This window comes from Rutidosis leptorrhynchoides, chromosome 8 (genome assembly GCF_046630445.1).
Source record: "Rutidosis leptorrhynchoides isolate AG116_Rl617_1_P2 chromosome 8, CSIRO_AGI_Rlap_v1, whole genome shotgun sequence".
Lineage (NCBI taxonomy): Eukaryota > Viridiplantae > Streptophyta > Magnoliopsida > Asterales > Asteraceae > Rutidosis > Rutidosis leptorrhynchoides.
Window position 1 is genome coordinate 363,883,764 of NC_092340.1, and position 72,089 is coordinate 363,955,852.

The 72,089-nt window shown below is 35.0% G+C and overlaps 3 protein-coding genes and 1 long non-coding RNA gene across 6 annotated transcripts; 2 read left to right on the plus strand and 2 right to left on the minus strand.

Moving 5' to 3' along the window:
* The first annotated feature begins 29,394 nt into the window (after positions 1 to 29,394).
* On the plus strand, positions 29,395 to 32,237 carry LOC139861786 (hsp70 nucleotide exchange factor FES1). Its single transcript, XM_071850294.1, has 8 exons — positions 29,395 to 29,689; positions 29,917 to 30,008; positions 30,372 to 30,522; positions 30,654 to 30,781; positions 30,861 to 31,019; positions 31,095 to 31,280; positions 31,829 to 32,035; positions 32,132 to 32,237. The coding sequence occupies exons 1-8, from the start codon at positions 29,479 to 29,481 to the stop codon at positions 32,150 to 32,152; spliced, it is 1,155 nt and encodes a 384-aa protein (XP_071706395.1). The 5' UTR covers positions 29,395 to 29,478; the 3' UTR covers positions 32,153 to 32,237.
* A 2,546-nt stretch (positions 32,238 to 34,783) lies between these two features.
* LOC139861789 (uncharacterized) lies at positions 34,784 to 43,334 on the plus strand. Of its 3 annotated transcripts, none has more exons than XR_011763959.1 (6): positions 34,784 to 35,859; positions 36,085 to 36,166; positions 36,298 to 36,385; positions 37,701 to 37,847; positions 41,662 to 42,052; positions 42,141 to 43,334. It is a non-coding gene; the product is annotated as an uncharacterized lncRNA (long non-coding RNA). The 3 variants fall into 3 exon arrangements; XR_011763958.1 differs by having other exon boundaries at positions 34,784 to 35,019; positions 35,133 to 35,859; positions 41,662 to 43,334; XR_011763957.1 differs by having other exon boundaries at positions 41,662 to 43,334.
* Positions 35,289 to 38,923, minus strand: LOC139861787 (calcium-dependent protein kinase 24-like). Its single transcript, XM_071850295.1, has 8 exons — positions 38,402 to 38,923; positions 37,698 to 37,821; positions 37,473 to 37,616; positions 37,208 to 37,360; positions 36,565 to 36,680; positions 36,304 to 36,474; positions 35,911 to 36,144; positions 35,289 to 35,564 (listed from the first exon to the last, which is right to left on the minus strand). The coding sequence occupies exons 1-8, from the start codon at positions 38,921 to 38,923 to the stop codon at positions 35,418 to 35,420; spliced, it is 1,611 nt and encodes a 536-aa protein (XP_071706396.1). The 3' UTR covers positions 35,289 to 35,417.
* On the minus strand, positions 39,442 to 43,238 carry LOC139861785 (probably inactive leucine-rich repeat receptor-like protein kinase At3g28040). Its single transcript, XM_071850293.1, has 2 exons — positions 41,660 to 43,238; positions 39,442 to 41,065 (listed from the first exon to the last, which is right to left on the minus strand). The coding sequence occupies exons 1-2, from the start codon at positions 43,186 to 43,188 to the stop codon at positions 39,577 to 39,579; spliced, it is 3,018 nt and encodes a 1,005-aa protein (XP_071706394.1). The 5' UTR covers positions 43,189 to 43,238; the 3' UTR covers positions 39,442 to 39,576.
* Positions 43,335 to 72,089: the final 28,755 nt, after the last annotated feature.

A 72,089-nucleotide genomic window follows, 5' to 3' on the forward strand; every position in this document is an offset into this window, starting at 1 on the left:
TTGGCTTTTGATCATCTGGGGAAGAAAGTTCTTATAGAAGAACTACATGTGAAATCCATTATTATGATGCCTTTAGTGGCACCTGTTGAGGAATCCAGCTCAACGTGGATGACACCCATCATCGCTTTTTTACGGGATGGCACTTCACCTGCGGATTCCGTTGAGGCAAAGAAAGTCCGCATTAAGGCACCACTGTATACCCTTGAGGGTGACGTCCTATATCAACTGAATTATTTGGGGCCGCACTTAAGGTGCATTGGTCCGAAAGAGGCAAAGGAAGTTGTGCGCGAGGTGCATGAGGGTGCATGTGCTCTTCATTCGGGGCACAGGTCCATTGTGTCAAAAATTATGCGGCTAGGTTATTATTGGCCCACCATGTACGCAGATACCGCACACATAGTTAAGCAATGCGAATCGTGCCAAATACATGCGCCTATCAGTAGGGTACCTGCGCATCCAATGATCCCAGTCTCATCGCCATGGCCATTCTGCAAATGGGCAATTGACATAGTCGGACCATTTCCAAAAGGCCGAGGTAATTTTATCATTCATTTTATATCATATGTGGCTTGCATCAATATCTTACGCATGTTCTGCACACGTAGGAAATATCAAATTCTTGATTCTTGCAATTGACTATTTCACGAAGTGGGTTGAAGCAAGACCGCTGGCAACAATTTTAGGAAAAAGGGTGCGAAATTTTGTATAGGAAGATATCGTTGGTCGATTCGGCATACCAAACGAAATTGTTAGTGATAACGGTACGCAGTTTGCGGGGGATCCTTTTCGCAGCTGGTGCGCGGAGCTTAATATTAAGCAAACTTTTACATCCGTTGCGCACCCACAGGCGAATGGCCAGTACAAAGTCACCAACCGGGATATAGTGACTGGAATCAAAGCTAGGTTGGGTCATGATCGCGTTGGTTGGGTGGACGAACGACCAAAGGTTTTATGGGCACATAGAACAACACCCAAAGCAAGCACTGGTGAGACTCCCTTCAGTTTGGTCTACGGGTCAGAAGTTGTTGTACCCGCAGAGATTGGGGTACCAACGTTCCGTATACAGAATTTCGACGAGCAAAATAACTCAGAAGCTTTACGGGAAAATCTTAACTTGCTGGAAGAACGCAGACTCTCTGCGGCGATAAACGAAGCCAATAATAAGCAGAAAATTGCAAAGTACTACAATCAGCGTGTGCGTTCACGCTCTTATAAGTGCCGGGACTTAGTTTGGTGTCAGAACGACGCAAGTCATGCGGAGGATACTGGGAAACTGGGCCCCCGTTGGGAAGGTCCATACAGGGTAGCGAAAGCAAGCAACACCGGGGCATACCATCTCGAGACATTAGATGGAAAACCTGTGAAACGCACTTGGCACGCGACGTTATTGAAAAAATGTTATATGTAACTGGATGGACCTGATCACTCCAATTTGTTTTAGCACATTGTTTTTTCTATGTATTTTCTGTCCGTTTGTATGTGTCGCGGATGTAATCAGGATTAATGCCAACTAAATATTTACTCGCGCATACTTTTATTGTTTATTGTTTTCTTCTTTGTATGCGGTTCCTGCCTACTTAATGGGTGTCCTCTAGCCCCCCGTGCGGTAGAATCCTGTTTGGTTACAAGGCTAGACATCAACGGCAGGCGAAGGGAATTGGTTTTCTCCTAGCCAAGCGCCAAGCAGACTAGATGGCTGCCAAGTCGACTTAAAAATACAAGCATTGGTTTGCTTGTGCGTAATTACTCTCGCATTGGTTTGCTTGAGGAACTCTTAAGTGTAAAAGCATTGGTTTGTTTTTAGTTGCGTTGCTTACCATACAGCTAAAGTGCACCTCTAGCACATGACAAAGCGATAACGCAGTAGCTTTTGAGTCTAAATTGTTAAAGGTAAAATTGCTAAAGTATTGATTTATTTTACGCAGTACCTGCGTATGCGCACGAGTTTTGGTTAACTATGCGCATGGGCATGCAGTTCATTTTCGTTTTGATTCGCGATACATAAACAATTAATACATCACGCATGCATAACACAAAAATATATACATTAATTCAATTATTACAAATTATCATTGTTTCAAACGCCTGCCCAACACGGGACTTAGGGCTCCAAAAAAAAATGTAATTACAACTGCCTGCCTGAGCATAGGACTTACGACGCAAGAGGCTAAGCGTTCAAACTAATAATCCTCCTTGAGGAACCCATCTACTAACATATTCGGATCCGCAGCGAAGGCATTGATTAGCGGGATTGGGATGGCTGTGATGGCATTCTTCCGCTTCCATGAGCACCGCGGCCGTACCCTCCTTTAACTTCTTCTGTACAATGTCGGGGTACGGTGGTGTCAGACCGCAAGCTTGGATCACCTCAAGCACTGCCTTGTTGACTTCATGGTCCTTCAACGCGTCAACATAAGCGTTGAACTTGTCAGATACGGGCCCCGAATCCATCACCTTCTGCGCAATGGTGGGAACGGCGGTGCGAAGCTTTAGTAAGTCCGCCTCCCCCTTAGCTTGGTCCACTGCACTAACCAACTCGCGGCTCTTCTTTCTTTCCTCGATCAGGGCAGTTTTTGTTTCTGCCGTAGTCAGCTCCACCGCTTTGCGCGCCTCTTCTGTGGCATCCCTATCTTTCTTAACCTGATCAACCCCCGCCTGCAGTTGCCCTAGTTCTGTTTCTTTACGCAGGGCCAGTTGGTATATATTGGTGAAGCGGCGGGCTTGATCAGCAAACATCCCGAAGAACAAGAGGCCGTTCTGGATAAAGGCATTGTGTGCCTGGTTGAACGGCAGCGCGACCAGTTGATTGCGAAATTCACCAGGGAAAATTTGTTGCAGGAACGCCGATTGCTCTGCGGCATTTTCAGCGGATGATTGTGTGAGCTGGTTGAGGTTGGCCAAGCGGAAGCTACCATGAGGAGGAGTTGGCGTCGAATCCGAGTCCACATGTATCGCCTTGTCCCTTGACGTGGCGGTGGCTTCGAGCTCCGGGTTGACCTGCGGTGGAGTCTGATGCGTCTCCTCGACATGCTCTGCGTATTAGTAATTGGTTAAATGCATGTAAACTTAAGTGTGCGGTATATACGCAGTAGAGAAACGCTTACCAGAAGGCGGGGGAGGTAGGTCCGCAGAACGTGGCTCGATGGGAACGAAGTTATCGTTCCGCATGTCCTCCCTCTGTTTGGGAGTGAGCTTTTTCTTCTTCTGCTAGGTTGCGGGGGCTTCAGCAGCCTTGCGCTTGTTGCCAGAGGCGGTAGGTGCCGGCTCCGCGTTTTTTTCGGACTTCTCCTGCTCCAGCTGTTTGTTAACATCTTGTTTGCGGAAGGAGATTCCCGCAATCTCCTCCGCAGTCAGTACTCTCTTCATCTTCATCTCTGCAAACATATACTCATGCGTTAGAACATGTGAATATATAGCAAACTGTTATGTTAGTACGTGATTATACTATTCCTACACTTTCCATTCGGCCCGATTATGGCTGGACGCACGTCCTCCCATGGCCAGTGTCACGACCCTACTTTTTCCGTTATCTTTTACCGTTAATTATTTAACGACCGTTAATTGTTATTCGTTCCACGTCATTTCTATGATCTATATTATTATTTTAGTAATAATATATTAATTATTATGTGTTATATGAATACCTGTATTCATATTTCAAGTTATACGTTTCTACGTGTCGCGGATTTCTATCCGGCGAATCTTTTCGGTTTTCAAACCAACGGTCAAACTTTTGGGATTTTTAAATCCAAATTATTTTAAATATGATATTTTGATGTTATATGATTATATATAGTGTTTATATATTTTATTCGTCGCGTATTTGTTATCTCTCCGAAAAATCAATCGCGTAGTAGCGTTTTCGCGTTTCGGGCTTCGTTCGGGCATTCGGGCCATAAGGAATTTATCATTTAACAAATTTGGCCCACCATGGGGCCCACCCTACTCCCATTCGGCCGAACACCCATGAAGGGGGGGGGGGGGTGTTTAGCCTTTTTCCTTTTATTTTGCATTTTATTTCACATTCCATTCCTTAAACCTAAATCTATTTTCTCTCATTTTATTTTCTCCCTTCTCCTTTTTCTTATTTTGGCCGTCTCCCATCACAAGCATCATCATCTCACAAAATATTACATGGATCAAGAAGCTTTAATCATCATCGCGTTCATCTTTTCGAGCTCTACACGCCTATATTAATCAATTCTTGATTAGGGTATAAACCCTAACCCTAGAACTTTTGATTTTTCATTATATTTCTGTATTTTGATTATAAATTAATAGTATGATGATTACTTGTTGTTGTAATGGTGTTTGTATGCATAGAATTACTCGTAAACGTATGTTTTCGGTTTGATATAATTGGGACAGCAGCTTGTTCGTGTGTTTCTGCTATTGTGACTGATATAAAAGTTAAAATAAAGTATCTAAATGAGTTCCTCTCATCAAGACATTAATTTTAGACTCCGGATTCATGTCGTTTCGATTCCCGGAGCCCTAGATATGATCAAAGTGGTATTTTGTTAAGATTGAAAGGTGTTTTGGTATGAACCAGGTTTGGTCCGGCTTGGTGACCATATTTGGTGACTTTAGGGTGTGTTAGGACTGATGTTGGGGCAAAATTTCATGTTCGGGTCATCTCAATCTGAGCCACGAATCACCCGTTACGTCTAAAACACGTTTTTGATTGAATTAAAGTTCCAAGTAGTGTATTGGCTGTATATCACGACTTGTGGGCTGTTCATGGTGTGTTCTTGAGTGTACCAAAGTGTCGGGTGGTTTGATTAGGCGGAGATATATGTAAGGCTCTCCGAAAACCGACACCCGGAGCTCAGGATACGACCCGATGAACTTTTGATTTAAAACTTTTGACTAATTATTAAACTTATGATATAAATAATGGATTTCAATATTATTTAATTACTTATGATAAAAAAATAATTATTATTATTTACAACTTATGATATATTTATTATATCATTTAATTAATACTTATGATTTAATTAACATTTTAATTAAACACATGATTAATAATACTTTTATTATTAATGGAAAATACTTATGATAAGTATTAAACTTATATTATGAGATTACTATTATAAGATTTATAATAAGAATTAATTAATTATTTAATTATTATAAGGCTTAGTTATTATTTAATTATAATTTAATTATTAAATACTTATGATTTAATAATTATGATTAGAAACTTATGATATGATTAATAATTCATTATTAATTAATAATACTTATGATATGATTTAAAATTTATTATTCATTAATAATACTTACATTATGACTAATATTTAATTAATTAATTAAATACTTATGTTATATTAATTGTATCATTTAAACTTATATTAACTTTAATAATTCATTTTAATTTAATTAAACTTATGTTATGACATAATTAGACATATTTAACTTTAATAAACATTATAACTTACATTATTATTACAACTTACACTTTTAAAATTAACGTTGACTATGTTTGACCAAGGTTGACTTTTGAGTTGACTTTCGGTTGACATTGACTTTCAGTTGACTTTTGTTGACTTTCTAAATAAGAAAACTTTCCTAACTTAAAACTTTCTAAAAATAGAAACTTTCTAAATAAGAAAAATTTTGTTGATTTTGTTTTGGTCAACTTTTGATTAAGTAATAATGTATGGTTTTTCTAAACTTACATATTTTGGTAGGTTTCCTTTATAGGAAATCATTTTTAAATAAAGAATGCAAGGTTATTTATCAAATTCATATAGAGTTATGATCAAGCTGTGGGACCAAGATAACGATGGTCGTCAAGTGTACTTTGACGGGTCGTTAAAGTTGGTATCAGAGCTCTGGTTGTAGGAAATTAGGCTGCATTGATGTCGTTACCCGAGTCAATAGGGTGCATTAGTGAGTCTAGTCTACAGCCCGGCCTATAATATATTATTATATGTGATTATTTTTATCGTATTGGTATGTATATTGTTATCATACATACATCTCTGTTATGTTCTGAATCCAGGAGGAACTCCCATTCCGATTTAAACGTATTCTCCGACTCACGCGAGTTTATATTTTATAAGAACACCTCGGATAGTGAAACCGAGGGATGTCATTCTTGACTTCTGAAATTCTCGACATTCCTATGTCATCTAATATGGTTGTGTATATAACGTTTGAGTTATATTACGCGAGATGTCATTCTTGACTTCTAAAGGCTCGGCATTTCAATGCCAGCTATTATGTTTAGGTATATAACATTCTTGTTGCATTACGTACCTTTGTGCCGTTGTGCCGTTGTGCTTTGGTTTTTGAACCGGAAAACGTCATTCTTGACTTTTAGATATTCTTGGTACTTCGAAGACATTTTTATGTCATCGTTATTCCTATTCATTACTTTTGATGTTTTGTCTCTTGTGCTATCCTTAGCACATTGTTTAAGAAATCATTTTAGAGAAAGTGTGTGGAAATTCGAGGTTGATCGCGTGTCCTGACCTCATGTAGTGCTATTAGTGAAATATAATGGCGTCAGGCCAACGTGATTATATTACGTTAATTCATAAAGAAGTCCCAATATTGTGACATGAGGAATAAAAAGCGAGTCAAAGAAAATTTTTACACTACTCATTTAGAAATTCCGATGTATTACATGGGTAGGGAAAATATTCATTATCTCATTTGTTGATATACGAGAAGCTCGTTTTAACCAGATTATCTATCTCATGCTCTATCCTTCATAACTCGCTTGTTAGCAACAGCTTCGCTCGGGAACAGTTTTGGCCCAAGGACTTATGTCCTGATAATAGTCAAAACAACATTTAACTCATTGGTTTTCATGACCTCGTAACATTTGTTGGTCAAATGTCACACGACGATTCAGGTCATTTACTCGATCTTTCACAATCTTACTTCGACTTGTAACCTCTGAAATACAGATACTCTGTTTATCATCGGGAGTTTTACACATTTGTTTAATTGGGTGGTTCTCACGGATTTATGGGCGAATAGAAGTAATGAAATATTTTGTCATGTATACAATTTATAAAATCGTATATCTACGTATAGATTCAAATGAATAAGTTTACCTTAACCTATTTTGATTAGTACATACTAAATTATACCTTCAAAATTATTTTAAAACCACACCTTTATTGAGTTGTTTAATTAAGTCGGATTATTTTATATAAAATGGTACACATTGTACATACTTCTAAATTACTAAGAACTTCGTTCCGTTTATGTTGTCACATCAAACGTTTAAAGCTTTTTCAAAACTCCTTTGATTAATTTTATCAACTTTTTGCATTACCCTACAGAGTGTCTGGATCACAGTTCTTCTCATCCTCGGTTTAAGGATGAAACTTACATTAAGTTCATTGATAGAAACTCTTACGCCACTTTGGATGCCGGTTTTATAAAATTGTTAGAAAGTCTTTGCGCTCATAAAATTTTCCCTCTTATGGTTGGACATGGCCGAAACTCGGACCGATAAATCAATTTTCTGGGATACACTCGGTGGTCACCCTATTGTAGAAAAGGCGCTAGGTGGGTTTCTACCCCAACTGTTGTTATAGTGAGTATCATGAATATATATTACACTAGACCGTTTGAGGAGTTTCTACTCTCAATATTCGCTATCAACCGCAACACCCTCGAAAACATCAATCCTATGATCCAATACTTTGAGGTGCACAAAATTATTTTTGGAGATTCATCTCACCTGAAGTCGGCCATTCTTTATAACCCATGATTCGCGTTCTTTTCATCCGCACATCAATTTAAGAATATGGATGAATCCTAGATTTCCTCGCTCATTGTACAAGGAAGTTCACTCTCGTTGAAATATCACACCTTTCGTACGTCTTCCTTTCGGAAATGTAATGAAAATTTACTTTGAAGTCCATGATCCTCGTTATCTCCTTTGAGAGAATTGCCTTAAATATCTATGCCACCGATGTGACTACTCCATATATTTCTTCCTTCATTGTTGCAACTATATTTCATTCGTCCTAGTTCGTCCCCTTGGGGAGCTCCTATTTTGTTTGTCAAGAAGAAAGATGGTTCGTTCCGATTGTGTATTGATTATCGCGAGTTAAAAAAAAAGCGTACTATTAAGAATCGGTACCCTTTTCCGAGAATTGATGATCTGTTCGATCAACTTCAAGGTTTGTCCATTTATTCTAAGATTGATCTTCGTTCTGGTTATCACCAATTGCGCGTTAAAGAATCTGATGTTCCGAAAACCACTTTTCGGACCCGTTATGGTCACTTCGAATTCCTTGTTATGCCGTTCGGATTAACAAATGCACCTGCTATGTTCATGGACCTCATGAACCTTGTGTACAGACCCTATCTGCACAAATTCGTTATTATTTTCATCGACGACATCCTTATTTATTCTAAGAGTGATGAAGAGCACGAAGAACATTTGAAGTTGGTGCTTGATTTATTGAGAGAAGAAGAGTTGTACGCCAAGTTCTCTAAGTGTGATTTCTGATTAAGAGAAGTTCAATTCCTTGGACATATTGTTAGTAACCAGGGAATTCAAGTTGATCCTGCCAAGATTGAGGCAATTGAGAAGTGAGAAATTCCGAAAACTCCTACTCAGATTCGTCAGTTCCTAGGTTTGGCAGGCTATTTTAGAAGGTTCACTCAAGAGTTTTCACGAGTAGCGAAACCTCTGACTGCTTTAACGCATAAGGGAAAGAAGTACGAGTGGAAGAGTGAACAAGAGTCTGCTTTACAAACTCTAAAGAAGAAGTTAACTTCTGCACCGATATTATCACTACCTGAGGGTAGTGATGATCTTGTTATCTATTGTGATGCTCCGTGTCAAGACTTTGGTTGTGTTTTGATGCAACGAAAGAAAGTCATTGTTTACGTGTCACGTCAGTTGAAGATTTATGAATAGAATTATACAACCCATGATGTAGAATTGGGAGTTGTTGTGTTCGCACTCAAGAATTGGAGACATTACTTTTATGGGGTCAAAGGTACTGTGTACACTGATCACAAAAGTCTTCAACATATCCTTGACCAAAAACAGTTGAATATGAGGCAACGAAGATAGGTTGAGACGTTGCATGATTATGATTACGAACTTCTGTATCATCCGGGGAAGGCCAATGTTATGGCCGATACGTTAAGTCGTAAAGAGAGGACTGAACCTCGTAGGTTTAGAGCCTCGAACATGACCATTCAAACAAACCTCGCAAGGTAGATTTTTGCAGCTCAACAAGAAGCCTTGAAGGAGGAGAATTTTGTAACGGGAAGGTTCGAGGCTTGAGTAAACAGTTAGAGGAACGAATCGATGGTACTCGGTATTTTACGGGACGCCTTTGGGTTCCGAAGTTTGGTGATCTGCGACAACTTGTTTTAGATGAGGCTCATAAATCTAGGTACTCTAATTCATCCTGGTTCAGGAAAGATGTATCATGATCTTAAGGAGCTGTATTGGTGGTCTAATTTGAAAGCTGACGTGGCTACGTATGTGGCTAAGTGTTTGACCTGTGCCAAGGTTAAAGCTGAACATCAAAAATCGTCTGGACTTTTGGTGCAACCTGAGATTCCCGAGTGGAAGTGATAAGGTATTACGATGGACTTATTGCGAAATTACCGAGAGTTGTGGGTGGTTATGATACCATTTGGGGTGATTGTTGACCGACTCACTAAGTCAGCTCACTTTTTGCCAATTATTGAAACGGATTCGATGGAGAAGCTTACTCGTTTGTATTTGAAGGAGATTGTTTCTAGACATGGTGTTCCTGTATCTATTATTTCAGACAGAAACAGCTGATTTGTATCAAGGTTTTGGCGATCCTTACAGGAAGCTTTGGGAACTAAGTTAGATATGAGCACTGCTTATCATCCGCAGACGGATGGTCAGAGTGAAAGGACCATTCAAACATTAGAAGACATGTTGCGAGAGTGTGTTATTGATCTTGGTAATGGGTGGGATAGATATTTGCCGCTAGCTGAATTTTTTTTATAACAACAGTTATCATGCAAGTATTAAAGCCGCACCATTTGATGCTCTGTATAGTAGAAAGTGTAGGTCTCCTATCTGTTGGAATGAGGTTGGGGATGCTCAACTCACAGGTCCAGAAATTATTCATGAGACTACCGAGAAGATCGTATAGATCAAAGGAAGGTTAAGAATCGCCAGGAGTCGGCAAAAGAGCTATGCCAATAAGAGAAGAAACGATATTAAATTTCAGGTCGGTGATCGTGTTATGTTGAAGGTATCACCTTGGAAGGGCGTGGTACGTTTTGGTAAAAAGGGAAAGTTGAATCCTCGTTTTGTTGGACCATTCGAGATTATTGAGAGAGTTGGACCGTGGCTTATCGTTTGAAATTGCCACAAGAACTCGGTGCTGTTCATGACGTTTTTCATGTGTCGAATTTGAAGAAGTGTTTGGCTGAGGCCGATGAGACCATTCCTTTGGAGGAGCTTCATGTTGATAAACAACTTCATTTAATTGAGGAACCTGTTGAGATTATGGATCGAGAGGTTAAGGCTCTCAAGCAGAGTAGAATTCCTATTGTCCGAGTTAGATGGAACGCCAGGCGCGGTCCCGAGTTCACTTGGGAGCGTGAAGATCAGATGAGGCAGAAATACCCGCATTTGTTCTCAGATGTCGAGTCAACCCCTGCACCTGTTTAAATTTCGGGACGAAATTTCCGTAACGGGAAGGTACTGTCACGACCCTACTTTTTCCGTTATATTTTACCGTTAATTATTTAACGACCGTTAATTGTTATTCGTTCCACGTCATTTCTATGATCTATATTATTATTTTAATAATAATATATTAATTATTATGTGTTATATGAATATTTGTATTCATATTTCAAGTTATACGTTTCTACGTGTCGCGGATTTCTATCCGGCGAATCTTTTCGGTTTTCAAACCAACGGTCAAACTTTTGGGATTTTTAAATCCAAATTATTTAAAATATGATATTTTGATGTCATATGATTATATATAGTGTTTATATATTTTATTCGTCGAGGATTTGTTATCTCTCCGAAAAATCAATCGCGTAGTAGCGTTTTCGCGTTTCGGGCTTCGTTCGGGCATTCGGGCCATAAGGAATTTATCATTTAACAAATTTGGCCCACCATGGGGCCCACCCTACTCCCATTCGGCCGAACACCCATGAAGGGGGGGGGGGGTGTTTAGCCTTTTTCCTTTTATTTTGCATTTTATTTCACATTCCATTCCTTAAACCTAAATCTATTTTCTCTCATTTTATTTTTCTCCCTTCTCATTTTTCTTATTTTGGCCGTCTCCCATCACAAGCATCATCATCATCATCTCACAAAATATTACATGGATCAAGAAGCTTTAATCATCATCGCGTTCATCTTTTCGAGCTCTACACGCCTATATTAATCAATTCTTGATTAGGGTATAAACCCTAACCCTAGAACTTTTGATTTTTCATTATATTTCTGTATTTTGATTATAAATTAATAGTATGATGATTACTTGTTGTTGTAATGGTGTTTGTATGCATAGAATTACTCGTAAACGTATGTTTTCGGTTTGATATAATTGGGACAGCAGCTTGTTCGTGTGTTTCTGCTATTGTGACTGATATAAAAGTTAAAATAAAGTATCTAGATGAGTTCCTCTCATCAATACATTAATTTTAGACTCCGGATTCATGTCGTTTCGATTCCCGGAGCCCTAGATATGATCAAAGTGGAATTTTGTTAAGATTGAAAGGTGATTTTGGTATGAACCAGGTTTGGTCCGACTTTTTGACCATATTTGGTGACTTTAGGGTGTGTTAGTGTATTAGGACTGATGTTGGGGCGAACTTTCATGTTCGGGTCATCTCAATCCGAGCCACGAATCACCCGTTACGTCTAAAACACGTTTTTGATTGAATTAAAGTTCCAAGTAGTGTATTGGCTGTATATCATGACTTGTGGGCTGTTCATGGTGTGTTCTTGAGTGTACCAAAGTGTCAGGTGGTCTGATTAGGCGGAGATATATGTAAGGCTCTCCGAAAACCGACACCCGGGGCTCAGGATACGACCCGATGAACTTTTGATTTAAAACTTTTGACTAATTATTAAACTTATGATATAAATAATGGATTTAAATATTATTTAATTACTTATGATAAAAAATTAATTATTATTATTTACAACTTATGATATATTTATTATATCATTTAATTAATACTTATGATTTAATTAACATTTTAATTAAACACATGATTAATAATACTTTTATTATTAATGGAAAATACTTATGATAAGTATTAAACTTATATTATGAGATTACTATTATAAGACTTATAATAAGAATTAATTAATTATTTAATTAATATAAGGCTTAGTTATTATTTAATTATAATTTAATTATTAAATACTTATGATTTAATAATTATGATTAGAAACTTATGATATGATTAATAATTCATTATTAATTAATAATACTTATGATATGATTTAAAATTTATTATTAATTAATAATACTTACATTATGACTAATATTTAATTAATTAATTAAATACTTATGTTATATTAATTGTATCATTTAAACTTATATTAACTTTAATAATTCATTTTAATTTAATTAAACTTATGTTATGACATAATTAGACATATTTAACTTTAATAAACATTATAACTTACATTATTATTACAACTTACACTTTTAAAATTAACGTTGACTATGTTTGACCAAGGTTGACTTTTGAGTTGACTTTCGGTTGACATTGACTTTCAGTTGACTTTTGTTGACTTTCTAAATAAGAAAACTTTCCTAACTTAAAACTTTCTAAAAATAGAAACTTTCTAAATTTGGAAACTTTCCAAAAATAGAAACTTTCCAAAAATAGAAACTTTCCAAAAATGAAAACCTGCTAAAAATAAAAACTTTCTAAAAATAGAAAGTGTGTGTCCGTACGCTGTTCCGATCAAACCGATGCATGTTGAGTATTGTTCTATGACTACTTGCAACATGTACAATAGCTATCATACTAAGACTTGACCTAAGTTAGTTATTTATATCGACCTTCTTTATTTATAGGTCGGCGTTGTGATCATTCCTGATCACTTTACTTCATTTGCTGTTCGCATATTTGTGTGGTTACTTCGTTTGCTATTAAGGTGAGTTATAGTCCCATTTTCTATTTTAAATCTTTTGGGATGAGAATACATGCAATTTATTTTATATTTTGGACACAAGTGGAGGTTGGTTTAAATTATTCATTGTGAGTTGAACAAAAATATTCTCTAGTCTGGTAACTGTAATCACTGGTTTCTACTGGTGAACGCGAATCCTACGGATAGATCTATCGGGTTTGACAACCCCATTTCGAGCTAGTCGCGCTAGCAATTTATAATCGGAATGTTTAGTACTTCGTAATTTGTTGTAGATACACTTGTTCGGTGTATATTATTTATTGTGTTTGGCAAGGGTAAATAAATGGTTAAGTGGTTACCAGGTGGCTCACGGTAAATGGAATAATATTTTTATATGTTTTCTAGCATATAATTTTGTGGTCCAAAAAGGAGTTTTTATGTTTTCAAACATAAATTTTTACGGTTTAAATTAAATATTGTTTGCAATATTAAACCTATAATTCACTCAACATTTTTGTTGACAGTTACTCGCATGTTTTATTCTCAGGTTCATGATTGATTGCTTCCGCTGTGCTTAGAGAGTCTGCATATTTATGATGGCAGCTTTTGTTAAACAATAACTTGCATTCTCTTTTGATACATTTAATAGTGGATGCTGTTGATTTTGTTTTGGTCAACTTTTGATTAAGTAATAATGTATGGTTTTTCTAAACTTACATATTTTGGTAGGTTTCCTTTATAGGAAATCATTTTTAAATAAAGAATGCAAGGTTATTTATCAAATTCATATAGAGTTATGATCAAGCTGTGGTTTCAGGTGCTGTTGCTGAATTTTCAAGTGCACGAACCAAGCTTCTTTCAAACACAACTAATGAACCGTAAACATTCAAAACACGTATCTTATATCGTTGAAAAGGTAATTTAACGAGGAATACAACTAAACACATTTCATCAACCAAAAACATCATTTACAATAACCGAAATCTCGTCGAATGATCATTTAAAGTTTATCATTAAAGTTTCAAGTTCATAAAACGCATAAGATGATTCGGGAACTTAATACACACATATAATACGCCGTTTCGTAGGTAATTACGCATACAATACTACTAAACACTTACAAACAATATTGCAAGGCTTTTAATGCATCAAAAATCACATTCAAAGCTACTAAACCCTAACCAAGAATCACAAATTCAATAATCATGTTAAGGAAGTTTTTCTAAGTCATCCAACATACCAAATCGAAGCTAATGATACTAGTAACACAATTAACACATGAACTTTAACATATAACATCATTTAATCAACCAAAATCAAGGATTTGGCAAACCCATTTCAAGTGTTCATGCTAGTTATTCAAAATAATGAGATCGAGCATACAAATTACATATACGACATCACAATGAGCCATAGACACTAATTAACACCATTTCAAGTCTATAAAACGAATTTAGAGAAATCTAGAGTTTTTAGAAAGTTACCCAAAAGTGATGAAGTTAGTATAAAAATGTAGAGGACGAAGAGAAGATTCCAAATATGCAATCGGATTTGTTGTAAGCTTCCTAGATGTGAAATAGATGGTGAATCTTTGTTGAAGATGAAAAAGATGCAAAAATGAAAGTATTATATGAAAGAAAATGGAAAAGAGAAAAAGAAATGATATGAATGTAGGAGGTGAAGTGGTTGACTAGTTGACCTAGTCACCACTTTGGCCACTTGACACTATTAGTCCCTCAAGTTTAAAAGCGGGTGCGTGAATTTACCGAACGAATTATTTTAAACACGCGAGAGTAAACGGAAGATGTTATAATCCAATAATGGGAATATTAAGAACGTTAGTTAACGAAAGGTACGAATTTAGATAACGAAAGGTATTATCTAAATAAATAAAAAAAAGACGGCGTTAAAATAAATTAACGGAAAAAGGCGGGTCATGTTCGGGTGTTGATAACCATTGTTGGTGGGTTTTGGGTTGGATGATGAAATTGATTAGTTGATAATCATGTTCGGGTGTTAATATCACTAGTTAACTTAGGTTATAAGTGATTAATTGTGTAAGCTTGCAAAAGGGGTGTTTTGGCTTGAGATTAGGTCAAAATGGGTTTTGTGTAAATTGATGCAAGTAATATGTTTTGATGATGAAACCTTGAGTAAAATGAGTTGTTGGAACATAATCACTAGTCGATTGTGATTATGAGTGTTTTGGGCTAGATTTGACTTAGTCAAAGTGGAGTATGTGCAAATGGGTCGAAATTGCACTTATGGTGTTTTTGGGCTTAAGCTAGAGTGTTTAGCTTACTTGTTTGTGAATTATCTAGGTGATTAACATTTGGACGATTGGGAGCTCAAGCGGGAGTTGCCTTTCTTGTAATCGAGGTGAGTGGAATATTTATGCATGTATGTATGTAGTTTATTTTCTCGTACGCGATGTGGGCCTTAGGTGCCACATCGTGAGTGTCGGGCGTTATGTCACAAGATGGTGACTTATTGAGGTTATGGGTGAAGAGAACTACGGGTCGGTAGTGTCTCGTTAGGTGCCTCACATGTCGGTGACACCTCATGGTGGTTCACGAGGCGGTGACCCCTTTGTAGTTGGTTGGTGAATCACAAGTCGGTGATACCATAAGTCGGGGAAGTGATTCACAAGTCGGCGACACTTCATAGTGTTCACGATTCGGTGACACTAGATGGTGAATCACAAGTCGGTGATACCATAGTCGGAGAAGTGATTCACAAGTCGGTGACATTTCTTAGTGCTCACAAGTCGGTGACACTAGGTGGTGCTTCACGAGTCGGTGATGCCACATGGCGTTCACAAGTCGGTGACCCTTACGTATTAGTGGGTGGTTCGCAAGTCGGTGACACACTTTGGTGATTCACAAGTCGGTGACACCTTATGATGAGTCACGAGTCGGTGACATCATACGAGCGAGACTCGAAGTTATTGGTCGTCTACAAGTCGGTAGTGCCATAGCGGGAAACGGTTTGTTATGTTTATGCATTGTTATGATTTAGTATATTATTGTGGCGGTTTATATACTAACGTTGTTGCTAGTTGTATGTTTGGTGATGCTAGCTCGTTTATACGTTTGTTTGCATGGTATTTGTAAGTGGATGCGCGTAGGTAAACTATATATGTATATGTATAAGTATTGCATTCACTAAGCATTAGCTTACCCTCTCATTGTTTACATTTTTAGGTACGGAAGCGGATTTGCCAAGGGTATGCTCGGGATTAGATGATTTCCCCTTTTGATGCTTGCTTGGTTTACTTTTGGATTCGACTTAGGATTGGGTAGTTTATCCCCAAACATCATTCTCATAGTTTTGTTTGGAACTTAAACTCATATGGTCGAAATTGTAATTTTGTACGAAAGTCGTAAAACGGCCGATGTGGGCCCGATGTTGTAAAACTTGTTTTATTATTGAAACGTTAGTTTTACATATTATAAAATGTTGTGAAAAGCGTTTAGTCTAAAAAGTGTCGGGAAGTGGGAGATCTTTAAGCGAAAAATGGCAAAACCGGACAGAAGTTGAAAGGTGTTGTGTGCCCCGCGCACAACAAGGGTCGCGCGCCGCGCACCCTACTGTATATAAAAAAAAAAAAAAAATATATATATATATATATATATATATATATATATATATATATATATATATATATATATATATATATATATATATATATTGCATAATCGGTTGGATTACGGGTTGAGTTGTTACACCAAACACCTTTGCAGATCAACATTAAACACTTGAATTGAAGTTGTATTTATGAATAAAAATTGGTATAAGAGCACAAGGAGCTAGTCTTCAACGATTCAAACGCATCAACTTGTTGTATTTGAGCTTGATCTGACCAAAATAGTTGAAAGTGGTCGCAGTTTATCACCCGAGACTGTTTTAAGCAAAAGCATAATCTAGATTGAATAAATAAATTCTAAAAGTGTGAAAATACTATAAATCTGTATGTGAAGGTATACACAAATCTTATCTCCTTGATTTGATTAAGTTTCTGATTGATTACATGTTCGATTTATGCATATATAAATTTATGATTGATTGATCAATATAGTACTGAATCTTTTTCGAAAAGCAATATAGTACTGAATTAGATGATGTAAAATTACATAATCGATCTATTACTTCTACTGTAATTGCTTGAATCCACTATTTAACATGATTTCGTCTCTAGAGATTTTAAATTTTTGAATTTTGTTATAGCGTTGAACTGTTCATCGAATTTTGCAATCAGTTCTCTGTGTTGTTGATGCTAAAAGTAGTTGACAATTGACATAATATTTCTATGGAATCGATTAGAATAAATTTTAGTTGCTAATTGCATTTAGTCAATTGACTCAGTTTTGCCGGAATCCTACCGAGATTTCATTGAATAAAAGTGTTACAACGAGTTTATCATGCCGCAATTTGTTCATCATGCAACCATCTACCAAAAACCGTGTCACTTGATTCAAACAGAAAAGATTGTCGTTGAGTTGGAACCGAGAACCTCAGATAATATCGCAAACACATCTCTTAAAATTAAATTTTATCACAAAACTGTTGTGTGTTACTTGTCGAAAATGCTACAAACATACTACCGACAAGTGACACAAATTTGTCACTTGTCAGTAAAACACAAAACGCCTTGTGATGTCGCAATGCTCCATTATATTACTTGCATGTTTTATTTGTATTTTTTATCTTTATGTGAAAAAATGAAGTTGTCACACACTTATCTTGATAAGGCTCGGTCATGTGAAATTTGATATCTTATGCCTAAAGATCAATATATGCCTTCCCCTAAGCTTTTCAAAATATATCATGTAAACAAATTCTTGAATTATTTAGATAGAATATATATACCTCCTCCAAGTTTTTCAAAATATATCATGTAAACGGATTCTTGAGTTCTTTAGATAAAATTAAATAAATAGACCTCGACATAAAATTTCAATTGTACATAAGTGTCCACTTTAATAATTTTATCTACTTATCGTTTGAAATGAATATTAATTCAATAGTACTTTATGTTTTTTTCTCTATTATGATAAAGTTATGGGTGATGATTCGTACACCACCAATTTTTAGCCGTACACCACCAAACATGCTTTACATTGTTGTACAGTACAACATCATAACGCATGTTTGGTGGTGTACGGCTAAAAACTGGTAGTGTACGGATCACTCCCCTAAAGTTATATCCCAAAAAATGAGGAATGTACAGTTTGGACCCTGGATGAAGGGTGAAAATTGAAAATTGAGGGGTGTGTGGGGTGTGTCGTTTGATCAATGTTGGGGGCTAAAAACGATTGTTATTGTTTTTGGGTGTTCATTTAGTATGTAAGATGAATTATATCTTACAAGTTTTGTATATTCAATAAATTTCGTAATTTAAAATTAATTTGCTAAAAGCTCAAAATAATGATAATAAACTTTGATAGAACTATAATGTTTAAGGTTACTAATACTGAATTCATTAAGAAATTTGAAAATGATTATGTACTAGTTTAAAGACCCGTGAATTCACGGATTTTGTTTAATAAAAGAATTATCTTAAAAACATACATTGAAATTAAAATCGTGTTTGATCAATGTTGGGGGCTAAAAACGACTGATTTTGGGTGTTCATTTAGTGTATAAGATGAATTATATCTTACAAGTTTTGTATATACAATAAATTTCACAATTTAAAATTAATTTGTTAAAAAGCTCAAAATATAATGATAATAACTTTCAAAGAACTATAAAGTTTAAGGTTACTAATACTGAATTCATTAAGAAATTTGAAAATGATTATGTACTAGTTTAAAGACCCGTGTGAATTCACGGGTTTGTTTAATAAAAGAATTATCTTAAAAACATACATTGAAACTAAAATCACGTATTTTAAACACTAACAGTTGGCTTTTAACAATATACACTTTCCTCAACCAAGTATTCCTCAGCCAAATACTCTGTTGTATATTTTGTTTAATTGTATTTGCATTGACATCCAGCAATCACCAATATCAACAATCTCTCTTTAATTTGACCATCCCAACGTATATACCAATAGCCCAACTACACCAACACCAATCATAGTAGCATATGCAAAAGTCGTTTTCAGCTCTTGGAGTGGCAACATAATTATGAAATCGTTGTGCAAAATCATCCCATTAAATACACTTTACTTTCAATTCATTACAAAAAGGAATTTTTTTTTTTTTTTTTTTTTTTTTTTTTTTTTTTTTGAAAAAACTATGCACTTTATAAACAGAAAGGCCCAAGGTTAAACACAAATAGAATAACAGCATCAACATAGGCACACCAACAGTACACCACACCCAAATGACACTGCACTCCGACTACCCACATGCTAACGCGAACTAAAAAATAAAATCAATATGAGAACACCGAGCATACAAATTTATCTAAAAAGATTCCACAATACCTTTTGGATTCGAACACCAATCTTTAATATCAGCTTTAAACCACTTCACCACTTGCACCGGTTGGAAAGTCATATATGAGATAACGTCTTTAAGCTCACCAAAATGTTCTCCTTTAGGATTGAGTTTCTCAACACCGGAGTACTATGCACCAACTTGTTCTGCCATTGCCATATACGCCATAATAAGACGCATCTCTTGCAAACGAAGAGCCGTGTTGGACTCAGGCAGTGGCGGATCCAGAATTTTTTCCCACAGGGGGCGAAATTTTTTTTAAAATCATAGCAATTTTTTTGAGTAAAATATGGAGGTTTTGGGGCAAAAAATTGAAGTTTTTAGGCAAAATTTGAAGATTTGTGGGTAAAATTTGAAGGTTTTTGGTCAAAATTTGGAGAATTTTGAACAAAATTTGAAGGTTTTGGGGCAAAAAAAAAATTCACCAGGGGCAAAGTCGAAAAATCCAAAATTTTTACACTAAAATTTCGAAATCCACCGGGGGCGGGCGCCCCCCCTCCTTACACTCTAGATCCGCCTCTGGACTCAGGCAGCCACACATCCTGCCAAAAGAATGTTTCTTGCCCAGATTCAGATCTGGCTGAGAGAGGCGATTTCAAGAAAGGAAGTTAGTGTTTAACAAATAATGATAAACTTGAAATACTTCTATATTAATATAAATATAAGTGCAAAAAATACTTCAAAATATCTGGTAGATCCAAGTTGATACGTTTGCGCAAATGGTCCCCATCCTTTTTAATCAGTTGCAAATCATCACAAAGGACAACACTACGTAGGTTAGTGATCACATTAGTACTTCTTATATTTAGCTAAAAAGATTCAAGAAAAGGTTAACATCAACTTCATTAGTGTCTTGGTCTAATATATAGACCCAAGAGTCAAAACATCTGTCATATTTTCAAATACCCCAAGTAAATTGTACATCGCAGGTTATTCAAAATGGCAGTCTTATATGACTATATATACGAAAAATTTGTGTATGCTTATAAGTAATTTGTACATTGCAAAGTATGCACGAAATGTACCTATGCAAAAACTGTAAGATTTTACCAATGAGCTATCTTATTTCAAACCTGCAAAATTTACATCTCAAGCATAATTAATTTAACTTAAGCAAAAAATCTACACCATTATTAATAAACCCTGCCAAACATATCACTTTGTGATCATTGATCATGGTAAGATAATGACCTGGCTTTAAAAATAACAAAGAGTCGTAACTTACTTCTTATGAAACTTCAAAGGCTCAAAACATTAATACTGTCAATGCATAACTATACAACCTATACATAACAAATCGTAAATAATGTAGTATGAATGATGGGTAAAAACATTAAAAACGTTCCAGCGAATATACCACATCGTATAGACCTCCATTTTGTAACACCCTAAAAAAAAATTTTAATCACAACGGAAACATAAACATATATTATATTTGTTGGACGGATGTCCAAATTTGACTAACATTTATCAAGTTGAAATTGCATTTGCATGAAATGCATGTACCTTACTATTTGAGAATAGTATTTACCAACTATTGAAGAAATGTGAAATGTTTTCACATATGAGTGTGAAGTCATACAAGGAAAAGCAACTTGTGGCTAGAAATTGGCCAATGAAGATGTCTGCATGTATGTCTTTCATGTATAAATAGGTTGTCATGCAAAGGTGAAAAGATATCACAAAAGAAAAACACAGTTGATCGATAATATCAACGGAGAGTGTGTATTTGTGAGGTTGAGAGTTTTATTCTTGTAAGGAGTATAAAAAAGTGTACGAGAAACTTAGATTTTATACTAAAATCTAAGGGGCTTGGCTTTGGGTTTAACTCATAGTGTACTTTTTCTTGTACCGGGTTCTTTTATATTATAAGAATAAAGGAGACTCTTGGAGTTGACGTAGGCAGGGTTTTGCCGAACAACGTTAAATCGTCGTGTTATCAGTTACTTTATTTGCTTTCTATTATTTCTCGCAAGTTTGTCTCAAACAAATTATATCCTAGCTTCCGCTGGTGTGGGTGCGCTAGACAAATTGTCATAACAAGTGGTATCAGAGCGTCCAGGTGTTTCGGATAGTTTTTTTTGTTTGGAGATGGCGGGAAATAGCAGTATGCAGTTTAAGGTGGAGCCATTTGATGGAACCTGGAATTTCACCTTGTGGCAAGCAAGGGTGAAGGATGTCCTGGTTCAGCAGGGCTTGGCAAAGCCGTTGAAGGGTAAAAAGGACGGCAAGCCAGAAAAGATGACGGATGACGATTGGAATGACATCGAGGAAAAATGTGTCAGTACCATTCGCCTTTCCATCAGTGATAAGATCATTAATAATGTTAGTGGCGAGACAACCGCGACAGGGTTGTGGGTGGCCCTCGAGAAGTTATATCTCGGGAAGAATATGACCACAAATCTGAACTTGAAGCGTGATCTTTATCGGTTGAAGATGGAGGATGGCGGGAATATCATTGAACACATGAACGTGTTTAATGGTCTGGTGGATCAACTTGCAAAAGTTGAGGTTAATATTGAGGAAGAAGATAAGGCACTTATTCTTCTTACCTCTCTTTCCAGTTCGTATGATACTTTGGTTACTACTGTTCCTTACGGAAAGGCTACTGTAAAGATGGAGGAGGTAGTACCAGCACTTTTATCTCAGGATAAGAGACGAAGATCCGATGACCGTTTTGAGCATGAGTTTGCTATGGTTGGTCATGGTAGGGGAAGGTTTGCCGCGAAGAGATCTAGTGATAAGAGTAGGTCTAGATCAGGAGACGGCATGGAGGGTATCCAGTGCTTCAAATGTCAAGAGTGGGGTCACTACAAAAAAGATTGTCCACTCTGGAAGAATGGTGAAGATAAATCTGGGGGTTCATCGGCTGCGGTAGCAGTTAATGTATCGGTTAATTTGGGAGATGTTCTCACAGTCTTCGAAAGTTCTATTTCTGCTCAAGATGAATGGATTTTAGATTCTGGTTGTACGATGCATGTGTGTTCCAAGAAAGCTTATTTTAATAAGCTAATATTAAAGAAGGCAGGGGTGCTGACTTTAGGTGATGGTTCAACATGTGATGTTGAGGGTGTCGGCATGGTGAAAATAAAATTGTTTCATGGAGCTGCTTATACTCTTGGTGGTGTGGCGTACGCGCCAAAGATGTGCAAGAATCTAATTTCCTTAAGCCAGTTGGATTCTCAAGGATACGGCTATTCGGATGTAGGTGGAGTTATGAAAATCACACGTCGCGTGAAGGTCCTGATGAAGGGAGAGAAGTATGAGGGCTTATATCGTCTCGTGAAGGTTTTGAAAGTGTGCACACGGGAAATTGATCGGGAACGTGTGACGACATGTTTGATCAGGTTTGACGATGGTGAGAAGGAAAATCCTACTGAGGGAGAGGTGATTCGAGACTCCTCTCCGGAGTCAACTATGTAAGTTGATAGGGTTAGCTGCACATGATTATTGGCCGTTTTATTTGAATCAGGGTTCAGGACCGAGGTGATTCAAGGTGTGTGCAGCGGGGGATAACGGAGGCCAATGGTGGAAATACTAGGTGATAGTATTTCGGGGACGAAGAAGATAAATGTTCGTCAAGGTGGAGATTGTTGGACGGATGTCTAAATCTGACTAACATTTATCAAGTTGAAATTGCATTTGCATGAAATGCATGTGCCTTACTATTTGAGAATAGTATTTACCAACTATTGAAGAAATGTGAAATGTTTTCACATATGAGACGTGTGAAGTCATACAAGGAAAAGCAACCTGTGGCTAGAAATTAGCCAATGAAGATGTCTGCATGTATGTCTTTCATGTATAAATAGGTTGTCATGCAAAGGTGAAAAGATATCACAAAATAAAAACGCAGTTGATCGATAATATCAACGGAGAGTGTGTATTTGTGAGGTTGAGAGTTTTATTCTTGTAAGGAGTGTAAAAGAGTGTACGAGAAACTTAGATTTTATACTAAAATCTAAGGGGCTTGGCTTTGGGTTTAACTCAGAGTGTACTTTTTCTTGTACCGGGTTCTTTTATATTATAAGAATAAAGGAGACTCTTGGAGTTGACGTAGGCAGGGTTTTTCCGAACAACGTTAAATCGTCGTGTTATCAGTTACTTTATTTGCTTTCTATTATTTCTCGCAAGTTTGTCTCAAACAAATTATATCCTAGCTTCCGCTGGTGTGGGTGCGCTAGACAAATTGTCATAACAATATTTACATACATATTTAAGTAATAACCCAAAGCACAATTATTACAGTAACCAAGTGTTACGTTATTACAAAACCATAACTCAATAGTATCAAAATACGGACATCAGAGTAAGCTTGTCAAACACTTCCCAAAAGCAACCACTCCTAAAACTATAGCATGCAAAGCTTAACCTGCAAGGGAGGAACTGTGGGGGGTTAGCATAAAGCTAAGTGAATGGAATTATCCTAACAGTCATAGGTATCTAGTATCAAGCTAAGCACAATGACATAGTATCAACAAGGTAAACCAGAATGGTAACACTAGGCTCGGCGGCTTGTACGGGCCATTAACTAATAGCTGATCAGGCTAGAGTTTACCGAAAGTTCATGTTACTGTCTCCCTCGCATAGTAATCCAAACGCAGGGGATGCGTCGTTCAAACTATACTACACGAATAGTAACTCTTGAAACCAACCTAACAGCAAGGTTGACTTTATGCTCAGCTTTATACCCAAAGCTGATTACCGACTAGACATCATAGCCGATAATACCCAAGTACACATAATCATCACATAAGCATAAACATCATATGCTAACTCATCAGGTATAACATGGCAGGACAACAGTAGCATAACCCACTACTACATATATATAACAGTTAAAATAGTCTCACTCACCTGATAAACAGCAAGAACTCAGAAGTCTTATATTACTGAGCCTTCTCCGTTCCCTTATTACCTGAGAATATCAGATCCCAAGTTTGTGCATATCTAATCAATAATATCATCAATTCATATTCTAAACAAAATCATATAGCCTAATATATCCATAGATGACAAGTTTACATGGTTCCCCATCCAATTGCAACTATCCCACGCGAGTAGAACGAGACATACACGTTATCCCATCATTTTGACCCAAATTAAAGTTTGATTCACTGTTTCAAAACTTCACCATTGGAAATTAGACCTCATTACGTTTTCAACAGTAGTTTATTCATCAAAAACGGAGTTACGGTTTGAAAGTTACGGTCAAAACAAGTTTCCAAAAGCTAAAAGACTGCAACCGCGCGGGTGCGCAACCGTGCGGGAGCACCTGCAACTGTGCGGGAGCACCCAAATAGGCCCGGATACACCCCGTATCCGTACGGGAGCATCCTGTAACCGTACGGGCACCAGGTCGCTATTTTCGTCATTTTGAGCCCCAAATCTCGTTTTTGCACTGTTTTGACACTACAAATCACTTAGGAAACATATAGAGATCATAAGTAAACGTTTTCTAACATCTATGGGTGTTTATAACACCTCAAAATACCATTTTGATTCAAAAACCCGTTTTCTATAAAAAGTTGCAAAAAATCATCAAATTCACTTTGATTTGGACATGAAATCGTTTGTAAATACCTTGTTTAAGCTACTGAAATCACAATGAATGATTTCCCAACTTCAATTTAACACAAAAACGAGAATCAAAGGGTTAGGGTTTGTGAGGATTTGCGAGTATTGGTGTAAGTGTTCTGAGTTGCCAAAAATGGAAATAAGGGAGGAGCAGAGGTTTTAACTCAACAAGGCTTTCTTCATAGTGAAGATTCCTATTCCGTGATACACACGGGTATTTACCAGTTATCTGAAATATGAAACACCTCATTAAGTGGTCCAAACGAGGTCCAATTTAAATAAACAAATCTGTTCTGTGACCCTTGTCACGAACTGGTTTCAACTATATAATTACATAATTATAAATATATAATTATTAAAATAACATATAATAATACGCAAGGGCAATTAGGACAATTACCACTAGGTCCAATGTGAGGTTGTTACACATGTAGAGGATAACTTTGATCGAAGGTTGTGTAGCATAAATCACGATGCCTGACACATGAAAATGAAGTTGACTGGTAGAGCCCAAAATTTTAATGTATTTTAGGAAATACGTCAAAGTATCATAGACAAATTGATATAGAAAACAGTATAGTAAAAAATACAAAAAGATAAACTAATAAACAATCACCTTCTTTCATTAACATGGGTAAAAAAAGTCACTACAGCCTACGTGTAACCGAACAACATCATGCTATCAATCCCCACCCTTTGAAACAATATAAGCCCATGTCAAAAGAATTACCAACGTATACAAAATTTAATATTAACTAATGTCATAAGAACACAGTACCTACTTATGTATCCTCTTTCAAACACCATGATTTTTAATTGGATCCAATTTAGTAGAGATTCCTTATGATCTGCAAATGAGAAATTTCATCAATATATAAATTTGTATTGTGTTTGACTTATCTTGCTACCTTAATATACTTGAAAGAAATATTCCAATAGAGCCAAATAGTAGAATATAGTTCAATATACATTGACAAATGCATATATACATATTATACTGCATATAGATGTGAGTGAATAGTAAAATGAAATATATAGCAGAATTTCAAAGTTAGGGCAACAATAATTCAATTATTTACTATGGAAAGAATCATACAACCTTTTATAAACATAAACACTATAAGCCTTAGAAGGATCACCGTCTCACTTGCAGCTCGAGGGGAAAACTTCAACAGAAAGATGTCACTGAACAGTCCCAAATATATATATGTAAAGCATAAACGACGTACACGTACAACAGCTTGAAGGCTGCTTGTACAAATAACATCGCCAAATATTTTGCCTAGATTAAAAATTATAAGTATGAATAATATTGTAGCTTATTATGTGCTAATAATTTATAGTTATTCATTTAAGCATTTTATTATCAAACACTTTATGTGCATATAAAACAACAAACTTCCTTACATAATAAACTTGCTTTGATGGTTAGATTAAACAATATTTATCTACTTGCAGTAAAATGAAAATAGAATTAGCATAACTCAAAATCAAAAAGGGAGTACCTTGCTAGTTGAAGTAAGATATGTTGCTTATGGTTGTTCACTATAATGACTTCTATCTTCTAATTCCATTTGTTTCTGAATGATCAAGAATATCAATTTATATATGAATATGAAGAATAAGATCAACATATGATAAAGAGAAACATAACAAAAATAAAAAAGAGCACGAATGTATGAACAAACCCCTACAAAAGGCCACATTATGATATTTGGGATTCAATGATCAAGATTCGTCTGGAAATTGAGACGAAATAGGATTTCGTCGGGTTTTTTTTAGGGTTTAAAAAATTGGCGAAAGAGGCGACGAACGGATTCAAGGCGATGAAGGGATGAAATGTTTGAGATGTCTAGTTTTTTTAGGGTTTGAATAATGGGCAGGGATATGCGATGAAGGAAAGAGGCTGTTTTCAACTGCTTAAAGAAACTCTAATTGGAACAGATACAAAATATATAATCTAATTTGTGAGTATATAAATTTTTTATACAAAATTAATTAGGGTGTGACATCATCAGGAGTCTTTAATTTTTTTTTTAATTTTTAATTTTTTTATGAAAAGAAATATTATATTTATGACATCATCCAAATAACAATTTAATAGAATCTATATAGATAACAAATGTTCCTTTATTTGTAACTTTGTACTCCTAAATTAAAAAGGTTACTAAATATAATACTAAAAGAGAGAAAAAAAATTGACCAAGTGTTGTGGGAGCTTAGTAGGGAGTTAAAAAAAAAAGTTGTACGTATAAACTATATAAATAATACGGAGCAAAAAATAAGTTAAAGCTGGCCACGTGTTGTCTTCCCCAACACTTTATCCTACAATTATTCATTTCACAACTACACCAAAAATTAAATCTACTCCCCCTTAAAGATTTAATAATTTGATCTTAAATATCTTATTTGTGCTAGGTATGTATTTGAAAACATCATCCAATTGATTAAAAAATATTTGTATACCCCCAAAACTTTCATATTTGCAAAGACATAAACCCTAACTTAAGAACACTTGATGCCCCGGTTTCATAATTCTCCGGGCGGTCGCCCATGCGGACCATCCTCAAGCCCGACTTTGATTTTGATAAGATCTACGTGCGATATTTAGTCACTACTAAGTCAACTTTGTTCGAACTCTGTAATGATTCAAGCAACTAAAAGAAAACAAAATTGAGAATAAATGGGATTAACGAAAAAACTTATTGAGAGACATATTCAAAAGATAATACAAGAACTTGATGTGTGTTGTGCCAAAAGAGATCCCCCTATTTATACTACAACAATTTCAAAATGAATGACTAAAACTGAACTAAATCAATAATCAGGATCAAAGTGCTAGAAAATTCAAATATCTATATGATTCTAAATATGTCTTTATATAATTCTAAATATGTCTGAAGTTTTCACATCATTGGAAAAAACTAAGAGGATATTCTAAGAACTTCCATAGTGTGTTACGGCTTTCTTTGATTGAGTTGAAATGTCAATATTGAGACATAAACTTAGTGGGTTGGAATGCAAATTTAGTAGTTTTTGATACCGAACTCTAATATCTAGTGGGTTGGAATGCAAATTTAGTAGTTTTTGATACCGAACTCTAATATCTTATTTTAAACCTTTTTAAAACACCTTCACAGTTAATAACTGCAATAAAGTAAGTAGTAATTTTCCAGCTTTAAATACTCCAATAATCAGTCAAGTATTAATATTTCAAATTTAAATACTTTAATAATCATTCACAGAAAATGACTACCACACTCCGTCAATCGTGTACTACAAAAAGGATTCCCCAACACTCTAATATTCATTTTGAACAGTTTTTTTTTTTTTTTTTACGTAAACTTAATCATTGTTAATAACTGCTGTAGAGTAAGTAGTAATGTCTCCGTCCCCTTATAAATGTTATATTTTAACTTTTGAAGGTTTTTTCGACTTCGACTTTATATTCCTTTTATATTATATAATTTGATGAAAACTATAGAAAAAACACCGTATTTTAATTGTACTTTTTATTGTTATAACTTTCATCAAGTATTATTATTTCAACCAACAATTTAAAGTTAAAAATTGAAAAACATGTACTTTCTTTAAATAAGTAGGACATTTATAATGAGTCGGAGTAATAATTTTCATCGTATGATTTAATTCACTAGTTAAATAAATTCATCGACAATCAAATGGAAAGTTTCATAGAGCAGATCCTAAAGGCCGAAAAATGATCTCATTTTCGATGTTGATTTTATCATGTTTTGCTAGTTGTTTGTTCTTGCTGCTTTCACTGATGTTAGTTGGTTGATTATATATGTATTGGTTTAGCTTTGATCGTGGTTTTTCTAGCCCCTCGTAGTTGGCCTTGTTTGTGGCTATGTGTAGGTTAGTGGTTGTTTGTTGTTTGGTTGTAGCATTTTTTGTATGTTTACTAATTTTAAGTTGTTTTGGGATCGTTTAGGCTCGATTTGAAATAGCAAAGTGATAGTGGTTTCGTTTAGATAGTTTTCTAATTTTGAGCCTATTTGTTTTTTCTTTTGGTTCTTTCATCTTTCGGTTGAAGTGATTAGTTATATTTTAGTTTTGGTATATATATATTTTTTTTTTCTGAAAAAAATGTAACGAAACAAAGAAATTTACCAACGTGTAATTACATTTACATAAAGTAAACAAAAATTAAAAAAAGAAAACACTTGTGAAGACCTGATTGGTCAGAATACGTAACCATATGTCATAATCCCTAAAATAAACTTAATTGGTCACCAATTTAAGCGACTACCGAACGACACCCAAAACAATCAGACCAGCACGCAAGAACACAACAAAGGAGACACCAATTTAGCCATCAGATCAATCAATTAACCGCCAATGAGTCGAATTACAGCCTTCTTGATCTTCATTTTGTTGGTACAGATCTCGAGGTCTGAACGCGTTAATAAGACGGTTTCCGGTGGCCTATTAAGTTCAAGCGGCGAAGGACATGTTGTTGGTAACCCTGAAACCGATGAATCGTTGAATGATCATGATGAACTCGATGGTGGCTTTCCTTCTCTTGAGGGCATGTTACAGTGGGCAATTGGTATCCTTACTTCTTCTAATTAACAATATTATTTTATTTATTTATTCAACAAAATAATGTTTTAATATGTCTGTAACAACTCTATACTCCTATAATTAGTTAAGTACAATCGGGTTTATACTAACATTTTAGTGACAGCCTGTTGTTAAGGCCTTAATTAATACAGTAAGTGATATTGTTTTTATTTATTTTATTTTATTTTAATTCGGAGCTGTTGATTTCTGTAGGTCATTCGGATCCTGCAAAGTTAGAACTTAAAGCTCATGATGCCAAGAAGTTATCCACAGATGAACTACAAAAACGTCAAAAGGAATTGCAGGTTACAATTTTAAAGTTATTAGTATTAAAGATTAAAGGTTAATCCTTTTTATTCATATAAATTACACAAGAATTGGCCCACACTTTTCTGTAAACTTGCTGTATGTTATAGCATAATGGTTACAATAGGATTCACTCACACGTTAATTAATAGCTTTGCTGTTCCATTAGCTTAGTAATTAGAATATATTATTTCTGAGAAATTCTTTACAAAGTCTAAATCAGTACTCCAATACGTAACTCAAACTCACATGGTTTTAAATGCATAGAATTTTTAGAATGCTTATCAGATTAACAACATTTTCATACAAACATTTTGTTCCGTATTCGATGTTTATCATCTGTTTATTTTTGGTACATATAGGAACTGGTGGAGAAATTAGAAACGCCATCAGATGCAAAACTGATGAGAATTGCAATTGATAACTTGAATAATCCATTTTTAAGCTGGGAAGACCGTCACCGTACATTAGGGGAACTTTCGATGCTTGTGGAGGATATCGAAAATGCCATCTGTATGCTCTGTTTTACTCTGCATGTCCTCCTACCTAAAATTTTGTTGTTTAAAAATCTTATGTTTGATTAACTAAAGAGTATTTTATTCATGATGTATAATCTTGTTACAACTGTAATCTTTGTGTTTCAGACTTGCACAAAATGGGAGGTCTTTCTGTGGTTTTAAAAGATCTTAACAATTCAGATCATTGGATAAGGATGACTTCTGTATCGATTGTTGCTAAAGCCAGTCAAAATAATCCCATAGTTCAGAATCAGGTACATATTTTCTCATTTCTTACTATCAGATTTCATTATATATAAGTACTTTTCAGAAGTTTAACTTAGGTTCTATTAGGTTGTTAATCTTGGAGCATTACCGAAGCTAATGATGATGGTGAAATCCGATTTTGATCCAGAAGCAATAAAAGCCCTGCATGCCGTTTCAGCAGTTATTAGAAACAACGAGATTGGCATCAAATTGTTCAACACTGAAGGTGGAGAAAAATTGCTCCAGGTAATACATGTTCTGTAGCAATTTTTTCAACGTTTTTGTCTAGTTTACTAACTCGATCTTAAACTTGTTTTATAGGGCATTTTGAGCAATGCGACTGCTGATGTCAGACTACACAAGAGATCAGTGTCACTAATTGCTGATCTGGCTGAATATCAGTTAGATAATAGTAGCAAACTGCAGATTCCTTTTTTCAGAAATTGTGCACTTGTGAGGTTGGTAATTGATTTGACACCAGATAATGACCTGGATCTCCAGGAGAAGGTATGCAACGTGTTTTTTTTTTTTTTTTTTTTTTTTTTTTTTTTTTGGTATCATTTTTATATGTTTTTTAATTGACATTTTGTATGATTGAATACCATTTAAAAATATATTTGAACATTGAAAAATCAGAAATGGTGCATGGAATACCGAATATTTTTAAAAGGGTTTATCGTTTCCAAGTATATGGAACTTTACACGTTCTAATATTGTATGGAGTGATTCGCTGTTTTTTTGCTTCATAAAAAGATATTTATCTTGCAAGTTCTATGCATATGGTACTTAATTTAAAACAATGAAGTTTTTTAGATATTTTGTTTGTATGTATTTCACTGATTTATACTTCATTATAAGATCTTTATTTAGTAAGTTCCGTGCATATCAGCATATGGTAGCTAATCTGAAAAATGACGCTTTTAGAACTTATAAGCATACAATACGATTTAACAATAGTAAAATGTGCAAAGTATTAGTAATAAATAATCTAGAAGAATAAATCTTATTTAAAACTTTGTTTCTGTGTTGATTAAAAAATTATCTATTTTTTACAGGTACTCCTTGCAGTCAAGAATCTATTGATGTTAAAATCAACTGAACATCTTATTGTTGATGGATTCTGTGGATTGGAGGGGGCACTGGTAAGAATGAGAAAGCAGTTACAACCGTTTATACTAGATGAAGATGTTTATGAGTATGCAACGGAAGTTGAACGCCTTTGCAAGGAAGTGAACTCAATTTACAATGAAAAGCTTAACAAGGTACCTGGAATTTTAATTATTCGTTTACTAATGTCGGTATTTACTGTTGGTTATGTAGAGAGTTTACATAAGTGTGTGGAATTTTTCTCGCTGCAGGGCTCACAGGTTCCGACATGATTTATGGTGTTGTGAAAGTACTTGATACGGTGCTGGACAATTCAGTGACATCCCAATTAGTTTTGATAGTTTGTAGTTTTTTAGAAGGAAAGAAAAACTTAATAGGCTAGTTATTAATAGTGAAGAAAAGAAGAACCGTACGCAATGGGTATTCTAGTTGAGTCAAACGAATTTAAACTGAAGCTTATTTTTTTAATTTTTAACTATTAATATTAATTACTCCATTAATTATTAATTTTGATTCTATAATGATAAAAAGAAAAAGAATATTGAATATGATGTATATTCCTTTTCAATTGGAGGCCAACTTTGCTATATATCTTTATTTGTGTTTAGTTTGTTATTGTAAAAAGTAATAACTCGCACAGCGTGGAACATGTAACACGGTATATAATGGTGCATTTTATGTTTGCCCATATGATATATAACTGTGCACCTTATAGTTCAACAAAAACCGCTTGTACATCAAAAACCGGAGCAACACACGAGCCCAGAGTTTTAAAAAAGTCTCTCTCTACCAAACATACACGCTCCCTTTTACTGTTCCGATAGTTTTTTTTTTTTTTTTTTTCATCTCTTCTTCTCCGGTTGCTTAGCCGCCGTCGTCTCCACTTTCTTCTCCCACACTCCTTCCTTCCACGTTGTTGATCTAGCTGCTGCCATCTCCAACCACCGGCATCTCGCCGGTGGTTCGGTTTTTCTTGCTTTTATTGTGTGAATAAGGTCGTTCGCCGCCGTTTCTCCGTTTCCGGCGACGGGTTTAACCAGTCGGCATCTCCGTTCTTCCTACGAAATCCAGGCGACGATTCTGCGTTTTTTCTCGGGATTTGGGTTTAGTTTGGGATTAGGGTTGCTGTTTGACGGGTTAGGGTTTCGTCGGTGTGTGTTGGGGATCGGTTTGTTGGCTGCTGTCGTCATGTCCTTCGTCAGTGCCGTCTGCTTCCGGTGGTGGCGGTAGGCGACGAATCCCGACGGGATTCTACCTCTCTATTTGGTATGTTTTCGGCTCCGACTTTAGGTTTTTGGTTGATTGTGGATAACTGGGCAGCGATTGGGTGTTTGTGTGTTGAAATCCGGAGATTCTGGCTATTTCCGACTACTGTAGTTGCCCTGCTACCGTTCTGCCGCCTTCAGTGGTTGCTGAGGTGGGTGTGGGGATTTTGTTGGTCCTGGTGCCGTCATAGTCACTGCCGATCCTCGGCGGCTATGGGTGGCGGTTTACGGTGGTAGGTGGCTATTTTAGTTGCTTGACGGTTGTTTGGCGGCTTCTAGAGACTACCGGCGGCAAGAAGGTAACTCTTTTTACTTTCCACGCTGTTGGCGGTCGTTGGAGGCTACCGGCGACCTATGATTACCGGAATCAACGGGTTTGTAAAGGTTCTCTGAAAATTTGGCGATGATAGCCGGGTTTCTATTGGTTTGGTGTTGTATTTTGTACTGTTCGGTTGCCGTTGCGCTGAAATGTCCATGCCTCTCCCGTAGTCGAGTTTATTCGGGTGGACTCGATGTCGTTGCCGGCGTTTGTCGACCTTATTGACCATGGTAAATTGATGTATTTTGAAGTTGTTCTCTCGGGATCCTTCTATCCGCTCGAACGGGGTTTAATCGTACTTGACGTGCTTGTGGGCCTCTGATTAGGAGTGTTATGGGTTCTTCGTGTACGAGAGGTTTCTTTGAAGTGCATGCCTCGGGTTAGGTGCTGCTGGAGTGCCCGGCGTTCTTTTTAGTGTGCGGCTTTTTAGTAGTAGAGATTGTGGCGTTAGACACGTTCCCGGTTTTATGTTGTGTTTAGATTTAGGTTTGGTTGTTACTAGTTTGTTGTATCTTTTCAATTTCAATGTGCTCGCTCTCTATCAATCATTGTTCTCGTCCAATGTGTAGGACGACCAGAGCGAGCCCTTACAATTTCAATCATTGTCGCTTGTTTGTAACACCTGATCTTTACGATCTTTATATATATATATATATATATATATATATATATATATATATATATATATATTCGCCGGGAAAAAAAAAAAGACTGCACCTTATAGCGTGTAAGCATAAAACAAAATGAAATAACCCTCCTTATAGTTTGTACACATAAAACAAGATGAAATAACCTTCGAGAATAGAAAACATGCTCAGAGGGTATAAAAACCAAGTAAATAGCATTTGTAGCAATAAGACCTCTAGCCGTCAAGAATAATTAAGTAATAATGAATCAGACCTCCCAGTATGTAGCGTAAGTTCTACAAACCGCTTTTTATGCATAAGCTCTAAATGTAAAAGCAAAATACATGTGGCATGTCAGCAAAAATAGAAAAGTCAGTTATGCACTTTACGGATGAAGTAACCAATGATAACATGACACATATTTCTGAATAATCCAGAGACCTCTGACACTTAGGGCAACTGAGTCATCACTTTTTAGGGAGTTGGACTTTTGCCCGAGAACACATTTTATTTCACACACATTATTTCAATCTCTAGAACTCAAGACCAAAGTAGCAACACGCCAGACGGAACAACTCACAATTTAGATTAGGAGATTGACTTAACCACTCGACGGGTCTATACTACGGAGTAAATATTATACCATGCCGAAATCATTAACCCCCTCACCGGATACGTTCACCATATTTTTTAAATGAGAAAAATTACGAGTATTATTTCTTCTACTCTTTCCCCAAATAATTTAATCCCCAATTTCGTCCTATAATTGGAGTATATGCAGTTTCACTAATCTTAAAACCCTACTTCATCAATCTCCTCTAATTATTGGATTCTGAAGACGAGCATGCTTGATGCCAATGACGAGATGACACCAATTACACTCATGATGATGGCGAATTTGAGTTCTGATCATGATTCTGTTAATCGTCGTCAGGTTCACTCAAACCTTTTAATTTGAATTTAATTGTATATTTCTATCATTGTTTTGATGTAATTCTGATGAAGTAGCTTACTTTGCCTTTTATATTTTTGAAAAGTACAGCTAAATCGTTAATACTCAGTAGTTAACAATGTTCAAGAGAGATAAAAGGAGGAAATAACTAAAAGTTTATTGCATTGAGATACTTGTTTACAATTTTGAGCTATCCTCTTCTGCATATTATACATTTGAGGTACAACTTCAACTGCACGAGGTGTAAGTCAGTACATCATTGCTGTTTTGGATTCGCTGATCATTTCTCGAAAAACTTCTTTGCCTTGGTCTTGAATTAGCTATTTTTTTTCCATTTCTGTACAAATATTTCCCACCCGAAACTTATAAAGCAGCTCATGTTATTGATTTTACAGATTCGTCTTTAAACATTTTCATGCTTATTGCGTTAAGCATTGCTCTTGAATACTGTCGAGATGCCATTTTCCAGTCCATTCCTGTTGTCATCATCGCTGAAAATTCCGGGTAGCTGATCCGCCCATCCTACATCACAATGATTGAAAGACAAAAATATTACAAACGGTCCTTGTGGTTTGTATAAGAAGTCATCGGTGGTCCCTGTATTTTTTTTTCTGTCAAGGATGGTCTCTGTGATCTGCATTTGAGTCACCGGTGGTTCATGTGATTTGCATTTTTTCTTAAAGGATGGTCCCTGTGGATATGCACTAATGCAAACCAAAGGGACCATCCATGACGAAAAAAAAAAAGTGATGATTTCTGATACAAAGCACAAGGACCAACCGTGATATTTCATCAAATTGAAATGTGTAAAGACGAGGTACGTTTTGACTCGAGGTTAGATATGTTGTGTCAACTTTAGAAGACAAACCTTATCTAGGTCGGCATCAATTATGATTTCATGGACCATTTTTTCGTTGTGTGGGTCCAGTTGTCCGTCGAACAAACAGTCTTTTAACTCATCAAACTCAATGTACCCATTTTTGTTCTTGTCAAAATGATGGAAAGCTTTACGGAGTTGTTCTTCATTGCTAATCTTTTTCAGATGCACCACAATTGTCAAAAACTCCTCACAGTTCAGCACCCCGTTATGATCAAGATCCGCCTTTTCACAAATAAGAAATATGGTAAGTCACCACTTATATGTACTTGAGGTGGCAATATGGGTGAGTTGAATTGACAAGAAAACATTGTTTCGTTCAATTTTTTAATTTTTTTTTTATAAAACTTTGTTCGTTGCATGTGATTACAAAACAAGACTTACGGCTTCCATGAACATTTGAATTTCGGGATCAGTTACAGGCTGATCTCCAATTGTCGATAAACCGTCTTTGAGTTCTTCAAAGGTAAGTGAACCATTCTTGTCTTTATCCATTTCATAAAACATCTTTTTTAACCCGTCTATCTGTTCGTCTGGCAAATTTTCTGCAACCAGCTGTAATTGATTGGATATAAACATGGTCAAATTTCAATGATCTTAACTTACAAAGTCAAACCGGTAAATCAATATAGTAGAGTAACTTACACTGATGACCTTTTTCTTGAATTTGTTCATGAGAGAGAACTGTTGGATTCTTGCTCGAACATCGTCTCCCAAAGGAATATCAGGGACTTTATCGGCATTTTGTATCCACCGGCTTCCTACACGCATATTAGTAATAGTTACTGCACACATATTACGCCATTGGTCCCCAATGTTTGCCAAAAATGTCATGGAGGGACCTAAAGTACCTTTTGGACGCGGATGACACTAATGTTTGAAAAAGTTGCGTCGTTGGTCCCTGATGGTAACATACGTTAGTTCCCCAATGTTAGTCTGCATCACGAGACGTCCACACGGGGTATGTTTTGTCTAAAATATGAGACTTGATTCTGATACGAGATTTGTGGGATTCGCTAATTTTTAGATACAATAGACTCCAATACGTAAATTGACAAAACAATCTTCGTGTGCACCTCACGTGATGCAGACTAACGTTGGGAAACCAACGTCTGTTATGTTACCTTCAGGGACCAACAACACACCTTTTCCAAACTATAGGGTCATCCACGTCAATATAATATACTTTAACATAACTACCCTTTTTAGAGTAGAACAAGAAAGTTTAAAGTTGTTTATGAACTCGACTAAAGTGAGATGTACAAAGTTATAAGCATGAAGTACATACCGAGGACTTGTTCAACGTTGAGGCGTTTGCTAGCATCGGGTTCTAACATGCCTTTAACGAGGTTTTTGGCATCTTCAGAGACTCGAGGCCAAGGGTCTCTTCGGAAATTTATGTCACCTTTAATAATCGCCTGTGCAATTCCTTCTTCAGTTTCTGTTCTAGTACATCCAACCTCTCCATATATAAGGAATTGTGCAAATATTGACCCAACACTTTTATAAAATTATTTTTTAGGTGAATATATAAAGTTTTATTAAGGTTTTACCTGCCCAAAAAGGAGGAACACCACATAATAATATGTATAGAATGACACCAGCACTCCAAACATCAATTTCTGCTCCGTAACTTCGTCTAAGAACCTCGGGAGCCATGTAATACGGGCTTCCTACTATTTCCTTGAAACGTTGGTCTATCACCGCAATCATAACTATCATTTATAAAAATTTACAAAAACTAATCCATTAGTTAAATTAGTTGTTCGAATGTGTACCAGGCTCGAAGAAGATAGATAGACCAAAATCAATTGCTTTTAATGAAGCGCTTTCACTTCGGTTATCATATAAGAAGTTCTCGGGCTTCAAATCTCTATGTATCACCCCGTGGTTGTGGCATACCTTTATAAGTAGCAGCCGTCGTTAAGGTAACATTATATTATAGATATCAATCAATAATATCAGTTGTGCGTTCCTTGCAAGAGGTCTCAAATTCGAATCCTGTCTAGGACGAATATTTTGTGGTGGCCAGGGAAGGGTTGGAAACAGCCAGGGCGTAATCCTGATGGGCTGCGTACATCAGATTATGTGGTCGGATTTCTTGCCCTCCCGGGGAAGCCCGAACCGGGAAACCTTTTACCTATCTTAATCAATAATATCAACTTGCTTGATTGATAACCCTTATCTTTTTGTTGCTAAATAGTTTATGTTGACAATATGATAATGACGGGCTTTAGGGATGTCACTAACACCTTGGTAATGATCGATAGGCCGAAATACAATATATTGCCATAAGGGTTGTCGTTAACAAAACCCTTAAGTAAATGACATATTGGTCAACCCTTTAGTAGTTTCAGCGTGCGATGCTCATTTTAAGTGTGTTTCTTCTGGATCAAATGTACCATATAGACATTACGTTCTTTAATGTTTTTTATTACTTGCTAAACGTAAAGGTTGTGAAAAAGAAGTAAGATGTAATAACCTGTACAACTTCAACAATGGTTTTGGTAACAAGAGCCGCAGCTCTTTCTGTATAATGACCTTTAGCGACAATTCGATCAAATAACTCACCACCCTGACAGAGTTCCATAACCAAATATATAGCATCCTTATCCTCAAACACATCTTTATACCTTACAATATTCGGATGTTGTGGCAAATGTCTCATAATTTCAACCTCCCTTCTAACATCATCGATATCAATCTCTGTTCTCAACCTACTTTTTGATATTTTTTTGCACGCTACCTTTTCACCCTTCTCTTTATCTTGACATTCATACGTTACCCCAAATTCACCTCTTCCTAGCTCTTTTCCAAATCGATACCGTTTATAAATATCGCTTCCTGAGGAATCTTTGAGTACGTGCACCGGCCTACGGTATTTCATCGACCCCGTGCGTGGTTTTGTGGCGTGAAGGCCATGATCTTGTGAGGTTATGGGTTTGACATTGTTCTTGTGCTTTTTGGTTAGTTTTTTATTGGACATAGACATGCAACCCCCCATGGGAATAAAGGTGTTTTTGTTATGATGCAGATTTAGAGTTCCAGTTTGGGGGTAGCATGCAAAGATCAAAGAATGATCTTTTGAAAATGTTATTAGGAAACAGAGTTATTGAAAATCCTATTCTTATGGAGAAATTGTTTTATTTTAATTTGTTTTGTGGCTCTGTTTACTTTTGCCTCCTTTTATTCTATGACTCTGAAATGTCTAATTTCCTTGGTAAGTATATGTATAAACTTACAGATGCATTCATGCATATACTTGCATATATCTACATATAAATATATATAGGGATTATACATAGATATGCCACTCAAATTTATCAATTTATTTTTTAAGCCACCCAATCTATATACCTTATCTATATGAAAACTCATTGGGAAAATGTGTATTAATTAACATTATTTATGTTACCTTAGTATTTTCCAAATACATGATTAGTTATATTCTTTTATATCTTTACGATGAGTTTTTAGCCGAATCTGATATGTACGAAACAAAATGTAACTTTCGGTGACCTATAAAACTATTTTCAAATACAAATTTAGATTAATGGATGAACTAACAAGTATATTCATCCATACAAGAGTAACATAACATCAAATTACACAACAAACAACTTAATTAACCCAAAACAAAATTACAATCCTAGACAATCAGTATCGTTCCATCCTCTGAGGAATTGGTGTCTTGATAACTTGTAATATCTGAACAACTTCTGCCATTGTTGGCCTGCTAGAAGGTATCTGTGAAGTACACACCAATGCCAACTTAAGAACAGGCAAAACTTCATCTTCTGGATACTCACCCATACTTTCATCAACACTGTCCAATACATTCCCTTCTTGTAACATAATCTTCACTTGCTCATTAAGTATCAACACATTATCTTCACCATATTCAATCGGCCGTCTACCCGTCACAATCTCCAAAATCAAAACCCCGAACCCATAAACATCACATTTCTCGTTCACTCGTAAGCTTTGGCAAGCGAGTTCTGGAGCCACGTAGCCTAACGCACTTTGGAACCGGTTACTCATCACATGTTTATCTAGCCTTGATAAAAGCCGAGTCAGCCCGAAATCAGAGATCTTTGGGTTCAAATGTTCGTCGAGAAGAATGTTATTGGGCTTGATGTTATAATGAACAATTGGTGGACGAAAAGAATGGTGTAAGTGCGCGAGTCCCTTTGCGGTTCCTAAAAGAATCTTGAACCGAACCCCCCATGAAAGAGGTGGGCTTGAAGGTGATCTTTCATGAAGTTTGGTTTGTAAGCTACCGTTCGACACATAATCTGTGACTAAAATCTGAACTTTCGGTGTCCAATAATACCCTTTTAGCGATACAAGGTTCGGGTGCCTTAGTTTTCCTAGAACCCTAACCTCTCTATCGAAATCTTCAGGATACTGAATCATATTCGACACATCAAGATTCTTGATTGCTAAAACATTGTCACCATCTTCTCCTATAGGAGCTTTATAGACCGTACCAAACACCCCGCCACCTATCTCATTCGTTTTTCTAATAAAAGATTCGGGGTTCACAACGCAATAATTTTCAGGGTTCATTTTCGAATCAAACCAAACAACTTTCCCCATTGATAAACTGACACCTGAGCGCGAAGAACTTGAACAACTCTCGAGGGCATTATCAACAAATGTAATCCGTTTTCTAGCCGAGATATTGAGTAAGCTTATCACCAAAACTCCAAACGAAATCACAACGGCTGCTAATATCGCAATGATTGCCGAAACACTAAGAAACTGACGGTGTTTGAAACGTGAAGCTTCATCGCTTGTTTCTCCTCCACCTTCATGTCTTCCATTTTGATTTCCAATTGCAAATGGATCAAGAACTAAAGGCTTTGGTACATTCATCTTACATGGTCCTTTCAATAAAGGTGAACAAATACCTAAATTACCCTCCATTGAACTTGGCTCTAAACTCTGAAATATACCCCCAGAAGGAAGCCTTCCTTGTAATCTGTTGTAAGATATGTTCACAGCCAAAAGGTTGTTTAGTTCACCAAGCTCCTGTGGTATTTCACCTGTCAGTTGGTTGTCTTCTAGCTTCAATATCTTCAGTTTTTTCAGTTGTGAAATTGATCTTGGAATGGGCCCACTCAAGCTGTTGTGAGACATACTCCTGTATATTCACATACATCATCATATATGAGTTTACGTGATTACCCTTCAATTTTAGATATTTAATTTGAGAGAAAATTACGCGGATAGTCCCTGTGGTTTGTTCAAATTTTCACGGATAGTCTTTAAACTTTTTTGCACGGGTAGTCTCGTGGTTTGAAATTTTTGCGTGGTTAGTCCCTAGAATTAACGGTCGTTAGTTTTTTTTGTTAAATCAATACATGTTTAGTCATTTCGTTTTACCTTCTTTATTAGACCTTAAAGCTTACATTGTTTATCATTTTTTTCAAAACCATAATCCTGTTTATTTATTGGAAATATGATTAACAACGTACGCTTTTAAGGTCTAATAAAGAGGTAGAAACAAAATGACTAAAAAGCCTCACATGTTCTGCACGTGTATTGACTTAACGAAATTTTTTTACGACCGTCGGTCTAAGGACTATCAACGCAAAAGGTGCTAACCACAAGAACTACCAGTGCAAAAAAGAGTTTAGGGACTATCAGTGAAAAGGTGGACAAACCACAGGGACTATCCGCATAATTTTGTTAAAATATGAACAATACTAAAATAAAAAATCTTTTGCAAACTTACAGCAGGTAGAGGGAAGAACAGTTTCCAATCTCATCAGGTATTGATCCTTCAAAAGAGTTACCATCAAGTTGAAGTATTCCAAGACTATGCGAATCACAAATGTCGCCCGGAATGGACCCATGAAACGCACCATTACGAAGATCCAACACCGTTAGATTCTGTAGGTAACCTAACTCTGGAGGCATTCGTGTTTGAAAATTATTCCAAGATAAGTTCAAGTATCTTAACTTAGAATTGAGTCCAATTTCTGCTGGTATATCTCCAGTCAGCTGGTTTCCAGAAAGATCTAGAAACCGTAGAGTCTCGAAAAGTTTACTAGAACCTGGTGGAATGGAACCCGTGAGATCGTTTCTTGCTAAATCGATTTGGTCCAGCCCCAATTCGAATAAACGGGTAGGAATTGTACCATTGAATTTGTTCCCTTTTAATGAAATTACAGATAGTTTACTAGAAGAAACTAACGATAACGGAATGTTCCCAGTTAAATTGTTGTCAGGAACACTTAAATAAGTTAATGACGTTAAGGTCCCGATCGATTCGGGTAGGGTCCCGGTTAAACTATTGCCCGAAAAGTCCAAGTATTCGAGTGCATTCAACTTTCCAATCCATTGAGGGAATTCGCCGGTTAACGCGTTATTCGCTAGATTTATGTAACTTAAAGAAGAAAGAGTATGAAAAGATTCGGGTACGGTTTCGGTGAAGAGATTATTGCTTAAATCTAGCTTATTTAAATGTGGACATAAACTAATATCAGAAGGTAAAGCTCCTGAGAACTGGTTTCCATTTAAAGAAAGTTCTTTTAGATTTTGCAATGCAAACACACCATTTGGTATAGATCCTGAGAAGGAATTATGAGAAAGATCCAATGTTCGCATCCGGGTCAACTTCCAAATACCCGTTTCGAAATCTGGATTACCCGAAAACTGATTGTTGGAAAGATCGAGATGATTTAGGGATGTGCATTTGGAAAGTGAGCTAGGAATAGGACCTTCAAGATTATTTCCAGATAAAGAAAGTGATCTAAGTGATAAACAGTTAACAAACAACTCTTCAGGGACTGGTCCAGATAATGAGTTGTGTGATAAATCAAGAAACTTTATGGTTCCTGAGTCCATTAAAGAACTCGGGATTCGACCCGAAAAGCTGTTTCGACTAACATTAAGGGTTTCGAGGTTGGTAAGAACTGATAGTTCTGGGTTATATGAACCTGTAAAGTTGTTATTAGCAAGTGAGAGTACCTTAAGGTCTTGCAACTTCTCGAGCCCTCTACCGATCTTTCCGGAAAGATTTAACCGGTCAAGGTTGAGCCCGATGACCCGACGCGTAACCGGATTGCATGTTATGAACTTCCAAGAACATGCGGTTTCATCATCTTGATTCCATGAGGATAAAAGTGATGATGGGTCAGTAACAGATGTTTTAAAGACTATAAGGCCTAAAACGTCATCGTTTAGGTTGAGAAATTCATCTGCATTGGTGGTGAATGAAGTAACTGAAATGAATAATATGAGAAGATGAAGAAAACTCATTATTAATTAACAGTTTGGTTCACTAAAAACTATGTGCAGGGCATGCTGAGATGGGAATATAGTGTTTTACTGAATGTGGTTATGAAGATGAAAAGAATGTTTTTTGGGGAAAATTTGTAAATTTGAGAAAATTCTGTGAGAATATTGAGACACAATGAATAAATGATGCATAAACAAATTGTTGTGGACCAACTTCACCACATGCATTGCCCTTGTCTGCTGTCTACAAGTAATAGAGACAAAATTTTAATCAAGTATATAACCAGAAATCCAATTTTGACTTATTACTGTATCACTGCGTGCTTTATTTTTTAATCAACTGAAAATAAAATATGTTGTAAATTATGAAAACAAGTGTATACTCTAGTGTTGGCATTTGCAACACTTTAAGCGAATTAATATGGGTGGAAGTTGTGATGTGGTTCAGCGGTTGGTGACCTGTCTCATTTAGGGGAGGTCGGGATCTTCGACCCCCGTTGGCTACATATTAAATGTCGAAACGGGAGATGATCGCAACGAGTGGTTTAGTCCCCCTCAGGTGATCTCAATCGCTGTTCAAAAAAAAAATATATGGGTATAACCTTTTTTATTAAAACAAATGATAATTAAGGTGACCTAATGGTAATGTGGTATGATATTCCTTACACTAAATTTCACGTTCGAACTCCACTAATTGTATATCTTAATTCTTAAGTATCTAGAAAATGATTCAAAAAAACCATAAAATTACCACAGTTAAACCGCGTACATCATCCATTGTCTCATTTAAACAATTTTTTTTTTCCTTTTTGAAAGGCAAGTATATTATAAAATAAAAAATAGCAAACTAACAAGAAGCTAGTTAGTACCCGATAATAACTAAATTAAATAACTAAAAAAGCCATTTCGGATAATGAGTTATAGGAGTCACACTTAATCCAAGGTCCATATCCTAGATTTTTTATACCAAAAGTTGGAGTATGATCAGTTATTAAGTTTTTATTTATATTTAAGTAACGCGATAGAAACAATATCTTACGTAAGTTGAAATGTAGATGTAAACAGTTATCTTAATGATATACTAAATTCAGACGGATGGAATATTAGTCATCTATCTTTAGTCTAAATCTTAGAATATACTACGTATCAGATTGTTAATTTTACTAATCTTATAGTAATTCTAATTCATATTCATATATATTCTATACTATCTGTGTAAATTGATGATGTCAATTTTGATGATGTGTCAAATTCTTAAGCAATATGAGACTATTTGCTTATGTCATTAATTTTAAATAAAATTACATATAATCAATAATAATTCAAATGTAAACAGTTGTTTTTAATAAACTTTCTGTAATCTGTGATTTAAATGTATATAGCAGGTCTTAATTCAAAGTTCAAAAAGAATTATGCATGGGTAATGTAAAACTTCCAAAGCAAACTTTTGATTTTATTTTAACTTTTTTTCAGATGTTTGCTTTGAAAATCACAAATATTGTACTATGTGCCTTTCTTCCTGGTCTTTTAATTTGAAATTCTATGAAAATGTGAAATTAATCTCAACATATAAAAAAAACTCCTTATATTTCATCTAGAGAACTAAATCGATTATTCAAATTCATCAGATATTTGAATAATATTATCATGGATTATAACTCAATGGGTCCCGAAATTTTAGGATTATAACTCAATGGGGTTATAACTCAATGGGGTCCCGAAATTTTATGATTATAACTCAATGGGGTTATAACTCAATGGGGTTATTCAAATTCATCATATATTTGAATAATATTATCATGGATTATAACTCAATGGGGTCCCGAAATTTTAAGATTAAGAACAATCGATTATTCTAGGATTATAACTCAATGGGGTCGGGAAATTTTTTTCAGTACTAATTATATTAAAATGTTATTTTAGTGATAGTTTACTTAAAAAAAATTATAAATTCGAAAAATATATGGGTTTCAAGTAGTGTAATTTAGTGGTGTCCTATACAATTTAAAATAAAGATTATTGATTTGTAAAATATATGGGGTCATACATTGAAATTTAGTGGTGTCTTGTACAATTTACGAGGTATATTCTACTAAAAAAATTTTAAACTAGCGGTGTCCCATGACCCCACGGGTATCCACTTAGATTCGTCACTGCCGATGCGTCAGCTGATGCGTCAATTTTTTGGGTTCTCCGTCTGATTTTTTCTGAAAACGACTCAAAAGACGGTCAAAGCTAAAAGTTCGGTCAAAGTCTGTCAAAGACGGTCAAAAACGGTCAAATCAATCAAATTTTCGTCAAGATCTGATATATTTTAAAATTAGAGTTTGTTTTCATTTTTTGAGCCGCTCTTTTCTCTGTGTCCTTACTGATTATGTATTCGGTATTATTAATTGAGTTTTAAGTTTGATTGTTTTTAAACTCAAGTTCTATATCCTTATTATGTTATAATGTTGCATATAAAATTTTAATGATGATATATGATATTATAAACATTACTTTATTATTCTTTTTATTATTTCTTTTAATAAATCCGTAAATTCACGGGTCTTTAAACTAGTTCTTATATAAAAAGGGTGATGATATGTACACAATCATTTTTTACACATACACAACTAAACATGCTTTAGAGTGTTGTACAGTACAACACTGTAAAATTAAGTTATGTATGTGTAAAAAGTGGTTGTGTACATATCACTCCATAAAGGGGTAAAAGATTCTGTTAAAATGTTAGGGGAGTCAACAAACACGGAAATAGATGCAATAATTAGGATGATGTTGTCACAACATCCAAACTCTGCTCACGGGGTTCTTTGTACACCTCTTTTTTTCTTCTGTCGTTAGGCTTAATGCCCGATACTACACCATTTTATTTTAATTACAAAGTACCCCACCCACCATACCATTATTAAATTCGAGAGACACAAACTAAACGAATACATATTTTGGAAACGAATATATATATTTTACAAGGACAAATATCTGTTTTTCTAAATGACAAACATGATTTTATTATGTTACACACACATAGATGGTCTATTAAACACATATGTACAAAGTAATATGAAATGACATATTCACATATACATTGATTTTTATATCTATTCAATGTTAAAATGATATGAACTTCCTAGCTAGTAATATATTATATGGAATTGTCGATCATTATAAAATGAATGATAGAAATAAATGAAGTTAATCTTAACCTCTAGATGACTTATTAATTTGCAACGGACCATTGAACCATTAAATTTTGAATCGTAAATCAAATTAACGAGAATGAGACCGTAGGCGGAATTTATAGTGGATAGAAAAATAATTTGCTAGACGTAAAATGACTCGGAAGAAGCCTTCTATAGACAGTAAACGCTGCCTGGATTGACAGACGCCGATGTCATCTCTATTTCCATCAATAAGACTAAATTCATCAAGTGGTTTGGAACCGGTACACGGTACATGCTACCTGGTTGTGTTTACACCCAGGCACTTGGTAGTGTAACAGATGTGCCACGTAAGCACGACATATCACCCTTAAAAGGCTCAAGTCCAATTCCCAATATCGATTAGTCCATCATAGAATGACACATCAACGTGATTAGGCCCATGATAATACAAACCCTAGTACATGCCAATAAGTAGATAAATAGTAGTATCATGTTTTTGTCATTCCCATACACCGACAGTCCTGAGACTATTCTCTCTAAGTACTCTCTCTCTAACTCGACTTAGTAATCATTCACTCGAGTTCACCACCGAGTCAAACCTTCATTGATTGATTGCGAGCCACATTTTAGAAAGATTCACATCTCTAACAGGTTTATTCACAGTATTCGGACCGAAGAGCAAACAATCAATCCCGAAACATTCTCCCACTCTTGGCACTCAAGTGCTAACCAGCACCGCATGTCTTGACCGGTAACCGAAATAGGCTTGATCATGGAATATGTATAAATTGTGTGAATTTGCGTGAGTTAATTGTCTTTCTATAAATTTTGAAACCAAAATAATAAAGTAAAAATAAAATTTACCAAAAGATTTCCATTTTTGTGTTGGCAAGTACTTAAACGGATAAGGAAGGGTGGAAGCAGATGATAAGGGGATCCTACTACAGCTTGACGAAATCATATTTCATGATTCATATTTCATATTTCATATTCATGATAATAAAATAAAATGGAGTTTGTAATTTAGTGACTAAAATAGTGGATTGTCACAATCTTGCAACGGAGCAGAGCATGCCTGCTTGTTTACTTCTGTCACTTGTGACCCATAACCGTCACTGCCTCACTGGACCCAAGCAGCATGCTATGGGACTTGACTAACTTCGGAGTTTATAGTTTCATGAGTGTAATTACAACATCTAGATGATGTTGATGTTTGATTAGTGTCAATGTTCCAAGTATCATTTTTAGTAGGTAGTTTAAATAAATCGCATGATTAAGTTAATCAGATATGATAGGTTTTTAATCGTTGGTAACTCATTTAGATTGATTGATCTATTCAATTTATATATATCGTTCTTACTAAAAAAATATATATACCTTGATGAACTTAAGAACGTATAGGTTTCAGATAATCTCACACTAATTAAACTCCATTGCCATAAAATGTGTAAACTTCACTACTTGATTTGACTAATTAACACAATCAATATCATATACACACTTACTATCATCTTTTCAAATGGGTTAAGAAGTTAAGTTCCTTTCCTTGGTTGTAGTCCAAAACTAGATAACTGTTGTAGCCCCCGAAAAAAGATGACCCAATCAGATGTCACCCGTGAACCCAAATTTCCTACAATTAATGAACCAACCACGACTTTATCCATAGATTCCTATGGTTCTTGTGGGTGCACAATACATACAATCTCGATCATGCCACATTCTAAGTCCACTCCGGCAGAGAATTGTTTACATCTACAGGTGAATCGTGAAATTATGGACGTTATGAACCTCTTGAAATGTCCCGTTCATATTGATTATAAACGTTCCATATTAATTGATTTCGTTGCGAGGTTTTGACCTCTATATGAGACGTTTTTCAAACACTGCATTCGATTTTAAAACAAACCATAACTTTTATTTTATCGATAAAGGTTTAAAAATGATAATAAAAAAATATAACGTTTTCACACGACCATTACATAATGGTTTACAATAATATTACACAATAATATATGTCTTCGAATGCAGTTTTCAAACAATATTATACAAGCATGGACTCCAAATCTTGTCCTTAATTTAGTATGCAACAGCGGAAGCTCTTAACAATTACCTGAGAATAAACATGTTTAAAACGTCAACAAAAATGTTGGTGAGTTATAGGTTTAACCTATATATTTATCAATTGTAATAATAGACCACAAGATTTCATATTTTCATTTTTCATAAACATCATCACATACATAGAGATAAAAATCATTCATATGGTGAACACCTGGTAACCGACATTAACAAGATGCATATAAGAATATCTCCATCATTTCGGGACATCCATCGGACATGATATAAAAACTCGAAGTACTAAAGCATCCGCTACAACGGATGGGGTTTGTTGGGCTCAATAGATCTATCTTTAGGATTCGCGTCAATTAGTAGACTGGTTTACTAATTCTTAGGTTACCAAGCAAAAGGGGCATATTCGGCTTCGATCATTCAACCATAGAAAGTAGTTTCAAGTACTTGTGTCTATTTTGTAAAACATATAAAAAATTGCATGTATTCTTATCCCAAAAATATTAAATTTTTAAAATTGAGACTATAACTCACTTTCACAGATTTTTACTTTGTCGGGAAATAAGACTTGGCCACGGGTTGATTCACGAACCTATAATAAATATGTACATATGTATCAAAGTATGATCAAAATATAATTACAACATTTTTTTTTTTTACGTTTTAATGATTTGAGTTTGTTAAGTCAGCAGTCCTTGTTAGTAACCTACAACTAGTTGTCCACAGTTAGATGTACAGAAATAAAGCAATATATATAATCTCGAATCAATCCACGACCTCGTGTATACAAATCTCAGGCTAGATCACAACTCAAAGTATATATAATATTTTGGAATCAACCTTAACCCTGTATAGCTAACTCCAACATTACTGCATATAGAGTGTCTATGGTTATTCCGAAATATATATATAGATGGGTCGATATGATATGTCAAAGCATTGTATTCGTGTCTATGGTATCCCAAGATTACATAATATATGTTAGAATACATGTATAATATAATATAAGTTAGTTAAGTTAGGATTTGTATAGATTTGTTACAAATTTCACGTAGCTACAAAAGCAAAAATTATCCAATCTTGTTTTACCCATAATTTCTTCGTTTTAAATCCGTTTTGAGTGATTCAAGTTGCTATGGTTTCATATTGAACTTAAGTTTATGAATCTAAATAGAAAAAAGTATAAGTTTATAGTCGGAAATACAGATTACAAGTCGTTTTTGTAAAGGTAGTCATTTCAGTCGAAAGAACGACGTCTAGATGACCATTTTGGAAAACATACTTCCACTTTGAGTTTAACCATGATTTTTGGATATAGTTTCATGTTCATAAGAAAAATTATTTTTCCAGAAGAACAACTTTTAAATCAAAATTTATCATAGTTTTTAATTATCAAACCCAAAACAGCCCGCTGTGTTACTACAACGGCGTATGTCCGGTTTTACGGTGTTTTTCGTGTTTCCAGGTTTTAAATCATTAAGTTAGCATATCATATAGATATAGAACATGTGCTTAGTTGATTTTAAAAGTCAAGTTAGAAGGATTAACTTTTTTTTGCGAACAAGTTTAGAATTAACTAAACTATGTTCTAGTGATTACAAGTTTAAACCTTCTAATAAGATAGTTTTATATATATGATTCGAATGATGTTATGAACATCATTACTACCTCAAGTTTTTGTGGATAAACCTACTAGAAATGAGAAAAATAGATCTATCTTCAAAGGATCCTTGGATGGCTTGAAAGTTCTTGAAGCAGAATCATGACACGAAAATAAGTTCAAGTAAGATTTTCATTCGAAATAAGATTGTTATAGTTATAGAAATTGAATCAAAGTTAGAATATGAGTATTACCTTGTATTATAAAGATATCTTACTGTAATTAAGAAAGATTTCTTGAGGTTGGATGATGATGTGCGTAGAGGTGTATACAAAATAGTTATATTTTTACAAGGAAATACTATTAAATACGATACAATTTTACACAAGTTATTTATTTATTTATAGAGTGGATATACCTAAACCTTACTACAACACTTATAGGCACTGTACCTAATCGTACAGTATTGTAGTTTTTAGTAAGTCCGGTTCGTTTCACAGGGATCTAATAAACTAGTTCAACGCTATATTAGTTTTAACTTATAATTGTAAAAATACAAATATATATATATATAAGTAATATTATTATTATAAAAGGGGGTTTTTACCGTTTAATGATCGGTTTATCGATTTTAAAACTTTAGTCGCAGTTAAAACCTAATGTAAAATATTAAAAATAAATATAACTTAAATTAAAGCGTAAATTAAATAACGATAATGAAATTGCGATAAATAAAATTGCGATAATTAAAGAGTACGATAATTAAAAGTGCAATTAAATACAATGACAGTAAATAAAAGTGCGATAATTAAAAGTGCAATTAAATATGAAATAAAGGAATTATGCTTATTTAAACTTCCGTAATCATGATGTTTAACGTGTTGATTTTAGTTTATTCCCATGAGTTAATTGTCCTTTGTCCTGGATTATTTGATATGTCCATACGGTTTTGTCCATAATATTCCATCAGTCATAAATATAAAGTGCGAAAGTCTTCGTCAAATTATCCTTATACCCGAAGTCATATATTTCAACTAATTGGGGATTCGAATTGTAACAAGGTCTTAATGCTTTGTTTAATGAATACACCAGGTTATGGACTGCGTTAATTTCAAGGTTTTACTACTTTGTTAACAATTACACCAATTACCCAGTCAAGCGTATGTGGTTATATATAAATATGTCAAATTATAAGTCTATATATTAAATTAACGAGGTATCTTTAAGTTAATATAAAGCCCATTAATAGCCCATAGTCTAATTTCCACAAGTGTCGTTCTTTTGTCCAAACCCCAATTATGGTACAAAGCCCAATTACCCAATTTTAATATTTAGCCCAACATCACGATTACTTCAGCTTAAATAAGCATAATAATAACTTAGCTACGAGACATTAATTTAAAAAGGTTGAACATAACTTACAATGATTAATAATAGCGTAGCGTTACACGGACAGAATTTCGACTTACATCCTTACAACATTCGCTAGCATACCCTTATTATTATTAAAATTAAAATTATAATATATATATATATATATATATATATATATATATATATATATATATATATATATATGTATATGTATATGTATACGTGAGAAAGATAGAAGAAAAAGATGTGTTTTAGTTCGCTCAACAAACGGCTTTTTATAGGGATGTGGCCTGACTTTTTGGGTCATGCGACCGCATGAAGATTACACTTCCAGGCCATGCGATCGCATGGCCTGGGATTCCAGCTCAGGATCGCTTGTTTTCTTGTTTGCCGACAGTTTAAATAAATATATATAATATATAAATAATTTTAAGAATTATTTAAATATTATATTATATTTATGTGCATAGTTGACTTGTAATTTTTAGTCCGTTGCGTCGAGCGTTGAGAGTTGACTCTGGTCCTGGTTCCGGATTTTCGAACGACCTTGCGTAGAATTTAATATCTTGTACTTTGCGTTTTGCGTCTTGTACTCTTGTAATTTTGAGACGTTTCTCATCAATAATTTGAACCACTTTGATTGTACTTTGTACTTTTTAGCTTTTTGATCATTTGCGTCTTCAATTCGTCGAATCTATCTTTTGTCTTCACCTTTTATTATTTAAACGAATATCACTTGTAAATAGAATAATTGCAACTAAAAGCTTGTCTTTCTTGAGGGATAATGCTATGAAATATATGTTCTTTTTTAGCATTATCAAATATTCCCATACTTGAGCGTTGCTTGTCCTCAAGCAATATTGTCTTGAAATAAAAATACTAGAATCACTTCTTTATTCTTCACACTTTATACATCAGTGATTTTTATATGGCGGTATGAACAATGATAGTAACGATGTGGTTTACAGTCCCACATGACTATGAAAATTTAGATCCTTAAGGAAATTGGATCTTTATGAAAACATTTGATCTTTTGAAAATTCAATCTAGCTTTTACCCTAGATAAGTTTTCCGGAATAACCCTTCACCGGTGTTTGCGAAATTGTTTTTGTGGATTTGGTGGGTTTCAGATTTGAAAATTTTAGCTCAAAACTTATGGTTTTGTGTCACCCACTTGCTAACCTTGTATTGGGAAAGCAACACGTCCAGTATACTTGCTCCGTATATTACCTTTCGGTAAACTACCGTCCGGTTATAAAGGAAAGCGTTAAACAAGCAACTGTTAAGGCAATGTCCCCTGACATGCTTTTAATTATGGTCTATATCGTGTCGGATGCAATTACTATCCTTTGTAGGAGCAATAGTAAAGCTCACCCTATGGTTTTTTTGGTCTGGCGCAAAGTCCTGTCTTTGACCATGCTATGCAACCACCGTTCTTACGGTTGACACCTGATTTGGTTCAGGTGACCTAATGAATTCCAGGTGAATTCCTAGGATTTTACGTCCAATAGTAATGAACGCATTAAAAATGGGTTTTCAGAAAACAAATCGGTTTGTAATTTTGATCAAAATATTTTCTCTTTCAAGCTCGAGTTTAGATATCATCGAATTCCATGAGTTTGTAATTCTTAATCTTTAAAAGTCAATCTCAAGGATCGAGTAATATCAGGCTTAAAAGCTGATTTTTGATCTTTAAATGAGATTATCCTTTCTGGGGGTCTGATTCATTAGTCTTATCAAGCTAATTTGCACGGCGCCCTTCCCATTTTACAAGACAGATCCTCTCATAGTTAGGATAAGTCTGACCACTTGGCGACCCTGTTTGATGCTGAGGTCCGTGGATTTTCTGCTGATTTTAGTGATGACTTTTCTAGATTTTTCGTCAACCTACAGCTGGTCTGGACGACAACTTCCTGACCCAAATCAAGAAGCGCGTGTCTTTTTCGAAAGACTTTACTTCCTTTTAATGATAGAATTGATTCATCGTGTAGATCCATCTTTCTTTCAAATATATTACAATTTACCGGGTAAAACGGTTAATTTTGTCCAAAACAAAAGTATCTTCAATTATTTGTACAAAAATATGTAATATATGTTTTAAATAACTTGGTAAATTTTTCCCACACTTGGCTTTTTATTTTCCTTTCTTTGCCTTTTTATTGTCCTCTATTCCATTTTAAATAAATTCTAACATTTTGGGTTGTTTTTCAATTTTTGTCCTTTCCGAGGTAACAATAATTTCGGTGTCAACACCTAGTTTTATCGTTCATAAATATGTATAAACATGATTTTGAATTCATTTATTTGAAAATTTTGAAAAATTTTACTAAAATTGGGTAGTCAGTATATAAGACTAGGGCTGTTCTTTATTATCAGAGAGCACTAGATTCTAATACAACTACTGCATTACTAGTATTTTTAATGGTAACCAAGTGTATAAGTTAAAATTTTAAAAATCCGAAAGAATTTAACCCCTTCCCACACTTAAGATCTTGCAATGCCCTCATTTGCAAGAAATCAGTAACAATTTAAATTATTGAGGGTGATTAGCGTAGAAAAATGATTAAATTTTACCAAAGTTTCCAAACATATTGGCGTTTGTTTGCTGAATGATAAATGGTGCACATCATTTGTTCATTCCGTCTTGTTGTTACATCACATTTGTTTTTCATTTTGTCGTCAAAATCAGTAGCTTTTGCTGAACTTAATGCCAGTCTTTGAAAATGCGTTGTTTTACCCTGTTGTGTACAATTGATAATATACATACATACAAATAATAACATGCAAGGTAATTTGAAATGGGACTTAAAATCCTACTTTCAAATCAAATATGAAATATTATGTAACACCCTAGGCAAATCCCACATCGCCCACGAACATGAGTGATCATGGGATTATAAGGTAATACTCACGCTTAAATGACACAACGCGTTTTGGGATCACAGGCTGAGTAGAAGTGCGAGTACGTTGTGGTTAAGCGTGCTCGGGCGAGAGCACTACCAGGATGGGTGACCTCCTAGGAAAGTGCTTCTCGTGTGTGGTCGCCAAGAAAAAGCCGTGCGCCTGCGGGCAAAGCGGACAATATTGTGGTCATGTTAAGCTGGGGTGTTACAGAATGGTATCAGAGCCACTCATGTGCCGTTGGAGGTGGTGGGGCAAACCTCATCGAGGACGATGAGTCCCTAAGGGGGGGTGAATGTAACACCCTAGGCAAATCCCACATCGCCCACGAACATGAGTGATCATGGGATTATAAGGTAATACTCACGCTTAAATGACACAACGCGTTTTGGGATCACAGGCTGAGTAGAAGTGCGAGTACGTTGTGGTTAAGCGTGCTCGGGCGAGAGCACTACCAGGATGGGTGACCTCCTGAGAAAGTGCTTCTCGTGTGTGGTCGCCAAGAAAAAGCCGTGCGCCTGCGGGCAAAGCGGACAATATTGTGGTCATGTTAAGCTGGGGTGTTACATATTAGTACAACATAATAAATATATTAAACATTACAATAAAAGTATTAAAATATAATGTGTTTAAACATAAATAAATAGAAATAATAAAAAGATAAAAATCATAGAAATCACCAACAGGAACTATATCAATCTGGATAGGGGTTCCAGTTCATGTCGTCGCCCGGGTTCCATGGTTGGTGATAGGTGTACTGATAGGCCTGGTTAGGGTCGTAGAGAGTATATGGTGGTCTTATCTCGGGCTGGTGTGGAGGATAGTAAGCGGGTCGGGTTGGGACGTAGTGATTCTGAGGTGACAGCCGGCTCATGATCTGACGCTGATGATAGTCCCATCTATCATGCTATCATTGCCTAGAATGCTCGTACTCATTCCGGGCTTGCCATTGCTCCATCCTACTAAATCTCTCCTCGTTTGTCATTTCTACCTCATCTACACGCTGGTAGACGTCAGTCATAGCCTCCCTAATGACATCCCTAATGTCATCCGCTTCCTCCATTTCCTCATCTGAACCTCTCTCTACCTGAAGATGATTACCAACATAGGGTATTGCCTGATTGCGTCTACTTTTTAATACCTTAGCACCCTGATAGACCCTCAATCCTAAAGGCTCAACCTGTTCCCTACATTCCAAAAGTGGACCCCCTTGGTCCCTATCTACACCCAAATACTCTCCAATGAGAGTAACAAAAATACCTCCTCATATTATTCCCCCTTCCTGTATTCCTTCCACCATTTTAGACAAATAAAAACCAACACAGTAAGGGATATTAACAAAGCCTCTTGGGTCTCGAATACACTTTAGGTAAAGTAAATCATGTAAAGTCATTTTCTCCTTATTGTGACCTCTCTATGTAATCGAGTTAGCCAAAAATCTATGAATTATACGAAGCTCGGCTTTGTTAATATGTAAGTAGGAGTGTTTTCCTCCCAGCGTAAAAACATTATAATCTGACATACGCCTCCAGACGGCGTTCGCTTCAAAATTCCTATCTACCATTTCATCACGATAAATCAAATTCATACAATCGGGTAGTAGTAATTCACCAGGAGTATATATCTGCAAAGCCCTGGCCATGTCCAGCATGGACATCCTGTACATCCTACGGCCAAGTATAAATCTAAGAAAACTTCTATCATCTAATCTATCTACATCTGCATTTAATGCTATAGTACTCATAAGCTCAATACACCATTCCTTATATACAGGTCTACGAATGGTGAATATGAAATGTCCCGTTCTTATTGATTAAAAACGTTCCATATTAATTGATTTCGTTGCGAGGTTTTGACCTCTATATGAGACTTTTTCAAAGACTGCATTCATTTTAAAACAAACGATAACCTTTATTTCATAAATAAAGGTTTAAAAAGCTTTACGTAGATTATCAAATAATGATAATCTAAAATATCCTGTTTACACACGACCATTATATAATGGTTTACAATACAAATATGTTACATCGAAATCAGTTTCTTGAATGCAGTTTTTACACAATATCATACAAACATGGACTCCAAATCTTGTCCTTATTTTAGTATGCAACAGCGGAAGCTCTTAGTATTCACCTGAGAATAAACATGCTTTAAACGTCAACAAAAATGTTGGTGAGTTATAGGTTTAACCTATATATATCAATCGCAACAATAGAGCACAAGATTTCATATTTCAATACACATCCCATACATAGAGATAAAAATCATTCATATGGTGAACACCTGGTAACCGACATTAACAAGATGCATATATAAGAATATCCCCATCATTCCGGGACACCCTTCGGATATGATATAAATTTCGAAGTACTAAAGCATCCGGTACTTTGGATGGGGTTTGTTAGGCCCAATAGATCTATCTTTAGGATTCGTGTCAATTAGGGTGTCTGTTCCCTAATTCTTAGATTACCAGACTTAATAAAAAGGGGCATATTCGATTTCGATAATTCAACCATAGAATGTAGTTTCACGTACTTGTGTCTATTTTGTAAATCATTTATAAAACCTGCATGTATTCTCATCCCAAAAATATTAGATTTTAAAAGTGGGACTATAACTCACTTTCACAGATTTTTACTTCGTCGGGAAGTAAGACTTGGCCACTGGTTGATTCACGAACCTATAACAATATATACATATATATCAAAGTATGTTCAAAATATATTTACAACACTTTTAATATATTTTGATGTTTTAAGTTTATTAAGTCAGCTGTCCTCGTTAGTAACCTACAACTAGTTGTCCACAGTTAGATGTACAGAAATAAATCGATAAATATTATCTTGAATCAATCCACGACCCAGTGTATATGTATCTCAGTATTGATCACAACTCAAACTATATATATTTTGGAATCAACCTCAACCCTGTATAGCTAATTCCAACATTCACATATAGAGTGTCTATGGTTGTTCCGAAATATATATAGATGTGTCGACATGATAGGTCGAAACATTGTATACGTGTCTATGGTATCTCAAGATTACATAATATACAATACAAGTTGATTAAGTTATGGTTGGAATAGATTTGTTACCAATTTTCACGTAGCTAAAATGAGAAAAATTATCCAATCTTGTTTTACCCATAACTTCTTCATTTTAAATCCGTTTTGAGTGAATCAAATTGCTATGGTTTCATATTGAACTCTATTTTATGAATCTATACAGAAAAAGTATAGGTTTATAGTTGGAAAAATAAGTTACAAGTCATTTTTGTAAAGGTAGTCATTTCAGTCGAAAGAACGACGTCTAGATGACCATTTTAGAAAACATACTTCCACTTTGAGTTTAACCATAATTTTTGGATATAGTTTCATGTTCATAATAAAAATCATTTTCCCAGAATAAAAACTTTTAAATCAAAGTTTATCATAGTTTTTAATTAACTAACCCAAAACAGCCCGCGGTGTTACTACGACGGCGTAAATCCGGTTTTACGGTGTTTTTTGTGTTTCCAGGTTTTAAATCATTAAGTTAGCATGTCATATAGATATATAATATGTGTTTAGTTGATTTTAAAAGTCAAGTTCGAAGGATTAACTTTTATTTGCGAACAAGTTTAGAATTAACTAAACTATGTTCTAGTGATTACAAGTTTAAATCTTCGAATAAGATAGCTTTATATGTATGAATAGAATGATGTTATGAACATCATTACTACCTCAAGTTCCTTGGATAAACCTACTGGAAATGAGAAAAATAGATCTAGCTTCAAAGGATCCTTGGATGGCTTGAAAGTTCTTGAAGCAGAATCATGACACGAAAATAATTTCAAGTAAGATTTCCACTCGAAATAAGATTGTTATAGTTATAGAAATTGAATTAAATTTTTAATTTGATTATTACCTTGTATTAGAAAGATAACCTACTGTAAGTAACAAAGGTTTCTTGATCTTGGATGATTACTTGGAATGGATTTAGAAAACTTGGAAGTAAACTTGCAATCTTGGAAGTATTCTTGATTTTATGAAACTAGAACTTTTGGAATTTATGAAGAACACTTAGAACTTGAAGATAGAACTTGAAAGAGATCAATTAGATGAAGAAAATTGAAGAATGAAAGTGTTTTTAGGTATTTTTGGTCGTTGGTGTATGGATTAGATATAAAGGATATGTAATTTTGTTTTCATGTAAATAAGTCATGAATGATTACTCATATTTTTGTAATTTTATGAGATATTTCATGCTAGTTGTCAAATGATGGTTCCCACATGTATTAGGTGACTCACATGGGCTGCTAAAAGCTGATCATTGGAGTGTATATACCAATAGTACATACATATAAAAGCTGTGTATTGTACGAGTACGAATACGGGTGCATACGAGTAGAATTGTTGATGAAACTGAACGAGGATGTAATTGTAAGCATTTTTGTTAAGTAAAAGTATTTTGATAAGTGTCTTGAAGTCTTTCAAAAGTGTATGAATACATATTAAAACACTACATGTATATACATTTTAACTGAGTCGTTAAGTCATCGTTAGTCGTTACATGTAAATTTTGTTTTGAAACCTTTAGGTTAACGATCTTGTTAAGTGTTGTTAACCCAATGTTTATAATATCAAATGAGATTTTAAATTATTATATTATCATGATATTATGATGTATAAATATCTTTTAATATGATATATATACATTAAATGTCGTTACAACGATAATCGTTACATATATGTCTCGTTTCAAAATCATTAAGTTAGTAGTCTTGTTTTTACATATGTAGTTCATTGTTAATATACTTAATGATATGTTTACTTATCATAATATCATGTTAACTATATATATATATCCTTATATATGTCATCATATAGTTTTTACAAGTTTTAACGTTCGTGAATCACCGGTCAACTTGGGTGGTCAATTGTCTATATGAAACCTATTTCAATTAATCAAGTCTTAACAAGTTTGATTGCTTAACATGTTGGAAACACTTAATCATGTAAATAAAAATTTCATTTAATATATATATATAAACATGGAAAAGTTCGGGTCACTACAGTACCTACCCGTTAAATAAATTTCGTCCCGAAATTTTAAGCAGTTGGAGGTGTTGACGTATCTTCTGGAAATAAATGCGGGTATTTCTTCTTCATCTGATCTTCACGCTCCCAGGTGAACTCGGGTCCTCTACGAGCATTCCATCGAACCTTAACAATCGGTATCTTGTTTTGTTTAAGTCTCTTAACCTCACGATCCATTATTTCGACGGGTTCTTCAATGAATTGAAGTTTTTCATTGATTTGGATTTCGTCCAACGGAATAGTGATATCTTCTTTAGCAAAACATTTCTTCAAATTTGAGACGTGGAAAGTGTTATGTACAGCCGCGAGTTGTTGAGGTAGCTCCAGTTGGTAAGCTACTGGTCCGACACGATCTATAATCTTGAATGGTCCAATGTACCTTGGATTTAGTTTCCCCCATTTACCAAATCGAACAACGCCTTTCCAAGGTGAAACCTTAAGCATGACCATTTCTCCAATTTCAAACTCTATATCTTTTCTTTTACTGTCCGCATAGCTCTTTTGTCGACTCTGGGCGGTTTTCAATCTTTGTTGAATTTGGATGATTTTCTCGGTAGTTTCTTGTATTATCTCCGGACTCGTAATCTGTCTATCCCCCACTTCACTCCAACAAATCGGAGACCTGCACTTTCTACCATAAAGTGCTTCAAACGGCGCCATCTCAATGCTTGAATGGTAGCTGTTGTTGTAGGAAAATTCTGCTAACGGTAGATGTCGATCCCAACTGTTTCCGAAATCAATAACACAAGCTCGTAGCATGTCTTCAAGCATTTGTATCGTCCATTCGCTCTGCCCATCAGTTTGCGGATGATAGGCAGTACTCATGTCTAGACGAGTTCCCAATGCTTGCTGTAATGTCTGCCAGAATCTTGAAATAAATCTGCCATCCCTATCAGAGATAATAGAGATTGGTATTCCATGTCTGGAGACGACTTCCTTCAAATACAGTCGTGCTAACTTCTCCATCTTGTCATCTTCTCTTATTGGCAGGAAGCGTGCTGACTTGGTGAGACGATCAACTATTACCCAAATAGTATCATAACCACTTGCAGTCCTTGGCAATTTAGTAATGAAATCCATGGTAATGTTTTCCCATTTCCATTCTGGGATTTCAGGTTGTTGTAGTAGACCTGATGGTTTCTGATGTTCAGCTTTGACCTTAGAACACGTCAAACATTCTCCTACATATTTAGCAATATCGGCTTTCATACTTGGCCACCAAAAATGTTTCTTAAGATCCTTGTACATCTTCCCCGTTCCAGGATGTATTGAGTATCTGGTTTTATGAGCTTCTTTAAGTACCATTTCTCTCATATCTCCAAATTTTGGTACCCAAATTCTTTCAGCCCTATACCGGGTTCCGTCTTCCCGAATATTAAGATGCTTCTCCGATCCTTTGGGTATTTCATCCTTTAAATTTCCCTCTTTTAAAACTCCTTGTTGCGCCTCCTTTATTTGAGTAGTAAGGTTAGTGTGAATCATTATATTCATAGATTTTACTCAAATGGGTTCTCTGTCCTTTCTGCTCAAGGCGTCGGCTACCACATTTGCCTTCCCCGGGTGGTAACGAATCTCAAAGTCGTAATCATTCAACAATTCAATCCACCTACGCTGCCTCATATTCAGTTGTTTCTGATTAAATATGTGTTGAAGACTTTTGTGGTCGGTATATATAATACTTTTGACCCCATATAAGTAGTGCCTCCAAGTCTTTAATGCAAAAACAACCGCGCCTAATTTCAAATCATGCGTCGTATAATTTTGCTCGTGAATCTTCAATTGTCTAGACACATAAGCAATCACCTTCGTCCGTTGCATTAATACACAACCGAGACCTTCCTTTGATGCGTCACAATAAATCACAAAATCATCATTCCCTTCAGGCAATGACAATATAGGTGCCGTAGTTAGCTTTTTCTTCAATAATTGAAACGTCTTCTCTTGTTCATCCTTCAATTCAAATTTCTTCCCTTTATGCGTTAATGCAGTCAAGGGTTTTGCTATTTTGGAGAAATCTTGGATGAATCTTCTGTAGTAACCAGCCAATCCTAAAAATTGATGTATATGCTTCGGAGTTTTTGGGGTTTCCCACTTTTCAACGGTTTCGATCTTTGCCGGGTCCACCTGGATACCTTCTTTGTTCACTATGTGACCGAGGAATTGAACTTCTTCCAACCAAAATGCACACTTTGAAAACTTAGCGTACAGTTTTTCTTTCCTCAATACTTCTAGCACTTTTCTCAAATGTTCTTTGTGCTCTTGATCATTCTTTGAGTAAATAAGTATGTTATCGATGAAAACAATGACAAACTTGTCAAGATATGGCCCACACACTCGGTTCATAAGGTCCATGAACACAGCTGGTACGTTAGTCAATCCAAACGGCATAACCATAAATTCGTAATGACCATAACGCGTCCTAAAAGCAGTTTTTGGAATATCATCCTCCTTTACTCGCATTTGATGATATCCAGAACGTAAATCGATCTTGGAATAAACCGACGAGCCTTGTAGTTGATCAAATAAGTCGTCAATTCTTGGCAGTGGATAACGATTTTTGATGGTAAGTTTGTTCAACTCTCTGTAGTCAATACACAACCTAAATGTACCATCCTTCTTCTTGACAAACAAAACAGGAGCTCCCCATGGTGATGTGCTTGGTCGAATGAAACCACGTTCTAATAGTTCTTACAGTTGGCTTTGTAGTTCTTTAATCTCGCTGGGTGCGAGTCTATAAGGAGCACGAGCTATTGGTGCAGCTCCTGGTACAAGATCTATTTGAAATTCAACATATCGATGTGGAGGTAGTCCCGGTAATTCTTTCGAAAATACATCGGGAAATTCTTTTGCGACGGGAACATCATTGATGCTCTTTTCTTCAGTTTGTACTTTCTCGACGTGTGCTAGAACAGCATAGCAACCTTTCTTATTAGTTTTTGTGCCTTCAAATTACTAATAAGATGTAGCTTCATGTTGCCCTTTTCTCCGTACACCATTAAGGGTTCTCCTTCTTCTCGTACAATGCGAATTGCATTTTTATAACATACGATCTCTGCTTTCACCTTCTTCAGCCAGTCCATGCCAACTATTACATCAAAACTCCCTAACTCTACTGGTATCAAATCAATCTTAAATATTTCGCTACCCAGTTTAATTTCTCGATTTCGGCATATATTATCTGCTGAAATTAATTTACCGTTTGCTAATTCGAGTAAAAATTTACTATCTAACGGCGTCAATGGACAACTTAATTTAGCACAAAAATCTCTACTCATATAGCTTCTATCCGCACCCGAATCAAATAAAACGTAAGCAGATTTATTGTCAATAAGAAACGTACCCGTAACAAGCTCCGGGTCTTCCTGTGCCTCTGCCGCATTAATATTGAAAACTCTTCCGCGGCCTTGTCCATTCGTGTTCTCCTGGTTTGAGCAATTTCTAATAATGTGGCCCGGTTTTCCATATTTATGATAAACTACATTGGCATAACTTGCTCCGACACTACTTGCTCCACCATTACTCGTTCCGACACCATTTGTTCCTTTCGTTCTGTTAACCCCTGGTCCGTAGACCTCACACTTCGCCACGCTATGACCATTTCTTTTACACTTGTTGCAAAATTTGGTGCAGAACCCCGAGTGATACTTTTCACACCTTTGGCATAACTGCTTCTGATTGTTGTTGTTGTTGCGGTTGTTATTGTTGTTGGGATGATTGTTGTAGTTGCTGTTGTTGTTGTTGTTGTTGTTGTTGTTGGGCCGTTTGTTGTAGTTGCGATTGATATTGCGATTGTTGGGATAATTGTTGCGATTATTATTGTAATTGCTGTTGTTGTTGTATTGGTGATTCTTATCACCGTTTTCCTCCCACTTTCTTTTGACTTGCTTCACATTGGCCTCTTCAGTCGTCTGTTCTTTAATTCTTTCCTCAATCTGGTTCACTAGTTTGTGAGCCATTCTACATGCCTGTTGTATAGAGGCAGGCTCGTGTGAACTTATATCTTCTTGGATTCTTTCCGGTAATCCTTTCACAAACGCGTCAATCTTCTCTTCCTCATCTTCGAACGCTCCCGGACACAATAGGCACAATTCTGTGAATCATCTTTCGTACGTGGTAATATCAAATCCTTTGGTTCGTAACCCTCTAAGTTCTATCTTGAGCTTATTGACCTCGGTTCTGGGACGGTACTTCTCGTTCATCAAGTGCTTGAATGCTGACCACGGTAGTGCGTACGCATCATCTTGTCCCACTTGCTCTAGATAGGTATTCCACCATGTTAACGCAGAACATGTGAAGGTATGCGTAGCGTACTTCACTTTGTCCTCTTCAGTACACTTACTTATGGCAAACACCGATTCGACCTTCTCGGTCCACCGTTTCAATCCGATCGGTCCTTCGGTTCCATCAAATTCCAAAAGTTTGCAGGCAGTGAATTCTTTGTAGGTGCATCCTACACGATTTTCTGTACTGCTAGATCCAAGGTTATTGTTGGTATGTAGCGCAGCCTGTACTGCGGCTATGTTTGAAGCTAGAAAAGTACGTAATTCCTCTTCATTCATATTCACGGTGTGTCGAGTAGTCGGTGCCATTTCCTTCAAAATAGTCAAATGGAACAAGTTAATCATACAGAATATTAAGAGTAGTTAATAGTATTTCGTAGCATAATATGAACTCATTTATAAAAGCTTTTTCTTCATATTAGCGTTTTATAAGTTTAAATTCGGGTAGTACCTACACGTTAAGTTCATACTTAGTAGCTAATATACAATTCAACTACTACAATTCTATATGAAAAACTGATTATAATAATATTTCACGTTCAAACTTTTATACAATATTTTACAAACTTACAATACCGCTTATTTTACATAAAGCATGAAATATAGCACACAATAACTTTGATACAAGATAGTTGTGAAGATAATTCTAGCTAGTACACAAGTCGTTCAGCAAAGGCAATAAAGACACGTAATTCATACATCCAGAAACAAGTCATGCATTCTGGTTTTACTAGGACTACTTCCCATCCTTGGTCTTGTGGAACATAACCGTTATGGCCGTTGATAAGACAGCGTGTTGTAACGTCTTCAAAGGGACGAGGGTTACGTAATGACCAACAGTCTCGTAATAACCTAAAAACCTCATTTCTTACCCCAATTACCGACTCCGTCACTTGTGGGAACGTTTTGTTTAATAGTTGTAGCCCGATGTTCTTTTTCTCACTTTGGTGAGAAGCGAACATTACTAACCCGTAAGCATAGCATGCTTCTTTATGTTGCATGTTAGCCGCTTTTTCTAAATCATGAAGTCCTATATTCGGATACATTGAGTCAAAATAATTTCTTAACCCGTTGCGTAAAATAGCATTTGGGTTCCCCGCAATATATGCGTCAAAGTAAACACATCATAACTTATGGGTTTCCCAATGTGATTTCCCCCATCTTTCAAACGAAAGTCACTTATAAACCAAGACATTCTTGGAACGTTCTTCGAATGTCTTACAAACTGATTTCACCGTAAATAGTTGTGCCGAAGAATTCTGACCGACTCTAGACAAGATTTCATCAATCATGTCTCCGGGTAGGTCTCTTAAAATATTGGGTTGTCTATCCATTTTGTGTTTTTATACTGTAAAATAGACAAGAGTTAGATTCATAAAAAAAATACTTATTAATACAAGCAATTTTTACATATATCATAAAGCATAAGCACACTATATTACATATATTACACCACACGAATACAATTATCTTATTCCGACTCGCTCGTTTCTTCTTCTTCGGTTTTGGTTCGTTTTGCCAAGTTTCTAGGGATATATGATGTTCCCCTAATACTAGTTGTCGTTTTCCACAACGGTTTAGAAAAACCTAGTGGTTTAGAGGTTCCCGGGTCATTGTTACAACTTAAGGACTTCGGGGGTTGACGATACATATAAAGTTCATTGGGGTTGGAATTAGATTTCTCTATTTTTATGCCCTTTCCCTTATTATTTTCTTTTGAATTTTTTAATTCAGTTGGGGTAATTTCTATAACATCATCGGAATTCTCGTCGGAATCCGATTCATCGGAGAATTGGTAATCCTCCCAATATTTTGCTTCCTTGGCGGAAACACCATTGACCATAATTAACCTTGGTCGGTTGGTTGAGGATTTTCTTTTACTTAACCGTTTTATTATTTCCCCCACCGGTTCTATTTCCTCATCCGGTTCCTCCTCTTCCGGTTCCTCCTCTTCTGGTTCTGATTCTTCTTCCAGTTCTGATTCTTCTTCCGGTTCTTCTTCGGGAACTTGTGAATCAGTCAAATATATATTCGACTCTTCGTTATTATTAGGTGAGTCAATGGGATTTATGCTAGAGGTAGACATCTATCACACAATATCAAACATGTTAAGAGATTAATATATCACATAATATATACATGTTAATAATATATAGTTTCCAACAAAAATGTTAAGCAATCATTTTTAAAGAAAATACAGTCGAAGTCCAGACTCACTAATGCATCCTAACAAACTCGATAAGACACACTAATGCAAATTTTCTGGTTCTCTAAGACCAACGCTCGGATACCAACTGAAATGTCCCGTTCTTATTGATTAAAAACGTTCCATTTTAATTGATTTCGTTGCGAGGTTTTGACCTCTATATGAGACATTTTTCAAAGACTGCATTCATTTTAAAACAAACTATAACCTTTATTTCATAAATAAAGGTTTAAAAAGCTTTACGTAGATTATCAAATAATGATAATCTAAAATATCCTGTTTACACACGACCATTACATAATGGTTTACAATACAAATATGTTACATCGAAATCAGTTTCTTGAATGCAGTTTTTACACAATATCATACAAACATGGACTCCAAATCTTGTCCTTATTTTAGTATGCAATAGCGGAAGCTCTTCGTATTCACCTGAGAATAAACATGCTTTAAACGTCAACAAAAATGTTGGTGAGTTATAGGTTTAACCTATATATATCAATCGTAACAATAGACCACAAGATTTCATATTTCAATACACATCCCATATATAGAGATAAAAATCATTCATATGGTGAACACCTGGTAACCGACATTAACAAGATGCATATATAAGAATATCCCCATCATTCCGGGACACCCTTCGGATATGATATAAATTTCGAAGTACTAAAGCATCCAGTACTTTGGATGGGGTTTGTTAGGCCCAATAGATCTATCTTTAGGATTCGTGTCAATTAGGGTGTCTGTTCCCTAATTCTTAGATTACCAGACTTAATAAAAAGGGGCATATTCGATTTTTATAATTCAACCATAGAATGTAGTTTCACGTACTTGTGTCTATTTTGTAAATCATTTATAAAACCTGCATGTATTCTCATCCCAAAAATATTAGATTTTAAAAGTGGGACTATAACTCACTTTCACAGATTTTTACTTCGTCGGGAAGTAAGACTTGGCCACTGGTTGATTCACGAACCTATAACAATATATACATATATATCAAAGTATGTTCAAAATATATTTACAACACTTTTAATATATTTTGATGTTTTAAGTTTATTAAGTCAGCTATCCTCGTTAGTAACCTACAACTAGTTGTCCACAGTTAGATGTACAGAAATAAATTGATAAATATTATCTTGAATCAATTCACGACCCAGTGTATACGTATCTCAGTATTGATCACAACTCAAACTATATATATTTTAGAATCAACCTCAACCCTGTATAGCTAACTCCAACATTCACATATAGAGTGTCTATGGTTGTTCCGAAATATATATAGATGTGTCGACATGATAGGTCGAAACATTGTATACGTGTCTATGGTATCTCAAGATTACATAATATACAATACAAGTTGATTAAGTTATGGTTGGAATAGATTTGTTACCAATTTTCACGTAGCTAAAATGAGAAAAATTATCCAATCTTGTTTTACCCATAACTTCTTCATTTTAAATCCGTTTTGAGTGAATCAAATTGCTATGGTTTCATATTGAACTCTATTTTATGAATCTAAACAAAAAAAGTATAGGTTTATAGTCGGAAAAATAAGTTACAAGTCGTTTTTGTAAAGGTAGTCATTTCAGTCGAAAGAACGACGTCTAGATGACCATTTTAGAAAACATACTTCCACTTTGAGTTTAACCATAATTTTTGGATATAGTTTCATGTTCATAATAAAAATCATTTTCCCAGATTAACAACTTTTAAATCAAAGTTTATCATAGTTTTTAATTAACTAACCCAAAACAGCCCGCGGTGTTACTAAGACGGCGTAAATCCGGTTTTACGGTGTTTTTCGTGTTTCCAGGTTTTAAATCATTAAGTTAGCATATAATATAGATATAGAACATGTGTTTAGTTGATTTTAAAAGTCAAGTTAGAAGGATTAACTTTTAGTTGCGAACAAGTTTAGAATTAACTAAACTATGTTCTAGTGATTACAAGTTTAAACCTTCGAATAAGATAGCTTTATATGTATGAATAGAATGATGTTATGAACATCACTACCACCTCAAGTTCCTTGGATAAACCTACTGAAAATGAAAAAAATAGATCTAGCTTCAAAGGATCCTTGGATGGCTTGAAAGTTCTTGAAGCAGAATCATGACACGAAAACAATTTCAAGTAAGATTTTCAGTCGAAATAAGATTGTTATAGTTATAGAAATTGAATTAAAGTTTGAATATGATTATTACCTTGTATTATAAAGATAACCTACTGTAAGTAACAAAGGTTTCTTGATCTTGGATGATTACTTGGAATGGATTTAGAAAACTTGGAAGTAAACTTGCAATCTTGGAAGTATTCTTGATTTTATGAAACTAGAACTTTTGGAATTTATGAAGAACACTTAGAACTTGAAGATAGAACTTGAGAGAGATCAATTAGATGAAGAAAATTGAAGAATGAAAGTGTTTGTAGGTGTTTTTGGTTGTTAGTGTATGGATTAGATATAAAGGATATGTAATTTTGTTTTCATGTAAATAAGTCATGAATGATTACTCATATTTTTGTAATTTTATGAGATATTTCATGCTAGTTGCCAAATGATGGTTCCCACATGTGTTAGGTGACTCACATGCGCTTCTAAGAGCTGATCATTGGAGTGTATATACCAATAGTACATACATCTAAAAGCTGTGTATTGTACGAGTACGAATACGGGTGCATACGAGTAGAATTGTTGATGAAACTGAATGAGGATGTAATTGTAAGTATTTTTGTTAAGTAAAAGTATTTTGATAAGTGTCTTGAAGTCTTTCAAAAGTGTATGAATACATATTAAAACACTACATGTATATACATTTTAACTGAGTCATAAAATCACCGTTAGTCGTTACATGTAAATGTTGTTTTGAAACCTTTAGGTTAACGATCTTGTTAAGTGTTGTTAACCCAATGTTTATAATATCAAATGAGATTTTAAATTATTATATTATCATGATATTATGATGTATAAATATCTCTTAATATGATATATATACATTAAATGTCGTTACAACGATAATCGTTACATATATGTCTCGTTTCAAAATCATTAAGTTAGTAGTCTTGTTTTTACATATGTAGTTCATTGTTAATATACTTAATGATATGTTTACTTATCATAATATCATGTTAACTATATATATATCCTTATATATGTCATCATATAGTTTTTACAAGTTTTAACGTTCGTGAATCACCGGTCAACTTGGGTGGTCAATTGTCTATATGAAACCTATTTCAATTAATCAAGTCTTAACAAGTTTGATTGCTTAACATGTTGGAAACACTTAATCATGTAAATAAAAATTTCATTTAATATATATATAAACATGGAAAAGTTCGGGTCACTACAGAATAGACGTTCCCAATCGTGAAAAGAAGAGTTGCCATACCTTTGGATCAGATGCTCCCTAACTGAGTTAACTAGTTGGACCCTTTCTAAAGGCTCCCAATCGATTACCCTCGGCACTTCTACATTTTTCGGTATCAGTTTGAATTTATTACTTTGAAATGTCGGGTAATCTCTCTAGCTTCTATCGAATCTCAGATTAGGATGCAACGTGTGTTCAGGAATCGTTGGGTATTTTACTGGCGGATGCATCGGAAATACTATAAAGGCATCAACAAATTGTAGCGGATCATAATAAGGTACATGTTGACCAGGTTGATGTTGTTGTTCCTGTTGTGGTTCTTGTTCGGGTTCTGGTTCGTATTGCAATTCTGGCTCAGGTTCCGATTGTAGTTGTCTAGATGATGATGATGCACCTCCAGTTTCAGTATATTTCTGCAAAACACATTAAACACAAAATTTGTGCATCCAAATATGCATTAGTGTTAGCAAAATAACAACTTAAAACAATCACAATGACATGTTTAATCTATACTAAACTTATGCTCATTTTCATATTTTTATCAAAATCTACACTTTTTCAAATAAGCATATATGAAAATGTATACAAAGTTCATAAGCATTTAACTCAAATAACATGTCAAAATAGTCATTTACTAACAATTAAACAAGTCTCAAATGGCAATTATATCAAATTAATCAAGTTCATGAATTTTAGACTTAAAAAGTCCACTTTAATTCTCAAAAATCATGTTTCGGATCAAAATTTGGATCATTTAACTACCTAAACATGTTATACTACTTAATTTAGCAATAATTCATGACAAAAATCGGCCATAAATTGTTTATATCAAAAAGCCCCAAATTGCTCAAGAACACAAACCCTAGATTCCTAAAATTTTTGAAGTTTTTGGCTTCAAATCATATTAAATAGCATCAATCTAGATTATACATGCATAATATACTAACAATTTAACACTAATTACACTAGAAATTAACAAAATCAAATTAGGTAAAATATAGCTCAAAAACAATAAAAATCAAATTTAAAGAGGTTTAGGGGTGAAATTTTTTACCCTTCTTGATAAACTTCTTATCAAATTCATGATTCGAGCAAGAAATTTGACAAATTATGGTGAAAAATTGCGAATTTTTGAGTGTGTTTGTGTGTGTGTTGTGGTGAAGACAGATGATGTCAAAGCTAAGGGGTATAAAATACTATTAAATTTTAGCAGAAAATACTATTAAATACGATACATTTTTACACAAGATATTTATTTATTTAGAGAATGGATATACTTAAACCTTGCTACAACACTTATAGGCAGTGTACCTAATCGTACAGTAGTGTAGTTTTTAGTAAGTCCGGTTCGTTCCACAGGGAATCTTTTTAAACAAAGCTTAACGCTATATTAGTTTACTTTTATAAAAATACAAATATATATATAAGTAATATTATTATTATAAAGGGGGGTTTTTACCGTTTAATGACCGGTTTGTCGATTTTAAAACTTTAGTCGCAGTTAAAACCAAATGTAAAATATTAAAAATAAATACAAGACTTAAATTAAAGCAGCAAGTAAATAACGATAATGAAATTGCGAATAATAAAAATGCGATAAAATAAACTTGCGATAATTAAAAAGTACGATAATTAAAAGTGCAATTAAATACAATAACAATAAAAATGCGATAATTAGAAGTGCAGTTAAATATAAAATAAAGGAAATTAAATATAAAATAAAAGAATTATGCTTATTTAAACTTCCGTAATCATGATGTTTGACGTGTTGATTTTAGTTTTATGCCCATGGGTTAATTGTCCTTTGTCCTGGATTATTTAATATGTCCATACGGATTTGTCCATAATAGTCCATCAGTCATAAATATAAAGAGCGAAAGCCTTCGTCAAATTATTCTTATTCCCGAAGTCAAATATTCCAACTAATTGGGGATTCGAATTGTAACAAGGTTTTAATACTTTGTTTAATGAATACACCAGGTTATCGACTGCGTGTAAACCAAGGTTTTACTACTTTGTTAACAATTACACCAATTACCCTTGAATGTAATTCACCCCTGTTTCAACAAGTTTATTAACTATTAATCCAGTTCCGTATCCGGTAAAATGAATAATTATTGGTATTTATAGATATCCCGCCCACCGTACCCAGTCAAGCGTATGTGGTTATATATAAATACGTCAAATTATAAGTTTGTATATTAAATTAACAAGGTATTGTTTAGTTAATATAAAACCCATTAATAGCCCATAGTCTAATTTCCACAAGTGTCGTTCTTTTGTCCAAACCCCAATTATGGTACAAAGCCCAATTACCTAATTTTAGTAATTAGCCCAACATCATGATTACTTCGTTTTAAATAAGCATAATAATAACTTAGCTACGAGACATTAATGTAAAAAGGTTGAACATAACTTACAATGATTAAAAATAGCGTAGCGTTACACGGACAGAATTTCGACTTACACCCTTACAACATTCGCTAACATACCCTTATTATTAGAATTATAATTAAAATTAAAATATAAATTATAAATATATATATATTTTTTACGTATGAATGAGGAGAAGAAAAAGATGATTTTTGCGATCAGAATTCGTTTGCTTTTATAGGGATTTTCGACTTTTGGGGCTCCGCGACTCGCGGCATTTTTGCCTTCAAACTCCGCGAGTCGCGGAGATTGAAATTACAGCTCACAACTTTGGAGTCTTTCTCTGCCGACGGTTTTTATTTATAAATATAATATATATATAATTAATATAATTAATTATATATTATATTATATTTATATACATAGTTAACTTGTAATTTTTAGTCCGTTGCGTCGAGCGTTGAGAGTTGACTCTGGTCCCGGTTCCGGATTTTCGAACGTCC

Bases quoted from the DNA above. Each gene is read 5' to 3' on its own strand.
- LOC139861786 (XM_071850294.1), top strand. From the start codon at position 29,479: ATGAGTCGAATTACAGCCTTCTTGATCTTCATTTTGTTGGTACAGATC. The intron at 30,523-30,653 runs GTATGCTCTGTT...TTTGTGTTTCAG, and splicing joins GGATATCGAAAATGCCATCT to ACTTGCACAAAATGGGAGGT. The intron at 31,281-31,828 runs GTATGCAACGTG...TATTTTTTACAG, and splicing joins ACCTGGATCTCCAGGAGAAG to GTACTCCTTGCAGTCAAGAA.
- LOC139861787 (XM_071850295.1), bottom strand. From the start codon at position 38,923: ATGGGGGGTTGCATGTCTATGTCCAATAAAAAACTAACCAAAAAGCAC. The intron at 37,361-37,472 runs GTAAAACCTTAA...GTACTAGAACAG, and splicing joins TGTTCCTCCTTTTTGGGCAG to AAACTGAAGAAGGAATTGCA. The intron at 36,475-36,564 runs GTAAGTTACTCT...AATCAATTACAG, and splicing joins TCAAGAAAAAGGTCATCAGT to CTGGTTGCAGAAAATTTGCC.
- LOC139861785 (XM_071850293.1), bottom strand. From the start codon at position 43,188: ATGAGTTTTCTTCATCTTCTCATATTATTCATTTCAGTTACTTCATTC. The intron at 41,066-41,659 runs GTAAGTTTGCAA...GTGAATATACAG, and splicing joins TGTTCTTCCCTCTACCTGCT to GAGTATGTCTCACAACAGCT.